The sequence below is a fragment of the Protomyctophum parallelum genome, assembly GCF_964188405.1.
Source record: "Protomyctophum parallelum genome assembly, chromosome: 14".
In the NCBI taxonomy this organism is placed as follows: Eukaryota; Metazoa; Chordata; class Actinopteri; order Myctophiformes; family Myctophidae; genus Protomyctophum; species Protomyctophum parallelum.
The window spans coordinates 22,302,848-22,357,472 of NC_139709.1; the positions used below are offsets into that span (position 1 = coordinate 22,302,848).

At 41.3% G+C, this 54,625-nt stretch overlaps 3 protein-coding genes across 5 annotated transcripts; all 3 read left to right on the plus strand.

The window, feature by feature from the left end:
• Nucleotides 1–11,519: 11,519 nt before the first annotated feature.
• Nucleotides 11,520–26,197, plus strand: LOC310871180 (SH3-containing GRB2-like protein 3-interacting protein 1). Its single transcript, XM_083782669.1, has 19 exons — nucleotides 11,520–11,585; nucleotides 11,845–11,856; nucleotides 14,670–14,681; nucleotides 15,343–15,367; nucleotides 15,612–15,675; nucleotides 16,425–16,495; nucleotides 16,653–16,727; nucleotides 16,828–16,896; nucleotides 17,126–17,956; nucleotides 18,819–18,940; nucleotides 19,322–19,466; nucleotides 20,556–20,612; nucleotides 21,921–22,032; nucleotides 22,245–22,400; nucleotides 23,143–23,275; nucleotides 24,045–24,247; nucleotides 24,748–24,812; nucleotides 25,301–25,465; nucleotides 26,104–26,197. The coding sequence occupies exons 1-19, from the start codon at nucleotides 11,535–11,537 to the stop codon at nucleotides 26,124–26,126; spliced, it is 2,391 nt and encodes a 796-aa protein (XP_083638795.1). The 5' UTR covers nucleotides 11,520–11,534; the 3' UTR covers nucleotides 26,127–26,197.
• Nucleotides 26,198–30,262: 4,065 nt separating this feature from the next.
• dynlt5 (dynein light chain Tctex-type family member 5) lies at nucleotides 30,263–31,657 on the plus strand (the record flags this gene model as incomplete). Its single annotated transcript, XM_083782144.1, has 4 exons — nucleotides 30,263–30,375; nucleotides 30,819–30,910; nucleotides 31,060–31,184; nucleotides 31,454–31,657. 4 exons carry the CDS (start codon nucleotides 30,263–30,265, stop codon nucleotides 31,655–31,657), a joined length of 534 nt encoding a protein of 177 aa, XP_083638270.1.
• Nucleotides 31,658–32,873: 1,216 nt separating this feature from the next.
• On the plus strand, nucleotides 32,874–52,890 carry mier1b (mesoderm induction early response 1b, transcriptional regulator). 3 transcript variants are annotated; one of them, XM_083782183.1, is made up of 13 exons: nucleotides 32,874–32,891; nucleotides 33,908–33,932; nucleotides 34,103–34,251; nucleotides 37,858–38,052; nucleotides 38,669–38,798; nucleotides 39,112–39,179; nucleotides 41,118–41,190; nucleotides 41,692–41,843; nucleotides 43,941–44,022; nucleotides 47,425–47,519; nucleotides 48,831–48,958; nucleotides 49,895–50,022; nucleotides 50,574–52,890. In XM_083782183.1, the coding sequence occupies exons 1-13, from the start codon at nucleotides 32,883–32,885 to the stop codon at nucleotides 50,897–50,899; spliced, it is 1,560 nt and encodes a 519-aa protein (XP_083638309.1). In that variant the 5' UTR covers nucleotides 32,874–32,882; the 3' UTR covers nucleotides 50,900–52,890. The 3 variants fall into 3 exon arrangements, with proteins under 3 accessions (XP_083638309.1, XP_083638310.1, XP_083638308.1); XM_083782184.1 differs by lacking the exon at nucleotides 32,874–32,891 and having other exon boundaries at nucleotides 32,936–33,932; nucleotides 48,912–48,958; XM_083782182.1 differs by lacking the exon at nucleotides 32,874–32,891 and having other exon boundaries at nucleotides 32,937–33,932.
• Nucleotides 52,891–54,625: the final 1,735 nt, after the last annotated feature.

Here is a 54,625-nt window from a genome sequence, read left to right on the forward strand (position 1 = left end):
CAGGATCTACTGAATGTGAAGGTAGCCTACTGGGGGAAGGCTTATACTGTGTGTATAGGCTCAATATGTCAGTTTGTCACATTCAGTAGATCCTGTGATCTTTTGTGGCCAGATGTAATTTCTTGGGGTTTATTAGGACTATAGTAAATAATAAAAAAATAAATCGCCATACAATTCTGTAAAAAATACATATTTAGCCCCATGCTCGAATGCCCCCGCCCCCCTGTCAAAAACTGCTAAAATCCCTAAAACGAAAGAAAGCAGAAAATGAAAGAAAATTTACATTCACCTTTTACTTTCTCTAATAACAACCTAAAACATGAACCTTGGTTGAAAAAAACTAAAGTTGTCCTTTAAGCCCCAACCATTAGGACATGTTGAAGATGATATGGTAAGATATGGTAGGCTACTTTACACCAGATAACGATAACCATAATGATTCACTAATATGACTTCCTTCTATTATGAATGAACATTTAGGCTCAGAAGCTCTCAAATTGGAACCATTCATATTTCTTTGTGAAGAGGGCGATATGAATTTTCTGGGCATTAAATGGCCATGATTTACCTATACCTATACAGTAGACTGATTTTGTTTATAGCATATTCGCACAATATATTATAGTCATTGTTTTTGGATAATGCACTCAAACTGGACAAACAGGTAAATGCTGTGGTCAGTTCCAGCTTTTAGCACCTGAGGCTGCTTGCCAAATTCAAGTCTGTGCTTTCTTTTAACGATGCATGCTTTTATCTCCACTTGTTTGGACTACTGTAATGCTTTGTATGTTGGCTTAAACCAGGCCTCCACTCGCGTCTCCTAACTGGAATATAGTATGTAATATAATATAGTATACTATATTATATTATATATAATATAGTATATAATATAGTCAGGCGTGACTATATTACACCTGTTCTGGCCTCACCTGTCCTCTCTTCACTGGCTCCCTGTTCGTTTTAGAGTTGATTTTAAGATTTTATTGTTTGTCTTTAAATCACTGAACGGTCTTGCACGTCAGTATCTCTGTGATCTTATAATGGTTTATACTCCCTCAAAGGCCATTGTGTTCTGCTGGCCAGTTGAATCTCAAGGTCACAAAAAAGGCACATTTAAAGACCAGAGGTGACCGAGCCTTTTCTGTCATAGCCCCCAAACTGTGGAATGAGCTCCCTTCCCATGTGAAACTGGCCCCCACCATCGAGACTTTTAAATCTCGCCTTAAGACCCACCTTTACACCTTGGCTGTTAATTCCGTTTGAGAGTTTTGTGTGTTTCTTTGGCTTCGTTGTTATGTGTTCTTTTTTACTGTGTGGTTTTGCTGGTGTATGTAGCTTTTAACCTTCTGTACTGCACTTTGCAAACCATGAGTTGTGAAATGTGCTATATAAAGTGGGTTGGATTGGATTGGGGTCTCCCCGTCATCAGAGACGAGGGGTCTCCCTGTCTCTCCAGCTCTTTAATGAGCAGAAAATACATTTTCAGTTTGGGATACCCGTTTCATCCAGTCAAGAAAGGGAACTCGTACAGGATACAAGATAAACAAGTTAAATTGGAAGTGATCACACAGAAAAAGAAGCAGACAAAATTGGAACTGGAACACTGTAAAAATTGAAGCTGGATTTCTCTCCTGATTGGATTGGTGTCCCACCTGAAAATATGAGTGTTGTCTGTCTCTCTGGATAAAACCAGAAATAGAATAGACTTGTTTAAATCAGGCTCCTCCATTTTCAATTAATCAAAATACAAATATACACATCTATGCTAAATAGAAATAATCAAATACACAGTTAGAACAAAGGGAAAATGTGTACAGTATAGAGAAATAGAGGGGGGGACTTATACTTTTTTACTGGGGCCAGTTTCAAATTGCAGCCGCCCATAAGTGCTCTTTGAGAGCAGTTTTGAAGGAGTCTAGGGATTCAGATTTCTTATCGGCTGTTGGTAGGGCGTTCCACATTTTAGTGGCATAGGAGTGAAATTAATTTAACCCCTTGTTTGAGAGGAATCTGGGTTGAACATGGTTTGTTGAACTCCCTCTGGTGTTGTGAAGCAATGTGTTAAGAGGATTAATACTGTATAATGTTTAGTTTCATTTGTGCCATAGGGGTTAGTAGTAGCTAGTAGTAGGGTACTACAGCAACTGTCACCGTGAGATGCCAGAACACTGAACAGAAGAGTATAGTACATGCTGCACTTTGATCTACTCGGCAAACAAAACTAATCTCTTTGTTTAACTGAAAAATCAAGAAGTATGTTCATTAATATATGTTTTTAAATACCGTAATATATTAACGAATCAATTGAATCAATCAAGGACTTAAGCATCATCTTATACTTCATTGCAGTGTCGTGCAAGAATGATGAAAATAGCACACAACGTATCTTTTTTGAAACTTTTCACCTATAGTTACATGACCAAAATAGGGTTCTCTGACTTTTTCCATGTCAGGGACCAACAAATTAATATGTATTTGGCCATGGACCCCCATCTGAAAAGATTTTATGCCTAGGACCCCCATACAAGATTTGTGTTGTTAAAATGTTTCAAGATGTTTTAAAAAATGTTGAAAATAGCCAATGTACATGTTATATAATACAGTATAACTGTATAACACATTTTTATGCTATGTTGGGGACCCCCTGGAACTCCCCTGAGGGTTCTCGGTCCCCACTTTGAGAATCTAGCCTACTGTATAGATAGATGGTACATATTGTGAAAATGTTATTTATTTTAACATATTTCAAAAGAGATTTAGATTTTTTCAATGTTTTCCTAAATCAAAATGGCACATAGGCTATATACAACCTCAGCACGTCGAAATGCAATGCCTTGTGGGGCTTCCAGATTTCCAAAGTGTAAAATAGGTCTTAAGTGGTTAAAGGTGCATCTGTGCATTCTGGAGGTCGTTGATATGAAAAAGTTAGATCAGAGCTGGCACCAGGCGACGGCCTCTTCTGATGCAGAGCTGTGCACAGATAACTTTTGTCATTGAGCAGCCCAGCTAACTAATACATCACAAGCCTGGGCATGTCCTTCAGCACCCAAGAGAGTCTCAGTCAGGAACACTTATTTATTTAACCATGTATTGCAACAAAGGGGAAATAAATACAGTTATTCTTGGCGCTGATTAAAAGGCTCCCTGGATCAACACCATCTACTCTACAGTTTACTGTAGCTATCAGGCGTGCTTTGGTTAGTTGCAGATGTGTTTTGGTTATTTGTTTACATTATGTTATGTTATTGCGACCAAAGGTCACAGTTAACTATGAAACCTTGCGTTTTTTGTCACGGCACGTCACGTCACTCACAATCGTCACTCACAATCCTGGGCCCAATATATTGTACCCATTTGACATCACTATGACATCATCATGGATAATAGTAAAATCCCCATACATGGGGAAAGCACCCATATATTGTGCCCAGGTCTTGTTACATCATCGGGGATTATAGTAAATCAGGGATCATATCATAGTAAATGCGACGTGCTGTCGCAATTAAGCCCATTTATGGAGATCCTTGATATTAGGATCTTTATCACTCAAAATCCCCATACATGGGGAAAGCCCTCATATATTGTGCCCAGGTCTCGTGACATCACTATGACATCATCATCCCCATACATAGGGAAAGCCCCAATATATTGTGCCTAACCCTGTACATTCAAGACACTGCCCCCGCTGCTTATTACTTGCGCAAGCAGAGCCCGCAAGTACTAGTTTCGCCCAGGACGATATTCGATGCGTATGCACCGTCCCAGCAAATGACGTAATGACTACTTGTGCCTGATACGGCAGTGGTGCCAGATTACATACATGCATACATAGGAGCATTACCTTTAATCCTCCCGACACTAAAACATATCGTCATTACGTCACCATCGAAAACCAATTACACTCTGGCATTGGGTCCTTTAATCCACATCTTTATTACATCATCATCATTGAGAGCTAGTTATACCAGTTATACCCTGATGTCATATACTGGGACGGTGCATACGCATCAAAAGTGTCGCAAAGTAACCACAGTATACCGCTAATCAACTTACAAATTACATATACATATACACAGGCATTTAGTATTAATATCACTATAGTCCAAGATTAAGTACATTTAAAGCAATTCACAATTTAAAATAAATAATAAAATAATTATACTGTATACATATTTTATTTCAGTTTATATACCTTTTTTTTCATCGGATATCGATGATTTATTTGTCTTTGAAAAACCAGAATAATTCTAAATCGATAAAACTATTTCTTTTATAGATAGAAACTTGTACCATACTTCATAATACTACTTTTTTACATAAAGTAGGTAGGTAGCAAATAGCTAAACCTAATAATTCAACATTTCAAACGTTCCTTCACAGAGAAGCTGAGATTTGACAGTTTGTAGCGGTCGACAGTACTTGCACGCTCTGCTTGCGCACTAGTAGACCATTTATGGCCTACTAGTGTGCAACAAGCAAGTAGGCACTCGACAGAGTGCAGTTCTAGTTATTATTATTAGCAGTAGTAGTAGAACTGTCTTATTATATATTAGTTAGTAGTAGTAGTACCACCGTCTTATTTTAGATACACAATTTACTTGACCACAAGTGCTTTAAATGTTGTTTACTTAAGTCAGGTGCTACTGTAGGTTGGATAAGAGCGTCTGCTAACTGCCTACATCAGTAAATTGACAGGGGGCACGTACAATGCAGAACACTCCCAGGTACAGTTTAACCTTTTGAATAGGGCTGGGTGATATTGATTTCGATAATGGTGCTTAATAACAGATCTACAAGCACACAATGTGCCGTGAAGAGACACCTTGTGAGCTTGTAGATCGGCTATTGTCACAATTCTTACACACCACAATTGTACAACAAATATAGCCTGGGTTCCAGCCTGAATCGCTACATGCATTCCGTGATTCTGAATTGTCACTCGAAGCAGTGAGTTGCGAAGTGACATTTTCAGATCCGCGGAACGCAGCAAATCAGGCTGGTACCCTAATCAGGCTGGTGTGCTAATTAGTAAGGCCAGGTGTGGCCTCGGGCCTGCCCAGTTAGGGCCCAGGTAGGGCCAGGCCTTCATTTTCGGGCCTGTTGAGAACTCTAGTTTTCACCGGCTGCCGGGTGTGGCTGCGCTAATAACTTTGGGGTGGGCCCGGCTAGAATTTGAATGGACAGGTATCAGTCAAAATTGAGACATCGAAGAGGAAGGCAAAATATAATCGATATCGATATTGATATCGATAATATATAACCACTCCTGAATTAAGTGTCTGGTGCTGGGAGTGGTGCAATGCACAGGTCCTGGCTGTACTCCTGGTGAGAGCAGGAGTGGACCTGGTGAGACGTAGGAGGGGCCCGGACAGGAGTCAACCCACAGAGCCAAGTCCCTCCACATGCCAGAATAGTACTTCTCAGTCCCGGAGTGGTTCCAACGGATTGTGTGGCCCTTGTGGGTCTGATCGAAGGTAGCTACTGGGACGTAAGTCGGGACTTGATCACCCTGGCTGGGTCGAGTGAGGGGTATGATGTTCGCGAGACCCGATGACCTTGGGATACATCACTGAGGATACGTCCCAGTTTCATCCATGCGATGTATTGTCGTTCTGATCTTATATCAATCAAATTGTGTCGATTCGTTATAAAAATTGTAAAACTATTATTTAAAAAAAATAACAGCTTCTCGAATAATTAACCTACAGTACATGTAGACAAGATGACTCTTTTCGGTTTTGATTTATTTTTGGTTTATTACCCAGCCCTTCCTTTGATTCATGAGGGGACTCAAAACTAGAAAGGTGGCGGCTAGGGTGGTGGAGGCTTTTTGCCAGCTGCAGCTGGTGTGACAGAATCAGATGTCATTGTTAGCAGGGATCAGTGTAGGAGGGAGACTTTTTTAAATAGTCTCAAAACCCTTTACATACTGTATCAGCAGAGATGTTGTCCCCCTCCTTGTTGGGAGAATGGGCTGTGATTGGTGCGTGAATGATTAGAAAACCCTGATTTAATCTGCAGGCTGCTGGCTATTTACTGTCACCCCACGTGAATGTCATTTGTCAGATCTTGTGACTATCCTGTGATCAGTGTTGCTAGATCTTGTGAGAATGTGTTGCTTACAAATGGTAAATGGTAAATGGTGCATTTATATAGCGCCTTTATCCAAGGCGCTTTACAGAGATTGTGCATTACATTCCCCCATTAACACACACATTCATACACAGATGGCGGCAGAAACCATGCAAGGCACCAACCAGCACATCAGGAGCAATTAGGGGTTCAGTGTCTTGCTCAAGGACACTTTGACAACTCTGGGGGAGCCCAGGTTCGAGCTGGCGACCTTGCGGTTACCATCTAGCCACTCTACCCCTGAGCCACCGCCGCCCCCAGAGACGGGTTTCGAACAAAGATCATTGTTTCTTGATTTGTCTATCAGAATATTAGGAACATATTACAGTATGTGTCTAGTGAAGAATGGGTCCAATGTTTACTTCAGTGACTGTGGGGCGAAATAGTCCTTCATAATATGTGCTACTGCTAATGGTCACTTCTCCATTCGAATGTATGGACTTGAATGACCTGCTTCTTGTCTCCTAAAGGGGCAGGTAGGCAACCACGTGACAAAGGTACAGGAAATTTACCAAACTTTTGTTGTCTCAGTTTCAACTACAGTCTCTGCTTCTGTGTCCTGCATTAACTAAGGCATTCTGCTACTCCATTGATTGTGTCACCCATTGAAAAACAGTGCCCTCTTTCTGTCTCGAGAGACTATGAGCCAATACACTCCACTGCTACCCTTAAAGCAGCGCTAGAGGGGAGTGATGTAGAATTACATTTAATCTTCCTGAAGTCAAGCTAAACACAGGACGCCTCAGGAAGCCTCACGGTGCTGAGCAAAAGACTCAGAAGTGTCTGACTGTTGGTTTTTCCAGTTGCCCTGATTACCACACAGCATGGTGCCAACTGTCGACCCTGTAGGGGTTTGGCAGACCGGGCCATCGTGGACTCCCCACCCTTCCCAGAATCTGTTTAATGAAGTGTGCATATTCATCACCCTTGGCTCCCCCCCCCCCCCCTCCATTTAGTACATTTAGCCTTCCAACACTTTAGGAGATTGCCTTTGCAAATGACGTACTGTGTGATCCAGTTTTTTTAAAACCTCTGTCAGATTTTGTAGTGGATGATGTTATGAGTATTAGTGTATTACCTCCAGGAAGTGTTGACCTCAGGTCCCCTCTCTGCTGTGCGGTCTGGAGTCAGTCAATACTACGTTTTACGCACTGCCAAGACAGTCCACCTCATACTGAACGCCAAAACTGCTGATCTCTCTCCATCTCTCCCTCTCTCTTTTCACCCCTCCACTGTACAATTGTATCCCTTTCTTACCTCACTTTATTTTGCTTCTGTCTCTCTCTCTGTCTGTTTACTCATCCACTGTATACGGTATCTCTCTCTCTTACTGTGCTAGGACTGAAAAACCGCACCAGAAAGGCCTTGGGTTTACGGAGAAAAGACAAGGACACAGATTCAACGTGAGTATGCTCAATTCATTGTCAATGGCCATTAAATATTGTTATTGTGGGGCAGAAACCATTTTTCCTATTCCTATCCTTTTTGTCTTTTCATTTATGAACGCCATAATGTATGCTTGTCGCACAAAATAGCAATTTTGCCAATGAAAGTATTAACAAGAAGTTTGGGCATACAAGGTTTCTGCCCGTCAGCAGTGATGCAAAATGTAACTGCTATGCAACTTTGATAACAGCATGTGACATACTGTATCAAATTTGCAGGATTAAGACCTGAGCCGGCAGTGAGAAAAGTCTTTTACACATTTGAATACAATTTGATGGCGTTGACTGACTTTCTTTGTTTCCCCCAACAAACAGTAGCTCACCTGACAAAGAGGGGTCTGGAAGTGGAAAGAAAAGAAGCGTATGTACCGTAAAAACATTTCTCACAAACTTGTTGTACACATTTTACATTGAAATTCATGGTAGTGGAAAGGACAGATGTTGTTTGTAGAAATCCTAAAGATGATTATCAAGTCACGTGAAGTAAAATGTCTTTTTAAAGCACATTTAAAAACAACTCTGGTAGACCAAAGTGCTGTCAGACCAGAATGTAGCTGAAATCACAAATACAAAAGCCATAGACATAAACAACAAAAACATACAGCTCAATCATAGCTAAAAAGAAAACAATAAAAACAAAAAACTATAAAGATCTGTCACATAAGGCGGATTCAAATGCTAGTGAATAAAAGAGAGTCTTGAGTCTGGTCCTTTTCAGTGGAGGGGGCAGATATGCCAGGGAGGTGAATGCTGTTCTGCAGGATAGTGGCTGGGACAGCAAAGGCTGCTGCATGAGGCTGAACCCAATGAGTTATCCAACTCATTGGGTTCAGCCTCATGCAGACCCTCGTGGGACAACTGGACCCCCAACTCGGACGACCTGAGGGACCTGGACATAGAAGGAGGGGTTAAAATATTGGTTTGTGTGATGTATCTGTAGATAGCAGTCCTGGGGCCCCCAGGAGTCCTTGAGGGGGTTCCAGAGGGTCCCCAGCAAAACGACAAACAGTTTAAATACTTTGTTAGTAGTTACCTATTACATATTTTTGGCTTTCCGATAATACCGTATAGCCGATCTTCAAGCTCACAAATTGTCGCCTTGTGACATGTTGTACAAATGTCGACAGAACTTCTCTTGGGTCTCTGGCATAACATATTTTCAAATGGTGGTCTGCGGTTGGCCAAATACATCAATTTGACATGGAAATGTTTCAGAACCACTGCAGTAGCATCTAAACGCCTCTCTATCCTGTCTTGACAGAAAAAGGCCAACGGGGCACCCAATGGCTTCTACGGGGAGATCGACTGGGACAGATACGTGAGTATCCACAACATAACTTCACAACATACCTCCCTTTATTAGTGTTTCTGACCGAATGTGAGACTTTGCCATGACGGGTGCGATATATTCGCCCTGCTGTGGAAGTCATTATTATGCGCCACCTGGCTTCAAAATGGCAATCTGTGAGAACCGAATGACAGTTGCACATTATATGCTATGAGTCAGCATGCTTTTTTAATCAGCAAGCTAACCCTCTCATCCAACATGTCTGGGCGGAATTTGATCTGTGTTTTATAAGCAGATTTTTCAGTGAAGTGTGTTTTTAAATATGTGATGTGATAGACAGTGGCCACTGATGAATTTACTTGAGTACTGTACTTAAAGGGATAGTTCAGATTCTTTTTTACTTAAGCTGTATGAAATACTTGCCATTAATATAGTGTTTGCAACTGTATTCATTGATTGCCCGAGTCTCATGGTGGGGAGTTCTGCTCTGGTTTTGGTGAAATATTGTGGGGGGGGCACAGGGGGCCACGCATTAAAAGTAAATAAATCCACAAAACTAACGTCATTTGTATTGTTGACCTATTTCTAAAATATTAGCTCAACTTTCGTTCAACTTTGACCCCTCTATCACATGGAACTATTTTTTGGTCGTAGTGATATGGACACAAAAAACATAGTTCCGTGTGATAGAGGGGTAAAAAATTAACGAAAGTTGCACTAATATTTTTTAAATAGGTCAACAATACAAATGACGTTAGTTTTGTGGATTTATTTACTTTTAATGCGTGGCTCCCTGTGCCCCCCACAAAATGACCGGAACTATTTAATATTTCACCAAAACCAGAGAAGAATTCCCACCACGGGACTCGGGCAATGACTATTGCAAAACACTATAGCAAACACTATATTAATGGCAAGTACATACAGCTTAAGTTTAAAAAAAAATCTGAACTATCCCTTTAGGTAACTGTTTTGGAATATCTGTACTTTACTTGAGTGACTTTCACTCCACTACATTTCAAGGACAAATTGTGCTTTTTATTCGACTATGTTTCTAGAAGGAAGCAACCCTTGGACCCAAACATACACAAATAATACATTATGAATAAATGTACACAAATAATACATTATAAAAAGTATAGATCTACATACATTGTGAGAGGTTGTTTTTGCATTATTATAAATTACAATACAGCAATGCATTGATAATTTGATATTAAAAAGAAAATGTGCTTTGAAATTTGTACTTTTGAATTTATAAGCAACTCCAGTAGCTACTTCAAGTAGGCTACAGCTACACATTTGACAGAGCAACTTTCCACCAGTAGTTGAGCTATGGACCGGTGTATTTGACCTAAACTTGTCCACCACTGGATATGTGAGAGATGAATGAACACCCTCTGACGTGTGTTGTGGGGTCATTTTTTGCAGGCCTCTCCTGATGTGGATGAGGAAGGCTTCAGTCTCAGGCCCGGGGGTGAAGAGGGCGATGATATCCTTTTCTGTGAGACCGGCCGCAGCAGTCTAAACGTTTGAGAACCACTGGTCTAGTCTCAGGACCCTGCCTGTGAAGCTGTTGGCCTGTTTGGCTGAGCGGCACATCATACGAGTGATTCTCATTAAATAGGGCAAATCAATAGAATCCCCCCCCCCCCTCCATTGACCACATTACACATGAGCACTCCTGCCATGGGAGCAAAGGATCATGACAGGAAGTGAAGGTCAGCAAGACAGACTCACATTGCACCTATACAAGTCGCTGTTGTAAGGCACTGTTTCTCAATGTCTGGTCAGGGGCCCACCGTCAGCTCCAGGGCTCCAAATGGACCCGGGCCATATGGGTCAGTAACTCCGAGAGTTACCCTTAGGGTCCATTTGCTCCTGGGGGTACTTCACTTTGAGAATTACTGGTGTAGACAAAAATAGGCGATTTACAAGCTCAATGCATCACAATGCAACACATTACAACTCAAGCCTTACTCTCATTTTACATGGCCCGCAACAGCCTACTGTACATATAGTACAGTAGTAAACACAGTAAACAAATTAAATCATTATATTGAAGAACTGAAGAGGGATTGCTGGACATTATGTTCTGGTAATAGTAGAAAGACAATAAACAGGAGCATTTGAGATTGCACACTCTTTGAGTTTTGATTCTGCAGTTACCAGGAAACTACAGTAGAAATGCCACACCAGAAGCGTAATGTGATCTGAGAGTGCTCCTCCACCCTGAGCTGGAAGAAGATATGGCAGAGATGAAACGGTGTGTCTAGTTCTGGGACACTAGGTAGAGACAGAACGAAGGTCTCACTTGGGTATATTTCTTGGGTGTGCTAGAGATGAGTTAGATTGGTAAGATGTAGTGTTGTTGTTTGACAGCTCACAAAAGTCATGCCTTGTCCAAAGGCCCCAAGTCAATACATTATTATCATTACCTTATTCCTTGCCTGTGTATGTTTGTCTGGCACACACTTATCGCTTACCTTTCTGAACCTATCATCTCAACACGACGGACATGTGTCCTCCTTGACAAATCTTCACCAGCTTCCAAAGGGAAACAGTTTTTCTCCTCCAGCGACTCTGAGGACGACGAAGACAGCAGGAAAAAGTTTAAAATCAAAATCAAGCCGCTGGTGTCTGATAGTGCCAAATGTGTCGTCCCGAGCATGGACGAGCTAAAGGCCTCGGTAGGAGGCCTGGCTCTGTCTCCCTCTCTGGTGAGTGTTCTCAATCATTCCTCCTCCTGTTGTGTTACAAATAAATAAAACGGGAACGAAAGCAATACTTACACCAATGTATGCTCTCCCTTCAGCTTAAGTATGTTCTTTGTTTTCTTCATTCATTAAATTGATGTATATTGAATCTGTAATTTCTTTGTCATTCTCTAACTTCCTCTCAGACATATCTTTTATCTCTGCCTTTTGCTTCCTTGTTCACATCTTTTCTTTGTTCTTTTCTATGTTGTTCATCTTGTAGAAGCGAAGCCCGGTAAGTCTATCACATTATTTTATACTTCGTACGTCGTACGATTGTGTCGCATGCTCTAAAAAGACCAGATCTACAAGCTCTATGAGTTTATAGAACGTCTATTTTCAGAGTGTGACACTGGATGGAGTATAAATTCACATGTCACTGCATGGATTCACCTGGTAGAATACGTGTTTGCTGGTTTGGCCTTTCAGTGCTAGTTTATACATAAAGAGTATTTAGATGTAGCCCTTTCTCTGCATGTTATGTCTCTCCCCTCCCACAGAACGTATGCTTTTCTGACAAAGACCACCCATTAAAGCTGCAATCCATAACCTTTATGTTTTATCCAGGGTTTGAGCCAGGGTCTTTCTACCACTCATCCAAGAGGCAACCCCAACTTTGCCAGTGGCGAGTGACACATTCTGTACACTATGCAGCTTCAGGCAGGGCTACTCTCAACCTTTTTAGGCCACAACCCCCAAAAATAATCACATTTGAACTGGGGATCCCCCACCCACCCATAAGCACTTGGAATTGTAGGAGAGGCATTACATTTTGTTTGACAATGCCAGCGCTGTGAGCTTGTAGATCTGCTATTTTCACAATATTTGCCTCTGTCTTATATTTTTTGAAAATTTGGCAACTTTTTGAGATATTAAAAAGGTCTTAAAAGTCCTTAAATTGTCATTTGACTGTCATCTGAGGACCCCCCCAAAATCATGGGGTCGCGACTCCCCACCCACAGGTTGAGAACCACTAGGGTCAAAATCTCTCAATGGCGTAATATAGGCAGATTACCTCCAACCACTGCAAACGTGCTACATGTAGTTATGCAAGGGATAATGTATGACGCGGCTGTAGTTGTTGAAAAATAATGACCGACAGGATGTTTAAACACTGAGACGAACATACTGTACATTATCCCGCTTATTACACGGCTACTTTATTAATGAATTGACCTCAAAGTAACAACAAAACGAGTATTTCCTTGCTTACGGTAATGATTTGAAAGTATTCCATATGTGTCTGACCAATGTGACCATGTCTGATCAAATTCCCGGTTACTGCATCATCTAGTTCTCGCTTCAAATGTTTTCAAAAACATTCTAGAGAACAATGTTTAGTTGTAAAATGACATGGCTGTCATGTTGGATACAGCATAAAATCCAATCAGCGCAGCCCGGTGCTCTCAGCTCTGAGGCTTTGATTAGACAGTGGTCTGCTATAGAGCAGAGCGGTCATTATCAAGAAATAACACACCACTGAATTCACCAATCAGAATCAAGCATTCAACCAAGCCGTGTAATAAATTGTATTAACATACTTCTACATACAGATGGATTAAAATAATGTTTTATTAATTGAAAGGAGTTCTGGATTGCAGCTTTAAGCCTAATTTATACTCGCTTGCTGACGAGAACTAATTGTCAAGCTATCAGTTATCTTGAAGGTCAAGTTATCTTGAAGGTCAGTTTCTGTTTATGAGATACCGTCCCCCCCCCCCCCACCCCCCCCACACACACACACACACACACACACACACACACACACACACACACACACACACACACACACACACACACACACACACACACACACACACACACACACACACACACACACACACTACTTTATTTAAACCTCAGTGGCAGAGTGTGTGTATTACATAATGACTAGTAATCATAACACCCACATTAAGCTTATTGATTTTATTTGGACTCCTATATGTCACATAAGCAAACTAGATGTGCACAGCTGCTTCTGCCTGAAATTGGTGACCAATCAAATTCTGTGACTTCAGCTCAACCATTTTCACCTGACTGTAAATTATAATAAAGAAACCTCAAACACAAATCAGATAATGTATATTCATTTGACTCTTGGCGTCACCAATTTCAATAGATCACAGACATCGGTGTAACATCAGGATGTCAGTGAATGTCTGGTACCCACCACTATAGTCTACACTATCTATGGTGGTGGTGTTATGGCTTGGGTTGCATTATGAAGGCTTTGCAGTTAAATGTGGGTGTATTAAGTGATGTTTTTATTAAAAATGTAAAGCTCTATATTCCGATTGTTGCTATAGAATAAAGAATATTTGTTGTGATGGGGAGACCCCAGTTACTGACCAAACACTTAGTATAGTGGAGGAGCTTAGGGAGATATAAGGGTGATTTCGTGCTAATTCGTCTAAAAGTGCCAAATTTTGCACAGATGTAGCCCAGAGCCTGCTCTAATGATTTAGCTAGGGCTAAATGTCATTATGCTTTAAGTAGCATTTGACATGTCAAACTAGGGTTTTTTCACGATGGGTTTTGAAATGGGTTTTGAAATGGGTTTTTCCATTCCAAGCATTATCTTTTCACGATTATTTTTGGTCTAAATTCGGCCATAGCCACTTACCCAAATGTGCCCAATGTGATGCATTTGTGATGCCGTTTTTAGCCCAAGGAGTGTTTTTCGTGCAAAACGGCTCGGGCACCCTAGCTAAATCATTAGAGCGTGCCCTGGGCTACATCTATGCAAAATGTGGTGCTTTTAGACGAATTAGCACAAAATATCCCTATGCTCCTCCACTGCCTCTAGTAGCCATTGGAATGACTGCTATTGGAATATAGAGCTATTTCTTATTTTAACCAAAAGATATGCTGTATAACTTACACCCCCTTTACAGTAAAGAGGTGTGTCGTGTGTGTGAGTGTGTGAGAGTGTGAGAGTGTGAGATTGTGAGAGAGAGTGTGTGAGTGATTTTAGTTTGTGTCTACTTGACTGATTTGTCACTCACTCTCTGACCAGGTCTGTTCTCTCTTCCTTTTTGCTGGTCTCAGAGACGCAGCCCGGTGAGTTTTATGCACCACCTGCTGGCTATTTTCATATCTGCAGCCCAGCACACCCCCAAATGTTGTTTCCCAGTCTATGTCCCTTGTTTGCTTTGATGCGTTGGTGGAAAGTAACTAAGTACATTTACAAAAAACACAGGACCTAAGTACAAATTTGAGGTTGAGTGCTTCTATTTTTCAATACTTTCAACTTTTCAATTTATATTCCAATAGCCTACACCTCAGAGGCAAATATTGTACTTTTTATTCCACTACAATTATTTGAAAACTTTAGTTGCTAGTTACTTTTATTAGTAACTAGCAAAGAGAGTTTTATTATTTATACAAAACCCCTGCTCTATTCGTCAGCTATTCGAACAGAGCTGATCTATAAGATCAAAACGTGTCTCAATGCATGATGCATTGTGAGCTTGAAGATCTGCTCTTTTCCAGAGAGAATTATCACACATCTTTCAAAAATAATCTAATTTTGCACATTTAAGTACATTTTTCTGTAGTACGTTAGGCGGACAGAGTATTTCTACATCATGGAATTGATACTTTTACAAAGATCTGAGTACAACACTGCTTTTAAGTTTTACTATTTACAAAAGGCTATTGAGAGTTTGAGTCAGGCGTGTTGCACACATATTGCCATGCTCATGTTTGGTTTCTGTTTCAGGGACAGATGAAAAGAAACCTTTCTTGTAAGTATATCCCATGATCCAACTTCACTTATTATCACTTTCCATTGTGGTGGCACCCTTCATTATACACAATGCACCAATGTTAGAGACATTTTTTTGTAACTAATTATTTGTGGGAAGCTTGTGCAAAATAATTCCATCCACTCTTTTATACCTGGTGTACACTTGATGCAACAAACTGCATTTGAAGGTTGAATGCAGATGTATTAATTAAGCTGATGATTCTTTTGCTGTTTTGTCACAGGTGAGGAGATCGCTAGACCCCGACGCTCCACCCCCACACCAAGCCCTGTCCCTGAGACGCAAAGGTCAGATTGCATTGACTGCTTAGCCTCATTTATAGCCTATTTTAATTTTATACATACCTTTTCCCAAATAAAAATGAATACATTTTCATCTTATCATCCTGCAAACAAGACTGGGTCCTATAACGGCGTGGCTTCACTGGCTTGTAGATCAGCCATTTTCAAAAAGTTGATTTATATACAGTAGCCGTGGGTTAAAGTGGTTATAAAGATTTTTTATGCTACGTATGTTAACTAATCCCTGGTGGTCCCCGGACCTCAGTTTGATAACTACTGTTGTAGATTGTGATGGAGATGTGTAAATCTTAATTTATGTCACTTGGCTTGCCAACAAGAACTGATCGATGCTTCCTTAGCTTGAAGATCGATTCTTGTTGGGAAGTGACACCGTCACATATTTATAAAGCTTAAAGCTGCAGTCCGTAAGGTTTATGTCCGACCCGAGATCCGAACCCGGGTCTCCCACTCAAGTGCCAAAACATTCTGCTGCTCTGAAAGACAGAAAGTTTGTTTGGACAGGGAAGATGCTACACAGCTTCAAGCAATCCTGTAGTGTATAGGGTAGGCCTACCCTATACTACAGGATCTAAATAGCTCAATAGAAGATTATAGGGAGGAAGACCACCTCCAATCACCACAGATGTGTTTGTTGTATTTAACTATTACTTAAAATGCCATTTTATTCACTAAAAACTAAAAAGATTAGGGATTGCAGCTTTATGGAGTAATTTGGGTTCTCTTATCTCTTGCAGTGACAGATTATACCAGCACGTACCAACTTTCTATGGAGCTCCTCAAGACACCAACTACTCCAGATATGATGGTCTGTCATAATGCTCAGTAATTCATACAGTATATCCACAGTTATAACTTAATTTCGAAGTTGCGATAGACAGTGCTCAATATGTCATTTGACTGGCATGGTTTTATGTTGTACAAAGCAAGTTACAGAGGTGACATTCATTGTTTCTCGGTCACAGTGGTTCCTGCAGACACATGGGCAGATTCAGGACCGCGGCCCGAGTCTCCTTTGACCAGAGGCTTTCCGACAGGAGGTGAGGCATCCTTTATGAGCTTTACGTAACTTTTTAGCTTCATACTGTGTGACTTGCACCTGTTGAGCAATTAACATGTTTGCCAATGTGTTTGTTTTAGCTCCTCCTCCTCTTCCTCCGAAACACATTCAGTCGGCCAGTCATTACAGCTATCCTCCAGACGCTTCCGGTAAATTCAGCTTTTAATCACACCAGACCTGTCATGTAATGAAACATAGGGATGTGACGATATATTGGTCGTATATCAGTTTCAGCCAATATTCATATAGCCGGTGTTCATGTTGTTGTGTTACATGAATTTTATGATTGCTAAATGTTGGGGTATTGGTTAACTGCAGGCCTAACCAAGCCGAATAAGATTGGGATGCAATTAAACTCATTTGATTTTCCCCACACAGATGATCTACCCAACGGAAGACTCGGCCGAAGTTCTGCCCCCATCTACCTGAACGTCCACTCGCCCTCCTACCGACGCTCCCCCGGTCCCGACCTGGACGACGTGTTTGGCCCTGGGGACAGCTCGCGGCCCACCGAGGAGGTGTCCCCCAGATGGGTCACCTTTGAGAGGCCGCCTCCGCCGGATGAGCCTGCACCTCCCCCGCCTCCCGAGTCCCCGCCCCCGGACACACCGTCGTCCACTCCCTCCAGCCCTTGCGTCTCTCCCGTTTCTGCCGGCCCGCCTCCAGATGAGCCGCCACCCTCCCCTCCGCCGTTCTCCTCTCCGCCGTTCTCCCCTCCGCCGTTCTCCTCTCCGCCGTTCTCCCCTGGATCCCCGCCCCCTTTCTCCCCGCCCCCTTTCTCCCCACCGGACTCGCCGCCGTCCATCGTCCTGGGGCCTCCTCCGGACGAGCCGGCACCGCCGCTACCCCCCGATTTCTCCCCCGTCTCCATCTCGCCGCCACTCCACCTCGACGATGAGGCGTTTGACGAGGAGGTACTGCGTTTCGCGAGTGCCGCGAGTGCCGCGTTTCACGAGTGCCGCTCGTCCCCGGCCCCCTCCAGCCCCCCACCCCCCCTCCCGGTGGATCGCAGGTCGCCGCGGACGGGCGTCCCGTCCCATTTGGTCCTCGGGCCCACTGGGAAGAGAACTCCAGAGGGGGTGTACCTAAGGGATGAGCTCCCAGACTGTGTGGGTTTGCCCAGAGAGCTGACCTCCAGCTTCAGGGGAACGCCACCTCCTCTCCCCTACAGGTCCATCATGTCTTCCCCAGGACCGTACTCATGCAGCAGTGAGTACTGATACAACTTCATACACCATAGGAGCTGTGTCTACAGAAAGCTTTTAATGAGTCGACAAGCTCTTTGGATATCATGGAGCATTTATATTCAACCGTTGCTGTGCTCAAAGATGTTATCATCTTTAGCACTATTTATTATCATTTTTAGCACAAATAGCCTAGCTGAAACAACGGTAAACATGCATGGGCTTCTCATGGTTGTGGTAATGATGCAATGTCAGGTTGTAGTTGTCAGTGGCACAGTCGGTTGGATCAAACGTGACATTGAGGAGCAGCACTCGTCCAAACTTTAACTATTTTCTGCTTTTAAGTGCTCTGCCCGCCTTTACCATAGATGCATGGCAGCTAAAACAATGCTGTCTGTGGAGACCCTGGACAGTTACTCTCTGCTGCCATACTCATGCAGCATAGAGTACTGATACTACTTCATACACCATGGTTGTGCAGCACTTTAATCTGGGAGCACATTTTGCTCCCAGATTGAATTATTTGGAAAATAAAACTATCTTGGCCAGGCGCTCTGGGTTGCGTGGGTTGGTCTCTGTCACTGCACTAGCGAATCCTACAGGTTGGTCAGGGCACCTGTTGAACAGGAAATGGACAATAGACAATGCTAGTTAAGGACTGTATGTCCAAAATGATGCATTCAATGTAGTCACAAGTGGTTATTAATACTATTCATTGGTTAAATACCGGTATGTATTAAACCCAGATATGTGATGCAATGCGTAAGGCTAGTTTTTACTCGGTTGTATGACACCCTTTTGCCACGTCGCTTGAAGAATTTGACATATTCTCAGCTGAAAATTAACTATGAAAAGGACTTGTTAAAGACGTATGTGATTGTCAACAGGTCCCTCTTCTCCTGCTCGCTCTGCCACGCCTCAGTCAGGAGGGAGCCCCGCCCCCCCGCCTCCTCCCCCAAGACCTTCCTCGCGACCAAAACTACCACCAGGGAAACCAATATCTGACCTGGTATGTATTCCCATGCGCTCTCTCTCTATACCGTACCACTTTAGAACAGTAGTTCGCAAACATAACAGATATAAAAGCTCTTGTGTAAATCTGCTTTTTATTTAATTTTTCTACATTATTGTGTTGTTTTTTTTGTGAAAAATGTAGAATAATTTAGATTTTTTTTAACACAAATGTTCTCTTCTGGGTGTCCCTGACACAAAACCATTTTCAGTTAGGGGGGTCCGTGGCCAAATACATATCATTTTGAGGGTTGCAATGTTGACACTTGACACGAAGACGCTTGAGAAAGAAAAGAAAATCTTCCAAACTTAAAATTATTTTTCTTATTACTGATATGGGCTAGGTCTAATTATTTTTATGTTATTATATTTTTTCCAGGCTCGGCCGTTCAGTCCGCCGGTGTCAGGCAGCCCCCCGCCCTTCGCCCCCTTGGCCCGGGCAGAGAGCTCCTCCTCCATCTCCTCCGTCACCTCGCACAGCGCTGCCTCCACGCCCACCTTAGGACTCGCCGTCTCCAACACAGGTGGACAATCATGCTGCTACGAGTCCCCTAAACCGGTGGTTCTCAACCTGTGGGTCGGGGGTTTCTTTTGGGGGGGGGGGGGGGGGGTCCCCATGTGACAGTGAGGTGATAATTTAAGGACTTTTAGTTCACCCCAAAAATAAGCCTTGAATTGATGGAGATTGTTTTGTTTTTGTCATATTCCCAAGCAAATAATTTGATGACGTTTTTGGCTGGGGACCCCCGGAAATGCTTTGGCCATGTCTCGCCATCCCGCCCCCCCCCCCATATATATATATATATAATTATTTTGACCCCCCAAAATAATTTGGTGACCCCCGGGGGGGTCGCGACCCACGGGTTGAGAACCCCTGCGGTAGGAGACTCAAATTCTGGACGGGAACCCCTTTTGGTGTTTTAACCCTTCTGGACGGGAACCCTTCTGTACAGTATTAAAAACATATATATATATGCTGCTATATAAATATTTGAAGTTTTTCAAACAACTTAGGGCAGGATTTAGAAGGCGTTTTTAGAATCGGCCTCAGTCCAAAATGGAATAATATAAGAAAGAAGTAAAAATGATTTGAAAATAGAAGATCTTTATAAGCTCACATCTGTGAAACGGAGTCAAACAAAATGGTATGCCTCCTACATTCCAAGTGCTTGTCAAGGTGGAGGGTCCCCAGTTCAAATGTGATTATTTTGGGAGGGGGTGGGGGGGAGAACTACTGTTGAGAACTACATGCCCTAACCGGAAGTACCGGAGTTATCACCCAGGACAGTTACATTGATGCTTTTATGTGTCAGCTTCTGCTGCACATATAACATTGATGATTTTATACATTTTGGAAACATTTTGAAATATTTCACCTAGAATGACATGCCCAGAGTAGGGACACAAGGTTGAATGAGCTTAAATGACCACCCAGGATGTTCCATATCCATGCCTGCCCTGTTGTCCCCCCATCCCTATGTGTGTGTCCAACTGTCCATCCATACTGTGATGCGTCTTCTTCTCCGTGTCTCTCATTCTCGTGTGTTTCTCTTCTCCTCCTGTCTCCTCCTTTCATTCTTCACTCCTCCTTCATTCTCCTCATAACCCTTCAGAGGGCCCACAGCCCCTGGTGTGGTTTGATCATGGCAGGTTTTATTTAGCCTTCGAAGGTGAGTCAAGGCCAGCTGCCACTTCTTCCCTAGTAAACAACAGTGCATGGGCTGCCCTGTATGCTATACACTCCACTCCAGTTAAAGGGGGTTAACTTTACTGTATTTGTTGACGGGACACTGCTTGATGGAACAATACATACATTGGATTTAGCAAAAGATGCTCACAAAAAAATAAAACAAATAAAAACAAATAGAGTACATTAGAGTAGAGTACATTACACAATGAAATCCTCTCTCTCGAAAACAAAGCATGAATACTAAAACACTTTTGGTTTTGTTTGTACGTTTTTTTTTTGGTTAAAAGGCTAAAGCCAAAGATACCGGGGTTGTGGCTCTTTCAGAGTGGGAACTCTGGGGGGAGGGAGGGGGGAAAAAAGTTCTAAAAATGTTGTATGTTATGTGACTTGAAAAATTAATAAAGAAACTTTGATTTAAAAAAAAAGGCTAAAGCCAGGGTGTCACAGGAGAAAGAATCCCCAATAGATAATGTATCAGCTACAATGTTATAGTGTTCCTGTTCCAATGAACAAACACGCTGACAGCAATGATTGCTGTCAGAAAATAGAGCTATTAAACACGTAAATCACTTACCCCCTTTAAAGTGACACTTTAGCACTATAGTGTTTCAGTGTAGTCCTGTCTAGTGTGGTACTGTGGATGCAGAGATCCATTCAGTGTGTGTTCCATCCCATCCACTGTGCAAGTTGTTTCTCTATGTTGCATTCTAGTTATTTACTTGTAACTTGTAACCACACACAAGTACCTAACCCCAAACCCCTCCTATGCACAGCTTTGTGTTGTGTGTGTGATTGTACCACGGAATGTGATTATTTGATTGGCCGAGCACGGAATGTGATGATGTATGATAATAAGAGCACCCCTCACTTCACATGAGTGTGATTCTTTTATTCAAATGTGTTTCCTGCCCTTTTCAATTCCTGGCTCCCTATTAGCACCTGTGGCTGTTTGGAGTACCCATCATGTTTATTCTTAGAAATATTGAGTTTAGCTTCTATTTGGTTGCGTTGGCTACCTCCGACTCTGTTTGTAAAGCCTGATCATTTAACTCTGTGCTTAAAAGACCACAGAGCATTTTTGACGTGTGTGTGTGTGTGTGTGTGTGTGTGTGTGTGTGTGTGAGTGTGTGAGAGAGGGTGTGTGTGTGTGTGTGTGTGTGTGTGTGTGTGTGTGTGTGTGTGTGTGTGTGTGTGTGTGTGTGTGTGTGTGTGTGTGTGTGTGTGTGTGTGTGTGTGTGCGTGTGCGTGTGCGTGTGTGTGCGTGCGTGCGTGCGTGCGCGTGCCTTAGGATGTTCCAGGGGCCCCAGCCCACTCACCATGGGACCTCAGGACACTCTGCCAGTGGCTGCTGCCTTCACTGAGACCATCAACGCATATTTCAAAGGAGCCGATCCCAGCAAGTAAAGTGGATATATTTGAACCATTATAAGATAGTGAAAATAACAGATCTACAAGCTCACAATGCTTCACAATGGGACATGTTGTGAGCTTGTAGATCACCTACTTTCGCAGCTTTTTGCAATTATACATTTAAATTATTTTGACTGCGCAAGGGGTTCTGGGTGCTACCGTTTTCATTAAACTTATGCTGCGTTTCTCCTTTTCCTCCCAGGTGTGTGGTGAAGATTACGGGGGAGATGGTGCTATCCTTCCCTGCGGGCATAACCAGGCACTTTGCCAGTCACCCCACACAACCCATCCTCACGTTCTGCATCAGCAACTACAGCCAACTGGAGCAGGTCCTCCCAAACCCCCAACTGCTGTGCTGGTAGGAATAGCACGCACACACGCATGCACACACGTGCGCAACTGCGCACACACACACACACACAAACACACACGCACACGCAAACGCACACACACACACACACACACACACACACACACACACACACTGCTGAAACTTTATTATTATATGATTTTTTTCACTTACCGGTATACCCTTGCGTCCCTGTTTTGTGCATGTCATTTTACTATCAGTGAATATTTAGATATATACCTGTATATAATTTCGAAATGTCAGAAAATCTAGGAGCAGATCTACAACCTCACAGCAAACCATCAATGAATGATTAAGCTCTACAGGCTCACTTGAAACTCTTTTCCACCGGGTTGAACCGTTTGAACCGGTTCCGTTCTTTTTTCCCGCCTGATTTTGAACCAAATTAATTATTATCAGATCCATAAACATTGGTTCAGAACTGTAACCAAAATAATTATACTTTATAGTCTTTCCCTGAAGTGGGAACCAAAGTTGGCGTGTCACTATTCAGGTTGGTTGGAAGATGCAGATGTGATATAAACAATCATAAAAAATAAAGAACGTTTAGAAGAAAGTTATTTTGGTGTAAAAGGGGTCTCTGTGTGAGATTGTAGATTGTCTATTAGTCTTAGTATATAGTTAACAGTTTGTGTATACACTATACAGCCCATGTACAGTATGGATTTTTTAATGTTCATTCACATGAAATTCAAGCATTCAGCTCTCACACCCTGTGCACACACCCTAGCGATCTGACAACGGAAAATGTCGACACTAAGGAATTCTGGGTGAATATGCCGAACCTGATGAGCCATCTGAGGAGTGTGGCCGAGCAGAAGCCCCAGGCCACCTACTACAATGTTGATATGATTAAATATCAGGTGAACTGCAATATCCATCCATATATCTGTGTTGTCTCAGGCTATGTGAGTCCATTTTTACACTCCGAGAATAGGGCTTTGCTGTGCATTTAGATATCCCTTAGAATTAATCACTTTAACAGTGGTTTTCAACACTTCAAGGTCCAGTATTTATTCAGCATTTGAGCTACGGACTGCCATTTGATGAGATTTTGCCTCTCAGACCCAAGACTAAAGAATATTTTGTTGTAGTTGGATAAGATGGACAGTTCCATGCTGTATTGATGTTGCCATAGGAGAGATAACAGGCAAACGTTGATCAAAATAACAATTCTTCTACATTCTCTAATATTATGTAGACATCTTGTAAATTAAGTAATGCAGATGTTTAACAATAATCTAACTCTTGAGAGCTAAACAAAAAACCAAACACACCCACAAGGGTCCATTTGGTTTCATTTTACGTTGTCAAGAGTTAAAGATCTATCAGGGTCCATTTGGTTACCAACGCTCCATCATTTAGCTGAGGACCACCTGGAACCCCATCAAGGACCACTGGTGGTTGAAACCCACTCGTTTTATAATCAGACCATTATAATCAGAAATAAATCAAACGTGTGTAAAACCACACTAATGAATACATTCTAGTTGTAATGTATTTGCATTGTAAAATTACAGTAATGAATACATCATATTTTCAGCTAGTTTAAGTATTTCCATGCAAAACCATAGTAATGACTACATTGTATTTGTGTGAGTCCTAAGCATGTGTACCGTACTTCCTCCTCAGGTGTCAGCAGAGGGCATCCAGTCCACTCCTCTGAACCTGGCAGTGAGCTGGCGAGGTGACGATACGTGCACAGATCTTAGGATAGACTACAAATACAACACAGAGGCCATGGCCTCCCCCGCACCTCTACACAACATCCACTTCCTGGTCCCTGTAGATGGGGGCGTGTCCAAACTACAAGCCATGATCCCTCCCGCCACCTGGTAAGAAGAATGCCTTCATTAATCTGGAATTGAACCAAATCGCAGTTTGTTCGCAACAGTCTCTAAGGCATTGCATTTGACTAATACAATAGCCATAAAATGTCAAAAATGTCATGGAAAACTACAATATATAAACAGTATTCTGGTGCTGTGCAGAATCTCAGGCCGACAAATCAACTTGCATGTTAGTGAAAGAATATTGGTTGATCCAAAATATATTTTTTTGGTCTTATGCAGCTCTACTCAAAATGTTTTATCCTAATTTCCAATAACTAAATGGGGGAGCTTCCATAGCGGAGTGGGTACAGAATAATTGTAATCAGAATGTCACTGGTTTGACACTATGCGTCCCTGAGCAAGGCACTTAACCCCTAACAGCTCTCCACCGAGTGCTCATCTGAGCAAGCCATCTGCTGGGTGAATGTAGAAAATTAGTTTCCCCTCCTCCCAGGATGATGCAATAAAAGTGTCTTGGTGTAATATGTTCTTTTCTCATGAAGGAACCCTGAACAGCAGACAATGTTGTGGAAGATACAGAGCCTGTCTCAGAGGTCTGACAATGGAGGTAGGCCTACATCTCTAATTTTTAAATAATACGTGTCCCTCCCTTATTTTGGTCGAGACACCTTAATGTCTCATTATGCATACTGTACATCAGCTCTTTCTACTGTCTTGTCTGTTCTCATAATCCGTTAAACTGGGAAGATGATAAATGACTAAGAAAAATACTACTCTGTCGCTAGACTTGTTATACAACATGGTCCCCAGCAGTGCTCCCATTCCCAAACACTGGGTCCGGGACCCACACCCATTTTTATGGGTCACAAGTAAATATCTATATTATTTTTGTTTACTACAAAACATTTTCATCTCTCTTTTGGGTCTTGAGCTAAAAGATTTGGGAACCAGATCTCAATTTATAACATTCTGAGCTGTGTCTGTGTGACATTTACTCTATATCCTGCTGCATCAACTGGCTGTTTATGGTTGATTGAACTGTGGTGGTTGTTCTGTTCAGCTCAGCACTGTGCTCATGTGTTCTGCCTCCTGCAGGGGTAGGGGCTCTGCTGGGCCGCTTCCAGTTGACAGAGGGTCCCAGTAGGCCTTCCCAGTTGGCCGTTCAGTTCACCAGTGAGGGGACCACTCTGTCAGGCTGTGACATCCAGCTGGTGGGCACTGGCTACAGGCTGTCACTGGTGAAGAAAAGATTCACTGCAGGTGAGTTTGAGTAGGATTGATGTCTGACCGCCACAGTATTTCACCTCATACAAGAGGTTCTCCAATTTTTATTTCATTCGAAGGACCCCCCCCCAGTTTGGTATGCATTAGGCCATGGACACCCATTTCTTTGAGTGCACAAATGTACACAAAGGTGTCCATTTGGTTCCATATGTACAGTACAGAACTTTAAGGGTCCATTTTAGCCTGACACTCTGCCTTTCATTTCGTTTCACTTCAGTATTCTGAATCGCCAGAACATTATTATTTTTTTCAATCGGCGTGGCTAGCGATGCAGGGGCTGGAGCCAGGCTAGGTCCATTTGGTTCCTAGCTGTAAATAATTTATTTGGGGACCCCCTGGAGCCCAGGGAAACCCCAGACCCTACTTTGAGAACCTCCTTATACCCTATGCATCGAGGCTCAGAGCTATACTCATGATTTAATAATAAAAGGAGCAATGTCATAAAAATCATTGTAATGTTATAGTGGTAACTGACAATATACACATTTAGCGTATATCAATAACTGCCGAAAACACATCAATTCATGTGTTAGGGTTGAGGTTTATGTGTTGCCGTCTATTACTTCCTAAGCAGATTACTGTCTTTATCTCTTGTTTGTGATTCACCCCTATAGGTAAATATTTGGCTGACAATTAGTGACCAACGCTGTTATGAACCAAATGAAGGAAACCAGGAGAATCATTGGCGTTTGACTGTCTGAAGAGAAGACTATGGACCCATCCCGTGTCTGAAGAGAAGACTATGGACCCATCCCGTGTCTACCAGTGCTGAAGACTGTAGGCACTTTTCCACTGCATGGTACCGGCTCAACTTGACCCGTTTACTTTTCCACTACAAATAGGAGCCCATCAATGCAGCTGCTTGTGTGTAACTCTAATGCCAATGATGTCTGGAAACTATCTCTGTTTCATCTGTACAGTCCAACAAAGTCTGTTTCTGGTAACATTAGGTCAGAAGAAGTTGCTCAATATTGATTCATTTCACATTTACAACGACTAGTTTAAAGTCAGTTACACTTATAAGTATTCTGTTAACAGTACTCAGGGGGGGGGAAGAGTCCCTTGTGATGTAATGACAGTAGTAATGATTCTCTCTGACCAATCAGTAGTAGTATTCAGTATTTTCTCACCTTTTGGTATCACCTGATCACGCTTGGAAAGGTGATAAAAACATACCAGGTACCAGATTCTAGGTGATACTTTTAACAAAATAGGCAAGTCGAGCCGGTACATTGCGTGGAAAAGGCCATATGTGGACCGTTCCTGTTTCTAGAGCTGACTACTCATTGACATACACCTGCATAACTTTAACTTAAGTAGCAAGGGTTTTTATGCTGGAAGAGGTGAGGTCAGGATGTGAACTCATACCATTCAAACATGCACATGCACAAGCACAAGCACACGCACACACACACACACACACACACACACACACACACACACACACACACACACACACACACACACACACACACACACCAGGGTATTGTTTGCCTTGATGACATGTGACATAAGTTACACTGCCACCCCAAGTATACTTTTCTGTGGCATAGATCTAATCTTTTATTGCTCCCCGAGTAGGAAGTTAAATCATTTTTCTGCTCAGACAGCAATGGAATATTCAGGACCCATGTAAACACACTTCAATAGATAGTAGTACAGTACTATGAAAATTCATCCTGACTTAACAAACTCGTCTCAGATTAGCACTCTTCCACTAAATAACTTGCATGTCACATGTGTTTAAAAGCAGTCAACTTTATGGGACAGGGCAAATAGAGCCAAAGTGAAAGAGTTGCCTTTGACTATTGTTTGATAATATGGCCGTTGAGCCTGAACTTTGTCAGAGGTCATTGTCAGGATTAGCATTATGGACATAGCAGAGTAAGGAAAATTCAATGTCTATCAAGCACTATTACACGTCCCTCTCGTTTATGTTCTTGTTTTTTTCCACCATGTGGAGTAAATAGGTGTTTTATCATTTTCTAATAGCAATATTTAAAAACTAAGTGTAAAAATTGTACATACAAATATGTTTCAAATATCTCTTTGGACTTGTCTGTGATTGTCTGTTAATTTATTGATGCTAACTCCCATAATGCATTAGGTTTTAAAATCATTCAAATCTCAGTTCATCCCGTTTATTATTTCAGTGTGGATTTCTCAACCAAAAAAAAAAGAAAGAAAATCTAACCATATGTGGTAAATAACAACATAATGATACCGCATGAAATCTCCATTAGTCTCATTTTTCCCAGTACAATGCAAATGTTATCATTTGGAAATGTTCATGCATTATTGCATTCAGACCTTCACTTTTATGTTGACTCACTGTTGTGCTGTTGTCGCACCTTCACTGGTGAAATCATCGTCCATAACTTTGGCATGCATTCATTTGTTTTGCAACTCTGTAATACTGTATATGAGGCAGTTTGACAGCCTGTGTTTGAAATCCACACATCCCACCTCACCTTGGAGTCACTCCATCCCATGGAGGCATCAGTTAGGCTTTGTTCAGACCGCAGGCAAATCACACTCGTTTCTCAAATCTGATCTTTAGTACTGACTGTCCACACATTTGCAAGTGATCAGATCATATTTGCAGGTGATCAGATTAGATTTGTGTATTCAGACATTGTCGAGCTATCTGCATTAGTTGCTGTGGTAATGATGTTACAACATGGCCGGCCAAATATAAGCAGATATACAGTACAAGCTCACACAGCTTTAGAAATCAGATTTGAATTCCGTTTCAAACCACCTGGGAATCTGATTAGCATAAATCTGTTTTCATACGGTTTTTCACTGTTCAGACTTGATAAAACCAATCTGATTCCAATCTGTATGGCCAACAATTGGATTTGGGCTGCCAGTCTGAAGATAGCCTTATGTCAACCATTATCACTTTTGTGTGATATCATATCAGTAATACTTGATATGTGTGAGCATTGCATTTTATACAATGCACTATATATAAATATAGTGTTGACTTGACTCACTGTTGGTCCTGGTTGCAACATTTTATTTTAAAAGCCTTACTGAGTTTGAAATAAAATAATTTAAGAAAAATACAAAACGGTTCTTCAGTCAAGTAGAAGCTGTAGCTCAAAGTGTTTCTGTTGATGATGCTTATGGGTTTGTTTGTTTTATTTATTTTGCCTTATGTGTTGTTTGCATATTTCAAGCAATATTAGATACTTTGTGTACGTTTATTTTTTCTATAAAAATAACTTCTGTATTCTATTCACTGCATAAAGGACACAGAATATGCAAACATTTCATGTAAATTTCCCATCCAAAGATTTTGAGAGTAAATATATAAAAAAGTCAATATAATGTAATTCCTGTTTTACTTGGTAATAAAGAAGGAGAAATATTGGACATGCAATTCTCTTTTTTTATGAAGATTTACAGATTATAGGATAAAACTGATTGATTGAGTGATTGGTTGATTTAATTTTATGAATTAAGGGGGGGGGGGGGGGGGTTGTTTTATGTTTTTAACAGAAAATACATTTTCACCAATTAAGTGAAATTGCGGAAGTGAAGGCTACACTATAAAATTTAACCATGGGTGAAAATGTAACTTTTCTTTAAACTAAAACAATGAAAATCAATAAAATTGCCCCTGATGTTAGAAAAACAGGACAGATAGTAATAATCATCCAGAATATAAAAACACATTAATAGCCTAGTAAGCCTACTGGTTTATGCATCTCTGGATTCCAGCCAAGCTAAATGGATCTCAAGTTTGATGCCTGAGTTGAGAGATTATGACTATGAGACACGAAAATGGCACATCTGGTGCCGATATACTAGGGACCTTTTCGATAGAGTGTGGTCGAAGCTATACTCTAGGCCGGGTCGAAGTTGTGTCTAGATCCCATAGTCTGGAGAGAGACAGAGTCAATCGTTGTCAGGGCAACTGCCGGCGTGAGGAAGTGATCAAGGCCGGCCACAGCAGAGCGTCAACGATTGCTAGACAACGCAAACAGCAGTAATGCTTTTATCCTTCCCAGCTATAGGAATCTAAATTAACGCTGGCCTAATAAACTCCTCCCTATAAAGTGACGTAGCTTCTGTTGTTGCTAGGACTACACAATGCTCTGAATGGCTACAAAATAGCTTATCTCTCGATCGTTTCATTCATGAGATCCTGAAATCGGTAAGAAGATCGTCTAACTTTGTATATTATTATTATGAAGGAATCTAATTGTAACAATCTAACTTTAGAAGCCCAGCACAACCAAAATAAGTATTTATTCCTTTTGGTTTATTTAAATGTGCATTCAGTAACATTGATCAGGACTTTGTTATTATAGAATATGCTTTATGCAGTATATTTGCTAATAATGATAGCCTATAATGATGCTTGTTGTTTAAACTTGAAATAGGGCTTTAAAGTTGAAAACAGTTTCTCAACGTTGGGTCAGGGGACCATGGGGTCCAAATGAAACCTTATGGGTCTGCATATATCCTAACTATATCCTGTACAAATAAATGTAGGCTACATTTTTTATACACTGTCAGAGTTAAATTAAAACTGAGGATTCTGCTATTTGGTATGGGGTCCTATAGAAGCCTGGCTCCAGCCCCTGATCACTAACCATGCCCATTAAAAAATGCTATAATGAAGTGAAACACATTATGTGGCCTAATGTAGCCTATATCAAACTGGGGGTCCTTGAAATAAAAAGCGGTTGAGAATCACTGGTTTAAAGTGATCTGTCATCCTGTGGCTGTGACATCAGGAGTGAGCCAGGCAATCCAATCATGTCTGATTTGAGTAAGGAGAAAGCTCGTCTTCTTCAGAAGAAGAGAGGCAGTGTCTCTTCCCTCGGAAGCCATGAAGTCAGAGCTAAGGAAACTGTGGCCAAGACAAAGGAGTGAGTACAAAATCCACTCTTTTAAACGTATAGCCTATAGGCTTATTTTAACTTTCCCAAAGAGTTTGATCGGTAGATGGAACATATGCTATTTAGAACCTTCAACCTAACCAACCCCATCATAAATCTCTATAGGTATTACTCCATTGTTAAACATTGTCAACACATATTACACAGTAAATACAGTTCACACTAATTTTATACTTTTTTTAACCCTGACCTCCCAGTCTCAGGGTATACTACTCTAACCACAAGGCCACTGAGCTGGCATGTGCACTGTAGCAAATACCACCACCACAACAACAACAACAACAACTAGACACATTATAATTTCTACCAACCAGACTGATAGTTAGCTACACCCTGGAGTCTGGACCAAACAACCTGCTAGTAATATGCTGATTATGATGAGGTAACTAATGTATTACTCCTCTGCTTTTCAGCTCTATAAGCACTGTTTCTTACATTGATGAGCCGGGTCACCATGATGATAACACTCGGCCTGCCGTGCAAATGGAGAACACCTACCACATGGGTAAGCATCCTCGCCTGTAGGTAGGGTCAGAGAGGCTTATGGTCTGTATCAGTCGAGAATGCGTGTCATCTGTATGAAAAACACCAAGATGACATTAACAATCATTGCAATTACACAGTAAATAGGACTGTCTTTCTCATTTTGAAAAGGACCCTCTAAACGTTTCCCTGTCCTTCTGGTCAATGACATACTGAAGGATGTGCTCACCAGCTACTTACAAGAGGAGAAGTATGAAGCAGAGTTGTGTCGCCAGATGACAAAGACAATATCTGAGGTAAAACAGAAAGGAATGGGTTTTTCAAAAGCGATTAAGTGATAATAATATATAGCTTATCTCCTATGAGTCCTTGTTGAAGGAATATCTAAATTCCACAATGCACATGTACAGGTGATCTCGCACTTGTCATTCGCTCTGGATAAGAGCATCTGCTGAATGCCTAAAGTAAATTGTAAATTGTAATCGTCTTAAATGTAATTTGTGGAAGCATGCAGTGACCCTGTCAAACAAGCTGTAATGAAATCTGTTTCTTTCAATTCCACAAGGTGATAAAAGCCCGTGTAAAGGACCTAATGATTCCTCGCTACAAGATAATTGTTCTGATTAACATCGGCCAGCTCTGCAATCAGAACATGCGCTTTGGAAGTCGCTGCCTGTGGGACGCGTCCAACGACACTTTTACCTCACACACCTTCAAGAACAGCTCCCTCTTTGCTGTGGCAAACGTCTATGCTGTTTATTTTGAGTGATTAGATCAGTGGAATGATCACCGGGACCGGGGCTTGAGGCCCTGTCTGTAGTGATGACAACTGCCAGGAACTGCGTTACTCTAGTCTCATATCCGCATTATGAAAATAATCTGTAAGCATGTAGCCATGAGGAGGATCTATTTATGCATGGTTGGAGTTTGTGATTTAATATATTCTGCCAGGCCTGTCATAGTGCCACCAGGAGGGCGATTTTTGAAAAACATTTTTTTTAATATCCTACAGATTTTGGAGTACATCACGTAAATCAGTAGGCTACATATATTAACTCTATATTCATGTGATCAAGACGGATCTGTCAGATTTTTCATATTCCATCCTGATTGGCTTCTAAAGTTTGCAGGAGTGGCACATTTTGAACAAATTGCCTCAAATCATGAATGTATAAGTACGTATTATCTGATTGCATAAGTCAGATATTTCAGATCCTATTCCAATTGGCTAAGACTGCCTTCCTGGCGGAGACCTCTGCTCCGAGGAGAATACTTTTCTAGTCTTGCATATCAAGTTAGTTGGTGATCTCAATTAAAGAGCAAACAAGCATGATACCATGATCACACCCGACATAGTTGAAGAAGATAATGTCTGTCTACTTCTGAAGTAAACAGATTCTCCTGTCATCTCGTATCAGCACATTATGTTTTTACTGCACTGTTTTACAATCCCAGATGAAAAAATATACTATATATACAGTATAGTATGTGTCTAACTACCTAACTCCACATTAAACTTTAATTGATATTATACACTTTGTTCTTTTTTAAATGAGTTCTTGTGCTTGTGTGAATTATTGTGCTTAGCCTACCGTAATTGGCTCGATCGTACCAGCACAAAAGTACTTTTTCTACTTTGTCCTTTGCTGCTGTTTCCATTTGTCTATGATTTATTCATCATATTTATCATCTATCTGGCGTCTGCAATAATTACACACCTGTTATCATTCAACACATCATGAACTAAATTAGTACTGTGTCAAGTCAAAATTGACATTTCTGGCCTGGGTGATAATCTCTTTCTCTTATCACCAGTCAGTCACCTGACCCAGAGCCTAGACCTGACCTAGATAGCGCTGACCAGGCCTTCCTCCGGGCTATGGGATCTTTATGTTTCATTTTTATTCCTTCCTGGTGCTGCGAGCGCGGTGGGCGGGGCCAGTCTCAGCCGGGGACTCGCTGACCCGCCGCATGACCCCCGCAGGATTGCAAACATGGCGGAGGTAGGAAAGTGTAATAAATATTCTGGGGGGGAAAAAAATAAATAAAACATATTTCGTACTGTAACGCCGTCCAGCGGAATGTATTAATTCAGGGATTCGGGTTTTTATTTTCTCTCCAGACGAGCTGGAGAGATTTTAAAGTGTTGCGCGATTGCATTTTCTGACGTGAGACACTTATATAATTTCGTAAGCGCAATTGTTTTGTAAACTTCGGGTTTAGCAAAGCAACGCTAGCCTGCTAGCATGCGCGCGAGTGATTTGTCTCGTATTATTATTGGTAGATATTAGTAACAATAATTAATACACGTGTCGTGTGTGTGTGTGGCGTCGATAAGGTCGATTTGTGCGTACGAACATTTTATATACATTTCCCCCCCGCAGTTTGATAATTATTTACAGCTGCGTTTAAGTAGCTAGCCTAGCTTTAACGCATTAGCGCATAATCGATGTTGCTGACCAGAAATAGCAGACCTACAAGCTCACAGCGCGTCACGATGTGACGGCGTTGTGTGCTTGTATATCTGCTTATTTTTGCAAGCGACACCGTCGTACGAGGGAGTGTAAATGTCCTGGGAAACTAACATCAGCCCTGCGGCCACAAGTTCAGGCGCACTTTTCTTTTCTGTGAAAATAAATACCCACAAATGTATTTATAAGAATATTATACACCTTCACTTTAACAAACAGGAACGGTGTCAAGTCAACTCAGCAGTCACTATCAAAAATGTATTATCTTAGATTTGTTAATATATATATATATATATAAATTGTACACTACATATAGCCTATATAAATTGATATTTATATATATAATATACATTATGTGTGAACTCAGTCAGACCAAGTGCAGATGGCTTCAAACTATTTATTTATTGAATATAATTATTTATTGGTATCTTTCTACTTAGTTGTTCCTGCTGTACCTATCCTGCATTTCATGCTTAATGCTGTTGCCGCTACAACTGAATTTCCTCATTGGAAACAGTTTATCTAATCTATCTTATCTTTTGTTCCAGCCCTCCTTTGGGAGTTCGAGCCCAGGTAAGTTACACTATATATATATATATATATTTGTTTTTCTATTGAAATGCAATAATGCATCCTTCAGGATTACAGTGATCGGTCCCCCATGACGATTATAATAACATTTCGTCTCTGCTTGCAACATTATTTTGTCCTTATGAATGTGCTTGTTCTGTTTTATTTTCCAGGGGGTTCAGCAGCTACCGTTGACCACGAGTTCGACCCGTCGGCAGAGATGCTCGTCCATGACTTCGATGACGAACGCACTCTGGAGGAAGAGGAACAAATGGAGGCGGCTGATGACACCAATGTCAACGAGATCGAAGACCTGGCGAGGGTAAGTTCCAGGACTAATCTGTTGTTGTCTTTAATATAAACTTGAGTTTTTGTTTCTTACATTATTAACCACATCAGCCTTGATGTCCTTATTTTGAGCATGTAAAAAAAAGTTGAATAAAATACTTTATTTTTATAAATAGTGAAAATAGCCGATCTATAAGCTTGACTGTTTTCATGCTACACTGTTGGGCTGCTAAGTGTATCTCGGTTTTTATTAATTCTCTTTTTTATAATAACCACCATATTGTAAATTCAAGATTTAAAGCATGTGGCCATACTTATTTATTTGTGAAAAATATTTATTTTTCCAGGTAAAGTGCTATATTTGCTTTTTCATAATTCTAAATTGAAAGCACATTGACCTACATTATGTGATGTAAAAGTACAATGTATTAAATAAAGTAACTATTACTGCTAGTTAGGGATGTAAATACTGACACAAATAAAAAATATGTTTTAACCCGAACCGTAATGAGTCCTGAATTGATCTAAATGTATCATAAAATGTACCAGTTCACTGAAGCTTTGCAGTTAATAAATTCTACTTGTGATGCACACGCGCTGCTCCCGTGCTTACGGTTAGGGTTAGGTTAGGGTTTGAGGTAGGTTGTCTGTCTAATGACTGTCGGACCAATAGTCTAAACTAAAGCCTGTACGCTAGGGCTGACCCAAAAAAATCGATTAATCGATGTTCAATCGATACGCACGGGAATCGATTTTTAAATTTTGAATCGAATAGTCATTAAAAAAAAAGCGGTCGCTTTTGGTCCGCGAGACGGCCCCATTTGGTCCGCGAGCCATGCTCGCGCCTCGCAGCACCGCAACGCCTCCTCCCCTCTCCCCCTCACTCGTGGTGGTAACAACAAGGAAGTCAACACAGCAGCCTGCAGTCATGCCGCCACAAAAATAAATCTAAAGTGTGGTTGCATTTTAGAATATGCAAGGAGAACAAAGAACAAGTGGTGTACAGTGTCAACTATGTGACAAGAAATTGGCGTATCACATACGGGATGGCCCAAGTGGGGCAAAAAATCCGCGGCAAAATTTCACGCATGGGACAGAAGAAAGGGCCCCTGACCTCCTGGGCTCCGAGGGACTTCCAGGCGCGCTAATTTGAGCAGCGGTCATCCGCACTTTTCTACCCCAAGAAAGAGCCTCGTCGGAAGGGTCTGAGAGCGGCGTAGACCGCGGCGCAAACTAGCGCGCCTGGAGCTCCAGGACTGGTGTTTTTTTTTGGTGTTTTCACATCTGAGTTTCAATCGGAAGAGAAGCTAAATCCCTACATTTTCTGGATTATAGGATATATATATATTTTTTTGAGAGGTAATGCCTGTGTCAGGCAGTTGACTTGTTACGGTCGGATGTTTTATTAAGCCTAATTATTTGTGCGTCACTGCTTTCATGAAGGCTGCAACAGTTGTTAACTTGTTGCTTATCGTTTTAAATAAATGAGACCAGTCCAAGCATGCCTTTCTCTCCGCTGTTGTTTAAGGTGCGCACCTCGCATCGCACCCCCCCCCCCCCGTTGGGTTTCGAAGCGTCGCCGATCGAAACAAATTTATATCGAAGCGTCGATCATCAAAAACGTGATCGAAGGTCAGCCCTACTGTACGCTTCTACTTAACTAACCTGTTACCTTTTTCTTTTCACAAGAACGCTGCGAGGCTTGTAGACACTATTTACAGTGCATCATCATATTTAAAATCGAAAGTTTTGTCACAGAGATTGCACTTCTTCCAGCCACAATTCTGCGTGGTCTAATGTCTAATTTATATTTGGTTGCGTGCTGGATGTATCACACACTGAAAATAGCATTTGTTTTGGAAGGGGCTTTTTGTGTGTGTCTTTTTACGATGTCACAGTCTCAGTGAAGAGTGGCAGGAAACGGGAGAGAGCTGGGAAGAGATACACAGCCAATTAGTGGTGTATATTGCTTGCAATCTCACGATAGATATGTATCACCATACAGAGGTCATGATACGATATATATATATCGATATATTGATTATAGGTTTATTCAAAATAACGACCATGTTGCACACATACAATTTATTAACACATTTGGTGCTAATCACAGTTATAATCGTCCTATAAATTAATTATGCAGGCGCTTATGACGAGTAGCAACATGCTGCGTTTAGTAGAGATGCGCTGATCAATCGCCCACCAATCGGCCAATATTCACTCCAACTGACTCGATCAGGCAATTTACCCTATCTGGAGGAACCAATCTTTTATACCATTTAAGTGATATAAAAGTCATATATAAAGTATAATATCATTTTGCACATTCTCCCCTTCCTCCCCACACACACAGGAACACTTTTGACGTGGGTTTTGACATATAATAATTTTGGAAATATTCAAACTTTCCCCTTATGCACAAGTTCGGTATTGGTGGATCATGAGAAAAACTATCGGTGATCGGGACCGGTCCCATAAAACCTGATCGGAGCATCCCTAGCATATAGCATATAGATATTAGGCTACAATGCACTGTATAATTTATGTTGTGTTGAGTGAATGTTTGCTGGTGACGGGTTACCTTACAGCAAACACCTCCTCTCAAACTGAGTGTCATGTCAACGATTTTGTACATATGAGTTTCCACCTGACAGTGATGATATACAACTCTGGTCTGATCTTTGCAGGCGTTACTCACCAAAAATAGCATCAGAAATGTGATCTAGCAGAAATAGCAGCTCAATCTCACAACACATTAAATCTGCTATTTTTGGGGTGGCGCCAATTGCCTAGTGGTTAAAGTGCACACCACATAGACTAGGCTCTAATGCCTTGACAGCGTGTCCCAGGTTCGATTCCCAAGCCTGGCGGCAGATTGGCTATATTGGTGCATTCAATTAATCGATATGGCAATATATTGATCTGGATGATAGGTGAATCGATCGAAAGGCTACTGTATCGATACGGCAATAAACGTCATGAATTATCTGGTGACGCAGTGTTGACAAACATACCTCTGTAGTGTTTAACATTATCAAAGCCCCCCTGCAAGTTGCAATGCAGACCCCTTGTTAGGATGTTTGGAGATTTTATTTTAATTTAACAGTCTGCTTTTGAACGCAGTGATATCACTATCTGTATCCTGTGACTGCTGGTTCTAAACACTGTTTAGTGTTTACTAGCATTTTCTACTGACCATACTGCACACAGTTTATTGTGTACTGACAGTATGAACTTACTGCACACTAGTTCTTCATCTTTTGAGTTTTCTATGAAATTGTTAACCACTTTTACAGAAGTCTACATTAAACTAATGTTAAGAACTGTATTAGACATTGTATTGCATTGAATTGCCATCTACTCGAATCACACCAAAATTCTGTATTAAAATAACCCCAAATCGCATAGACCATGTATCTTATAAGGGAGAGATACATACCCCTACTAATAGTACTACTAGTAACTATCATTATTATTAATGTTAGGACATTTGACAGTGTATTATAGTGGGAAGCTTTGAATCACTTATCTCCTCGTACTAAATGTGCCCAAAATAGTTCTAGGACATAGGGTTAGTGAAGTTAAACCAGAGCCCGTTTTACAAACTAATATAATATGTCCATTTGTGTTTGTTGGATAGGAGGGAGAGATGCCCATTCATGAGTTGTTGAGCCTGTACGGCTACGGGGGTGGTTCACCTGCGGAGGAGGACGAAGAGGAAGAGGAGGAGCCTGAGGAGGAGGAAGAGGATGAGGAGGAAGAAGAGGAGGAGGAGGACATGGACAATGACATTGACGACAGCAGCAGGAGCACGGGCGAGCTGAAACGAAACAAGGTCTGCATCCAGCAAGTCCCACACAGATTCTAAAAAGAGACAGAATTTGGGCACTTGCGTGACACAAGGGCAAAGGGCAAAGTTCCCTTTTCAGAATTTCAATTTGAAAATAGAAAAAAGATATTTAAGATTCCAACAAAGAAAAAGAAGCAAAAATAGCACATCTACAAGCTCAAAACACATCACACTGCGACACGTTTTGAGCGTGTAGATCTGTTATTTGTGCTACCTTTTTGTTTTGTTGAGGTTTCCCAGCAGAATATGCAGTGTGGCCCTCTGGAGTGAGTGTGGAAATATCGTGGCCCTCTCTATCATCAAAGTTGCCCACTCCTGTGTTACATCCTCCAGGTGAAACTCCTTGCTGGAACTGGAACGTGAAAAGAAGCATCGTTGATGTCATGCATATCAGAGGATATGTTGTTGCCTGTGTTATTTATAGGAGTTGGCAGTGATTGGACTAGAATACCAAGGAAACGGCATAAATACTAAATTGAAGGAAAAGGGGACAGAGTGATGGTTGCTTATCAATGTCATGAGAATAACTTGTGTTAAGTTATTGTTTTTACCACTTGTGAAGGAAGTTTGGTTAATTGATCATGTGTGTTTGTGTGCTCAGGCTGAAGGAGTGACGATATCTTCGGGACAGGGGGACGAAGCCCAGACAACCAGTGAAGTTCGCACACGCTCAGTCCGGTCCCTTGGAACAGTAGACTTGATTCGTCCTCATAAACTCAGATACTTTGAAAGTATGAACCAGGGTCTTTCTTTTACACTGAATAATCTTTCTTGATGTGGTCACAAGCAGCTAGCCAAGTAAATCATCTGTAGTGATTTGGGAAACTGCACATCACATGTTGACATTATGGGAATATGCCCCATTTAATTCAATATATGGCCATTGTGTGTAATGGGGGGGAGGCTGTGGTTTAAGGATAAGATATTACCCTCGGCTAATAAGGTTAAATACATTTAAGCAGAACGTAATTGGGCGCCATTCTTTTCCTCCCATCCCTTTGATTTAGTGGCATTTTGCTCCATTATAACCGATGCCATTTTCAGGTAACAATGATGCAGAGGAAGAGTCAGAAGAGGATGAAGACTATGTCCCATCTGAAGACTGGAAAAAGGTATGTGAAAATACCAATAAGCCTCATCTTTTCACGATTGTGAAGTTCACAGGAATGGGTTTTGGGCTCCCTTCTCACTGACACGTACAACAAATCTCGGGTTGCTGGGTTCTTTATTTTATTTCCACTTTGAAAATGCACTGTAAATTAGTGGTGTGGCCAAAGAATTTCCCCCATAGAATTGGGTTGTGGTGTTTAGTTTAGTTTAGTTTATTTGCACAATAAAAACAGTACAAAAAGGTAACATCAATAGAAGTGTGAAGTGTGTGCAGGTGAGAAAAGAAACCCAGGGAGGGCTTATATGAGGTTCTCACCAAAGTTAATATACAATTTAACTAAGGCTGTCAAAAATAACACGTTAATGGCATTAATCAATTGCGTTAATTAATTGCGTTAAAATATTTAACGCAATTAACGCATGTTAGTGTTCCCCCTAACATGCGCCCGTGCGCGCGGCTCAGGAACGTCCAGAGCATAACAAATCTGTCACTGTGTAGCACACAGTCATGATTGAACAACACCAGAGAGATAGCTTGTGTATTGTAGTTTGGTTGCAAAGTGGTTTGATTCTGTAACTCTGTTGCGTTACTTTGTCTGCCTAGCAAAGCCCCATTAGGCTACACTGCACACACACACACACACACACACACACACACACACTACTAGTGTTAGCTATCAGCGCGCTGCAAGAATCACTCGGGTCCGTCGCAACTTTGGACATTTTGAAAATGCCATTAATGTTTGTCCGGCTGGTTTCGTGTTGTCCTACACGATTACGTGAATCAGCATGGCTGCGCCTGCAGTAGGCTATTACCAAAACAAACACATGGTACTTTTGTGTCGCACATGGAAAGCAACTGAAAACGACCATGGATATATTAAAGACAGTTCTCCTGTGCTGCTGTGCACCGCGGAGATAATGCGCAACTCCAGGTGCGAACCAAAACACTGACTGAAGCTGATTCACGACTAACTATCTCCAGACTAGTCCTGCAGTCCCGCAATGAAGGAGAGACAATCTCGCCTCTCACTACAGTCCACTACAATGCCATTCTAGCCTTAAAACCTACATTTATATGTTATTCAATAATTACTTTAGCGCAAAATATAGGCTTTTCTAAACCAAGCCCTGTTTCCAAAAATGCTTATGTGCCATTATTGTATTTTGTGAATTTCAATTAACTATAGTCTACAGTTTAACCCATTGCTTCTCAGCTATTTTAATTTCAAGGACCCCCAAATTAAATTGATAGAAAGTAGCCTAGGCCATTTTATTATGATTTTCATCTCTGGACTGGGACTACAGTCTCCATTCATCCATCCATCCATCTTCAACCGCTTATCCCTAGTCGGGTCGCGGGGGCAACAGCTCCACCAGAGTGTTCCAGACTTCCCTCTCCAGAGCAACATTAGTGACTTCCTCCTGGGGGACCGCAGTCTACATGGCCAAAAGCCAGTGTTGATTTAACTCAAAGTGTAGGCTAGGCCTACAAATGCTCACATCACATCATGTCTATACTAAATGCATTAGAAAACAAAAATCATTCAAAAACAAATGTATATCCGCTTTCTGTCATTTATATTTCCATTTCCACAACAATAAACAGGAAAACATGGCATATTTTGGACATAGTTCGAATGGTGATTAATCATGATTAAATTAATTTTGAAGCTGTGATTAATCTGATTAAATTTTTTAATCATTTGACAGCCCTAAATTTAACAAATAGTAAGACAAAGTAATCAAACATAGGTATGGAAAATAACAAAAACAACAAGAAATACATTATTTACACTTGTGTGGTGTAAAAAGACTATCCCTGATCTATACTTTAGAATTCAATGTATGCACATTGTAGTGTTTTAGAATATATGTTTCTCATATCATGTCCCAGTTTCTACACAGACTAACCTGTGTGTTGTGTCAAATCTCTACAGGAGATCATGGTTGGGTCCATGTATCAGGCAGAAACCCCCGTGGGCTTGAGTAAATATAAGGACAATGAAAAAGGTAAGTTGATTCTGATCTCACTGTAATGCTGCTGTACAAAGTAGAGGTGAAATCCAACTGCAATCCATGGTCTAAAGCATAAAGGACAATTTATGCCTTGCGTGACAAGTGTAGTCCGATGTAATCACTTAATGTGATTTGTTGGAAAGATGAAGTATGCTAATTTTACAACAGAGATGCATGAGACCATATTCACTTCCTTCTTAAAGATTTCTGACAATGTTATTTGTTCTGATTGCTCAGAACCAAAACAAAAGTATAAAGTCACCTCAGTAGTCCGTCATATGACTGTGTTGCGTTATTGCCAATGAGTGATACTGTTGTGTCACAGAATATATATCAGGCTTAAATACTTCTTATTCCCTATATACTTGTACAATGAACCAAGATAGGGACGCCAGGTGGAAAGTAGTGAATTAAAACCCAGCAACACTGGAATGATGCATAGTTGGTATGTTGAGCAAAAGGGTTGAGGTCTGTCCTTTGTATTTCTTCAACTAGTCTATGAAAATGATGACCAGTTGTTGTGGGACCCTGAGTGTCTGCCTGAGGGCAAGGTGGTGGAGTTCTTGACGGAAGCATCGAGGCGGACCGGAGAGGAGAAGGGTGTGGATGCGATACCAGAGGGATCGCACATCAAAGACAATGAACAGGTGAGACGTTCAGACTAGGGTGGCAACTAACTACATATTATTTTCTTAGTGATTATTCCATCTATTAACTTTTTCGAATAATCCCTACTTGCTTCTAGTCAAGAGATCTACCAAGCATCCATTCCCACTCAAATCATTGTTACATTGATCAGCTGCTCATAATGCACCACGCATTACTGAATGTAACCCAACACAGTTGGTGTGCCGGTGTTGTGGGCACTGCTGCGCAGACCGCAAATAGCAGATCTACAAGCTCACAGTGTGTCACGAATGCTACGCGCTGTGAGCTTGTATATCTGCTATTTACTGCACGCAACACCAGTGCGCAACTAACATTTCACATTCTCACCAGAGAGCTTTGCTGCGATTAAAACGAATCCTGCTGCGCATTTTCAGAAAGTGCGCTTCGTTTGGCAGGTGTGAAGGCTCATTCGAATCCTAATGCGCAGCAAAGAACCGCATTTTACTCCGCCCAAAAACGGGGGTTTCGCTTCGCTTCCAATCGCACTTGACTACGATTCGGTGCAGGTGTGAATGCAATCCGCAGTAAATAAAGGAAATGAAGCAAACATAATGTGGCGGGTGAGGAGCTGAACACAGTTGGAGACGGAGAAGGCATATTTTACGCAGCGCAAAGATGTCCCATTACTGTGGATAGACGTGGTCGAATAAGGAGACTGAAGCCCTGATCGAAATGAGGACGTGTACATTAATCAATTGCTTAAGAAAACACACAAAAACACTGCAGTGTAGCCTATTATAGCCTACAGAATATTCTGTCTGTCTGTCTGTGCGTGCCGTAAACATGGAGTGCTATGGAGTGCTGTCACTGTGTGGGGACTGGGGAGTTATATCAGTGCGCTCATGCAGCGCTGTGCCTCCATGCCCAAAAGAACAGTGTGTGGCGGCTGCGTGCGTAGAGAGAGAGAGAGGGTGGGGGGGGTCCCAGACGGCACGACACATGCACGTTATGAGTGTAATTTTATCACCATAGATTTCACTGTGTAGGCTAGTTTATGAATGGAACACATTGATAAAGGTCCCCCCTGCTGCGTTTCCAATTGCTGCGAATGACAGTGTGAAGGCAAACCGCAGCCAATTAAATAAGCAAGAACCTCAATTTCCCCGCCCATACGCATCCGAGTCTACCGAAGTATTAGGTGAGAACCTGACCTAAGTCTGTTGTGACAATTAGATTTCCCCCTGCTATTCTGACTTAAAAGTAGCACAGATTTAACCTGAAGTTATGGAAGTTTCTCTATGGATCATGGCAGCGTCCAAAAGATGAAATCACAGGAATAATGGAAGTCACTGGTGCTCTAAATCGAAAGTTGATTACACCACGCAACAGGTATAGGATGGAATACATTCTTTTTACAGGCAGGCAGCCTTAATTGACAATAAAAGTGCTTACGTTTGGTTCTCTTGCATTAAATTTGACAGTGGAACACCTGCTATGTTTGTCAATCAGAGATTTGAGAGGATTTATTTGTCTCTCACAAAAGTTACCCATACAGGCGTGCCAATGCAAACACTTCAGGGCGGTGTTTCATCTCAACCTTTCTGGACTGTGTTGTCAAAGGAAGTCGCGTCCGAGCCTCCTTTAAGTTTCACTACCATGATTATCGCTCAATTGGAACGGCTGCTACCACACAAGCTTTTCACACCACGGTGGAAAAACTCACCCGTTTTCAAGGCAGCCAAGTGAAAGAACAGGCTCAGACGTCAGGTTCTCTGCAACACACTACAGTGCTACCGGGTGTTTCAATAACAAGCAAGGATGCACGCGAATCAATGGCCCATCGTGTGTGCAAACTGCAATCATAACTTAAGGGAAACATGATTTTACCAATACCACCACCAAAAACTCACTCACGGATATTTGTATGGAAACACCAATGTATGGAAACACCAACGATGGAAAAACATGCCGTTTTAGGGGTTTCACGCATCAGGTCATGGTCTGAAATTAATTTTCCGTCTTGGTTTTTGTTTTTGCTTTAACCCCTGTGAGTGTAAATGTAAATGTGCAAATGCCGCGTTTGTATTATATTTGGTGCAGAGTCCTAATGTCAGCCGTCATGTCCATCTCTGCAGGCGTTGTACGAGCTGGTGAAATGTGACTTTGATACAGAGGAAGCTTTAAGAAGATTGAAGTTTAATGTAAAAGCAGCGAGAGGTAAGCAGATGTGTGGCACTGGTCACCGTTTTCCTTCTGCTGTCAGGTGTAGAAAGCTTTGAAAAACATAAATCCAAAGAATCTTAGGGCTCCATTAAGCAATTCATATAATATGACATATAATATTACAGTTTTATGAGCTGGGGGCGTGTTGTATGTCATATTGCAATTTTGGGCATGTTAAGAAGCGCTTTCGACACCCCGTGGATTGTGCAAAACGGCCTTGAATTAGTCATGGGTGTGTTTAAGGAGTGTTTGAGACGTACCCAATCAACATGTCCGTACTATTCTCTTTGCCAGTCAGCTGATGTCACATACGGAATGCGCACTTTGGGGATCGTGGTATTACATTTCTTCAGGCTGGCACCATAGAAGACATGACATGACTTTGTCACATTTGGGTTACTTATTCCTATTGCACTGCATGCTGTCACCTTTATGCCTCAAAATAATTTGTTTCTATTGAAAAACACCAGTAAAATAACGTTTATTATATTTTATTTCATTCAAGTCATGATGAAGGAATGAGTTGAATGCTGCTGCTTAATGCTGTGCCTGTGGCCCCGATGGTATATGGTCTTCGCTCGTAGCATTTTATTGAAGAAGACTTGAATCGGGTGTGATACAGCATATGAAAGCAAACTTCCCAAGGATTATGGAGATGTTTTTATTTATTTCTAGGTTGAGAAATGAAAGAATTATGGCCGTTTGTAATCTCAACATTTTACAAAAAACAAAGTCGCAAAAAAGAGGCTGTTGCCATGTCTCATAGAAACAAGTAAATAGGTCTATAAAAATAAGCGCATATAACAGGGGTCTGTAACCTATTTTAAATGAAGTGCCATGTTTTTTTTCTTCTAGATAGTGAGTCTGCCATATCCAGATTAATTTTAATGACACCACATTAAAATAAAAAAACATATTTTGATTGTCCACAAATATAAAGTTCTTCCTTCTTTTTAAATATGTTCTTGCACATTGTTATAATGATCATTATATTTATCCCCCTGCAGTCAGAGTTCATAGTTTTAATGAATGAATGTGATGCATTGTGAGCTGGTATAGATCTGCTATTTTCAAAAGTAATCTTGGAAAATTTTAATTTAATTTTTGGATTTGCCGTCCTTAGTTGGGCAAATGCATTCATCTGGGGATCCTTGACATGGGAATGTGCTGTGTGAGGATCACTGGTTTAAACAACATTAGGAGAAAAGCCCAAATAACCACTTTAGAAACAAGAAAAGCAACCACAACTAGTAGGCTACAACTACCAATATTTACAAGCAACTTTACAGAAAAAGAAGCCGCTTATAATAAACAGACATGGCAACACTCCAGCAGCCTCCCAGAGCCGCTCAAGTGTAAAATCAAACAGTGCTTTTTGCGTTTATGAGGTGGTCAGACCCACGTCTAATCGTTATGCGCTGAGTGTTTTTAGGTCAAGGGGCTTAATAGCAAATTGCGCAAAGCGAAAATAATTAACATATGGACACTCCCACAATGCTAAAATATTCAGGAACGCCGTATGCCATATGTGTGTGCGTTCAACACGGGCCGATATGCCTTTGATAATACGATTGTGCGCAGAGCGAAGGCAATTTATGTATTACCCCATTGTAAAACGGATCTTCAAAATGGCACCCTTGGTGTCTTGAAAACGTATTACACGTACACTACCACCAGTGGCATATATTCATATTGAACACTGACCAACATATTTAAGCCAGTCAAGGAATTAAGATATGGTTAAAACATCCAAATGGTAAAATATGTGGTACCTGTTTGTCTGAAACTTATTTTTTCACTTTTTGCACATCATTTTAATCACTGCTATCTACGTTTATAAACGCATAGATAGTACCTACTGGTGCTATCTACACATATGTTCGTAGACAACCGTATACTCCATAATATGAAAGCAGCGACCGTCAATTTAACTTTTAGCATTGCTCCGGTTAGTATGGAGAGCCTCCGTCCCCACCAGCTATGGGATTCTTAAATCCAGCTCCATTGAGCCTCCATTATAAAAGGATTTTCAAAGCGCTGTGGGTGACATTCCTTAGGTGTGCTTATGCTGCCACCTAGCGGCAGCAATAAAGTTAAGGGTTTTCTTTTTTAGAACCATCATAAATAAATGCATCCAAGTGAGAGCAGTTTTGCCAGTTTATTAAAAAGAGGCATTTTTTTTAAATTTAAAATCAAATGATCTTTTATTTTACATTTTAATTGTGTCATAGAATGAGCACATCTGTAGATTAAATGGAACTGCTATTGCATTTTAGATTTATTTTTGTCTCATGAAATGCGTCAAAGAAAAAACATTTCTCCTATTTCAATTGACTTTTTGTATTTGCCATTTCATTAGAATTTTGGCAGCTTTATGCTTCCATAGTGGATAGCTCTGGGCTTGAAAATCAAATTTCAAAATATAAGCGCTAGAGTACCAGCAGATATGGGAGATTTTACTCTGAAAAGCCCCGCCTTCCGTTCCCCCCCAAAACCGGGAGACATAATCTTCCATTCTTACCTCGCACTGGTCACACTAAATGACTAAAGTCTCTCTAGAAGCGTTAATATTCCAAACAAGAGGCATGCTGAAGTCAGAAATGAAGACAGAAGTATGCCCATCTGGTCAAAACCATGGAGTTCGATTCTCGCTCGGGACGCTGTGGGTGCTGGCGGCGTGTTTCCTCCTCCGCGTCATCAGTGCCCATACCCGAAGGCGGGGTTGGCGAAAGGGCCTTTCTGTGTGGAGTTTGCATGTTCTCCCCGTGTCCCACTGTCCCCTAGGGTAGGTACCCTCACAAAAAAACATGCAGTAATCCTGGTCACTAAACTGCCTCCCCCTGGCCAGTCGGGGCGCCTGATGGAGGGGAAAGGAACTGGTTCCTTCCACGCGCTACGTCCAACCAGGGAAACTCCCCCCCCCTGCAGGTGTAAAGGAGCAACTTGGACACTCAGGCATGAAGGAAGCATGAGTTCAAGTCCGTTGCTCTCCCCTTGTCCCCCATATATGGGGACTAGGTTGGTGGAGGGTGTGTAGAGCCCAGGATCACATTAGATGATTGACACAGGGGTGAAAAATGGGTTACAAAATCGTGGGATAAAAAATATATTAGGATAAAAAAACATGGAGTTCCCTAAATTAGGAGATACGAGCCATTCTTTCTGAGCCATAAACAAGGAAGTGAACGGCAGCGCACATGCGCGAAACAAATAATGCAGAAGAAAACTGATTTTTTTATAAAAAGTATATATATATATATATATATAAAAGCCCTAAAGACGTGTATACACGTCCAAGGCCACCTGTGGTTTGATTAAAAAAGACGTGTATACACGTCCAAGGCCTTAATTGTGTTAACATTGTGTAAACAATAACACTCATCATTTATGCCACAGAAGAACTGTCTGTATGGACTGAAGAAGAATGTAGAAACTTTGAACAAGGACTGAAAGCTTATGGGAAAGACTTCCATTTAATACAGGGCAACAAGGTAAGAGCACTGCCTGCAATCACCTTATTGTCCATAAATTATTGTCATTATTTGATTTCACTCCATTTACATATTTTATATTATCTCAAGATAATTGATCGTAGTATTCACTATATATTGATTTATTGTAATACATACTGTAAATTACATTGAGATCTATTTGATGTTTTTGTGTGGGAGGAGTCAGTTCCATTTCACCCCTTGGCAAGAAAGATATTTTACTTAAAGGGCCACTTCACCCCTTTTGCAACCAGATCTTATTTGAATGATGTTTGGGAGACAAACATTTTCCTGGGGATTTTATGTGGGTAATTTGTGTTTTTAGATATTTTTGTATTTCAAAGTATCTGTGATGTCATGGACACTGGTCTCACTGCTGGATTACTACAATGACCATAATGCTTTGCTGCACTCACCCCACATTGTGGAGAGGGTCTGTCTTACTGAGACAACATGGCGACAATGGTTTTGTCCTCGGGTTGAGTACAGAGTGACGTAGAGGGTGTGCTGTGACTGGCCAGTCGCTGTGATTGACAGCCTACACCTAAACCTAAATGGTAAATGGTGCATTTATATAGCGCTTTTATCCAAGGCGCTTTACATAGATTGTGCATTACATTCACCCATTCACACACGCATTCATACACCGATTGCGGCGGAAGCCATGCAAGGTACCAACCAGCACATCGGGAGCAATTTTGCGGTTCAGAGTCTTGATCAAGGACACTTCGACATGTAGACAGGAGGAGCCGGGATTCGAACCGCCGACCCATGGATCATTGGACGACCTGCTCTACCTCTTGAGCCACAGTCGCCCTAACCCTAACCTTAATCTCAGTAAAACTATACCTAAACCTAACCTTAACCTCAGTAAAACTATACCTAAACCTAACCTTAACCTCAGTAAAACTATACCTAAACCTAACCTCAGTAAACTACCTAAACCTAACCTCAGTAAACCTAACCTCAGTAAAACTAACGCAGTGTCTGGGGGGGCGTTTCCAAGAACCCGAAGCCGAGGACAAAACCATGCTAGCGACAACATGTAGTCCAGGAAGGAAGTGAGACCAGTATCCATGACATCACTGGCACTTTGAAATACGCAAATATCTAAAAACACATATTACACACATAAGAACCCCAGGAAAGTGTTTCTTTCTCCCAAACATCATTAAAATAAGATCTGGATGCAAAAGATTCTCAGTCTGTAATTTGAGTTTGTTTGTCTTCCAAGTGTAAATTGAACAGATTCCCTCCCTGCAGGCGATGGTAATAATGGCTGTCTCGTGTCTGCTGAATTAAATTTTCCAGGTGAGAACTAGGTGTGTAGGAGAATGTGTGGCCTTTTATTACATGTGGAAGAAGTCTGAGCGTTATGATTTCTTTGCACAGCAAACCAGACTTGGGAAAAGGAAATACAACCTTCACCCCGGTGTCACGTAAGTTGTCTCATGTTTAATTGTTTTATATACTCGTCAAAGTATAAATCAGGCTTGAGTGATGTCGCATTTAGAGGTCGTATTTGTATGGCAGTGCCATTAGTTTGTTAGATTACTATTTATGGTACATTTCACTCACAACATTTTCCAATCATAATCGTCCTTCATTGAGACATAATGTTCATAATGTGATAATGTATTGAGAAATCCAAGTATGGTGTATGTTTGGCTATTATAATTGTTTTGGTAACACTTTCTTTGGATAGTCCCCTATAGATGTTCAACAGACTGTCAGTTAATGAGTTGTATTTGATAAAGCTGCAATACGTAAGATTCCGGCTGGCCACCTGCTAACAATCATACTGTGGTGGCTGGTCATGATTGTGTGGTGCCCCGCCACACAATAATGCATATAGGTGAAACACTGATGTTCTATCCAGGATTTAAACCTGTCTTCTGCTCATATGTAAAACAGAAAGTCTGTTGGAGCACATACTCTATAGATTGGTTAAAATAACGTTTTATTCACACAATGTTTTTAATTGCAGCTTTAAGTTATATGTCAACAACTAGTCGGTCAAAAAAATATTTTTTGAGTGGTGCAACCACTCCAAAGAACAGCAATGTCCGTGTTCACCCACCTATGTGTTGGTTCACCTATGTGATGTTAATGAGCACCAGTATATGACTATGAGTACCAGTAGGGGCGCTGTTGTGCCAGAAACAGAGAGTGAGAGAGACAGTGCCTGCTAATGAGAGAGAGAGAGAGAGAGGAGGGGGAGAGGGGAGTTGCACCACTCAGTTCACATAGGTGTGATTTTTATTGTATGTCAACATTTGTGTTAGTATTGAACTCCTGGCTCGTGTACAGTATTAGTAAACTATACTTCCAAGTGTCCATGTTGTGACGGGCTGTGGGCCGCTGTGTGTCACCAGAGACTACATGGACAGACTGTTGGACGAGACGGAGAGCGCTGCGTCCAGCCGGGCGGCATCGCCGCCACCTACCACGTCCAACAGCAGCACCAGTCACTCAGAGAAAGAGGACAGCAGCAGCCAGAATGGTGAGCGCAGCCATGCAGTCCATGCTGCATGCATTGATGTGCCTGATGACGTTCATTTTTTTTTTTTTTTTTTAGATATTCTTTTGCGGCTTACGCCTTTTATTGATTTTTTAAGGGACAGATAGTAGGCTGACAGGAAACGGGAGAGAGATTGGGGGATGACATGCGGTAAAGGCCGTATCGGGTTCGGGAGTCGAACCCGCGGCACACCGCGACTGGATCACCAGTCCGGTGCCCAGACCGTTACGCTACGGCCTGGGCCCTGATGACGTTCATTTGAACGTGAACCTTCATTTCAGAAGATGAAATAGTTAGAATTGTAGGAATTGTACTTTTTTAGTTTTGCTAAAAAGTAGGCGTAGATCTTAGTTTTTTTGGGTAAGTGACGCTTATCCACAGTACATGTTAGTTCCTTCATCTGTTTACCCATTTATGAAACGTCAAAATGTGAAAAAGATCCACATAGGGTAAAAGTGACCGAATATGTTTTTGCTGCGTGTACGATACTGCATTTCCGCAGCTGCTCATTTTGTGCCTTGTGTGTTTAACAGGTATAGCGAGCCATAGCTCCAGCTCAGCAGAGGGCTCCCAGTTGCTACTAAATAATGAAGTCAAACCAGAATCACTCCAGTCCAACGGTCCCTCCCATCCCCTGTCAGACGCTCCCCTCCCTCCACTCCAAACCTCAGACAGCGACTCCAACGCCTGCGGTCAGCCCAGTGCCACCAGCCACGACCGCAACGGAACTCTGGAACCCCACCATGACCACACAGACAACACTCTGATGGCGTACGAAAGGTCGGCCAAGAGATGCCGGACAGAAGCCGAGCCACTGGGCCAAGGCGAACTAGAAGTCTCCAGGACGCAGGAGAACTGAACGCTTCAGGGTGGGGCTTTGATTAAGTTGCCCGTTGACGTGCTAGTCACACACACCTCAGATTTGCTTCTTGAGGTAAACGTTTAGGAGAGATGGGGTGGGTCGAGAACTCGAAGCAGATGATTCCTAGTCGAGCTCTTCGGGGCCGAGTGACCTCGGAGTGGTGACTCCCGGAAGAAACCCAACGAAGCAAACCCCCGGCTGGATCACCAGCATCAAAGGGGAGCGCAGGGGGCCAGCATCAGCCTGATTGTATAGGAGCACATCTGACCAAACCCCCAGCAGAACCTCTGCTCCAGCACACATCCAAAGTACCGCAGTGTCCCAGTCCGAGTCCCCCAACACTCCGGCCCTTCATGTACCTCCTTCATTCACACTTTCTTCAACCACATTTATTTTCTTTTGTCGTTTTTGGAGAGTGATCTCGAGAATTTTACAAAGATAATGCTTTTTTCCCTATTTGTATTAGAAGAATAAAAATCGCCTGTGATATTTTTTTACATGAGAGATATTTATATTTTTTGAAACAAAAACAAACTAAAAAAAGTTCTATGATGATGGGTATTTGCTGTCCAAGCCATCAGAACCTGTTCGGAGACTTGGTGTGTTTGTGTTAAGTATATGAGTATATAATATATATACAACACAAACACTTAGCCTGAGTTAAACTTAATTGTGTGGGTGCATGACATCCGCATATATGTCAGGCTTACAGTGTCACCCAAGAGGCAAGGTAGGCAAAGCGAGGTAGACAGGTTGGTGGCGCTGCCGCCAGCATACTTTAGTTGCACTTTCATCCTGTTTCTCTTCTCTTCTTTATTAATACAGAGTGGTGAAGCAACCCAGCAGCATTACATTGCAGCTCCTTCAATCCTAAACCCCTCCCCCCCCCTCCCCTTTATTTGGAAAATACCACGGTTGTGTATGTTTGATTTATATTTAAAAACTAAAGAAAAGTAAAAAACAAAATGAATCAATGGGTGCTTTGCCCCTCCCACAGGTTCGTTTGTGTAAAGCAGCTGACATCAGTGATGTCCTTCCTGTATTATAAACCTGTCTGTTTAGAGGATGGCTGTATTTTTGGATTTTCATAGTTGACGCTTTTTCTTACACCGCTTCTCGTTTTTGTCTCCTGGTTTTTGCTAGACAGAATATTTGTGAAAATACTTTTTTTTTGTTGGTCTCCATGTAAAGTTTGTATAGATTTCTTAACCTTGTGCAGTTGGTACATTTTTGATATGTCTTTTTTCATCCATCTGTATTTAACTGCCGTCCCTAGTCTGGGCATTTAGGTGAAAAATCACCTCTGCCTGTATGTATGTGCTTAATTTATAGTTTGTTGTACGCTGGTGTCGAGTATCTACAACAGATTGTCTTATTTTCACCTCACGACACCATTGAACGACTGCATAATTCAAGCTTACGTGGTTAACTGTCTTCCTCATATATGCTTTCGTCAACAAATCTCCAGCCTCATCGCCGGGATATAATGAATGTTAGTCATTCCTTTTTATTTCTCTTTTCACCGGCAACCTTTTCCCATTCCTGTGTATCAACTTGCTTGTTCTGAAATGTAGTCGCTGCAAAAAAAGAAAAAGCCCGCCTGACAAACTTATGTGTAAAAGGCTGACATAGTGTATTGTTATGCGTTGCTTGTCTTCTGTTATCAAAGCACTGTTGAAATGAACAGAGTTAAGTTCACTGTTTGAACTTCAGGGTGGGAGTCACTCCCATCCATTACAATGGAGACTACTTTAATGTAGGGGTGTGAGTTTGAAAGACCTCATATTTAATTTCTTTGGTACTGTAGCTGTTCTGTTCGATCTTTGTACTCCACAGCTTTGAACCTACATTCACAAATTGTTACAGTTGGTCTTTAACACCTCAAATGATTGTTAATTCATGTAGTCCCCCCTTTTTTTTCTTTTGACAAAATAATGTGTTGTACATTTTTATTACTTAAAAAATGGCAACATGAATAAACTGAAGTGTATACCAAGAACGGCTGTGAATGTAATCATGTTGGGTTATATTTAATAGATGTATTAGAAATGCTGTCTTTATTAGAGCGTGTCCCTATGTTGGGCATTTTCTAAATTCGCAAAGTTAATATTTTCCATTTTGTACTAATTATGACTATATAGGCTATAAATTGTTAAATAAGGGTAATTATGCCATTTGACTAGAAAGAGGCTAACGCTTTTGACTGGTAAATACTAAAAAGGCTATATTCAAAATTGAACTTGAGTAAAAGTAAAGAAAATAATGCATCAAATTATTAAAAAAATAGCTGATCTACTGTACAATAATTATGTTCTTGTGATGTGTTGTGAGCTTGTAGATATAGGCTCTTTTTGAATAGCCAAATTCATTGATTGGTGGTTCAGGCATCTAGTAAGGATTCCTCAGGACCCTAGAGAGGTCCTCGTTGCACATCCCACTGGAAGGAAACCCCCCGGCAGACCAAGGATCAGATGGGAGGATTATATCCAAACTGGCCCAGGATGAAGTTACTAATGTTGCTCTGGAGAGGGAAGTCTGGAGCACTGCTGGAGCTGTCCCGACTCCAGATAAGCGGTTGAAGATAGATGGATGTTTTATAATAGTAATTATGAGTTAAAGTACAGTATTTGCCTCTGAGATGTAGTGGAATAGAAATATAAATGATTGAAAATGCAAATACAGTAAAGTACCTAAGATTTGTATTCAAGTACAGTAGGAAATGTACTTAGTTATTTTACAGTACAGTACTTGAGTAACTTTATGGATTTTGAAATTAGAAAGAGGGAAAGGAAGCAACATGGCTGTGAATTTATTCATCAGTAGTATTCTCAACAAAACATTCATACAGTACATATCTTTCAAGTAGATTTAATACTTTGCCTCTCATAAATTCACAATTATCTCAAGACAAAATGATTCATACAGTGATAGGGATGAATGAATGTAGAAACTCCACTCTGTACATGACTGTACACATTATGACATGGTCAAATTAAATTGTTTAATCATCCATATCAGCAATTCACAACGTGTGGACCACGGCCCATTGCTGGGACATAATATAATAAAATAATTGGCCCATTGCTGGGACATAATATAATAAAATAATTGCCAAAATTGCCAAAATACTATGATTTTAATTATAATAAAACATTAATATAAAAAAATATGATGGTATTATTTTCTTAAAGCCTTTAAAATTAGATTTCATTGTGATACCCACTAAATAGGAACTTCAATTTAATATGTTAGTTCCATTGATCCAAGCCAGAATAGAATTGATTGAGCATTTAAGCCAGAGACCCAAAAGATAAATTTGGTTCTTCGCAGGACCCAAACTTACAAAAATAAAATACATTATGAATTTACCACTTAAGCCCTATTTAACCCATTAAAAGCAACTGGGAAAGCAGCTATATATAGAAACACAGGTTTTTCAAGATTTCCTTGGCACAAAAAAGTTTGAGAACAACTAGTATTTAGAAGGCATTCGTAGAAGTTCTCAATGCTTGTAGATTTTCTATTTTCACTATTTTTTTAATTTTTTTTAGATTTATGGAATGTTTTTTCTTTCTTCCAGAAATGATTGTGGTGCAGTAGTAGCTGCCCACCACCATGGAGCAGAGACGAAGAGTTCTTAAAATTGTCACACAATTGGCCTATGTTTTTTTTTTTTTTTAAGATTTTTTTTTTGCGGCTTACGCCTTTATTGATTTTTTAAGG

Coding starts and splice junctions, on each gene's coding strand:
- LOC310871180 (XM_083782669.1), top strand. CDS start 11,535: ATGGACGAGCTAAAGGCCTCGGTAGGAGGCCTGGCTCTGTCTCCCTCT. Junction 15,676..16,424: donor CCTGTCCCTGAGACGCAAAG/GTCAGATTGCAT, acceptor TATCTCTTGCAG/TGACAGATTATACCAGCACG. Junction 22,401..23,142: donor AACCCCCAACTGCTGTGCTG/GTAGGAATAGCA, acceptor CACACACCCTAG/CGATCTGACAACGGAAAATG.
- mier1b (XM_083782182.1), top strand. CDS start 33,836: ATGCTGTTGCCGCTACAACTGAATTTCCTCATTGGAAACAGTTTATCT. Junction 33,933..34,102: donor CTTTGGGAGTTCGAGCCCAG/GTAAGTTACACT, acceptor TTTATTTTCCAG/GGGGTTCAGCAGCTACCGTT. Junction 38,799..39,111: donor TAAACTCAGATACTTTGAAA/GTATGAACCAGG, acceptor TGCCATTTTCAG/GTAACAATGATGCAGAGGAA.